The sequence below is a fragment of the Simochromis diagramma genome, unplaced genomic scaffold (assembly GCF_900408965.1).
Source record: "Simochromis diagramma unplaced genomic scaffold, fSimDia1.1 OVJJ01000079.1, whole genome shotgun sequence".
Classification (NCBI taxonomy): Eukaryota; Metazoa; Chordata; class Actinopteri; order Cichliformes; family Cichlidae; genus Simochromis; species Simochromis diagramma.
In genome coordinates, this window is record NW_024387075.1 from 5,286,215 (window position 1) to 5,358,303 (window position 72,089).

Here is a 72,089-nt window from a genome sequence, read left to right on the forward strand (position 1 = left end):
CTGTGGGCCTGTAATTACCGTCTCTGTCTGCTTCTGAAGACGGTATGAAATTATCCACCGCAGACAAGGAATTCCCCACGCTGAAGGAAATGTTAATAAGGGGCTTTAAGTACATTTCATGCGAGCAAATCTCGTTTAACTACAAAACTCAGCTAACTGTGATTCATAATGTTGATTTGTTCCGATGTTTGAATAATTATGCACAGCCAAGAAATAAAGATGCAGTTTGTCATGTAAGATTAGTTCCACCCAGCCTCAGTTTCTTTCGTACTTAGCACGTAGGCTCACGTATCACCACAAGATATATATTTTATTTTTGAAACAACAATAATACACAGAAATATAAAGCATCACATCAACTCTTTATAAGCAGAGAAAAATAAAAGGGTTTTGTACAAGACATCTAAAAAGACCAATTCAGAGCACAGAAGCAGAAATCACAACTAATAATAGCGATTACAGGGTGGGATTTAAACAAAGGGGATAAAAAAAAAAAAAAAAAAAAAACTAAACACAAACAGAATGTATAAAAATGACAAATTTGCTTTAAAAATAATCCCTACCGGGTAAATACAATGACTATGAGCCCATCAGAATCAGGACTACTGCATTCGAGGACACTAGAAGCTCTACAAAGAGCTGGCTCGTCTCAGATTGGTAGATGCTACTGTTTCTGAAACCATCCCACTAAAGTTTGCAGGTTTAAAAGTCATCATCATTCCAAAGAGATCAAAATCTACCAGCGTTGATGGTAAACTCTCAGGCCTTTGTTGTTTACTCTTCAGTCCCTAAAATGTTAAAGACTAGCACCACTGGGCTGCTGTTAACATCAAGAGCCTGGACAATGTAAATAAGCACAGTACAAAGATTTAAAATATTTTTCATGCTCACCCACTGAGTCTTTGTCTAGTGTTAGAGAACAAGAAGGAAATGCTTCCACTTCCATCACAGTGGGTGGCTGAAAGGAAACGGGACTAAAGCTTTGACTGTCTTTCTATTTCTGCCATCGCTTTTCCCAACATTTGTTTTTCTTCAGTTTTTGATCTTTTTCTTCTTCTTCTTCTGTTTCCAAAACGATCAACATTATAAAGGCTAATGGCCACATTATTAAAACACACGTATATACTATATGTACAGGCCTAAAAAGAAAAGAAAAAAAAAAAAAGGGAATTTTGAGAAGCTATTGGTATTTACATGCCTCTTATTTATCTCAACATGTCCCTTTGTTAAAAGCTGTGCTTTGTACTTAAACTGTCTTATCCTCACAGATTATTAAGAAAAAAAAAATATATATATAGGACTACTACCCCCCCAGACCTGCCAGCAGTTATTTTCCACTGTATCATGTTACAAACCTAATTGATAGCAAAATAGACTGAAAAGTCTCAAAGGTCATACATCTCTTCTTTTCATTGGTTTCTGTATATTATTCTGTTTTTTGTTTTTTTTGTTGTTCTTTTACAGTCCTGAGTGCACAAAGTCAGCATGGCTAATTTTAAGACCAATATTATGTATGGCTGAGAATATTAGCAAAAGCAAAGGCATCCCTTTGCTCCCCTTGCACTTCAAAGCGTTCTGCAGATACATAAACAAGTCTGTTCAATCTGCAGTTCAAAGGGGACCTTTTATATTTTTGTTATACACACGTACCTTTACAGTGCTGCATGCTGTTATTAAACATGGCCATTACTTCAGATCCTGTAATAGCACACAATAAGTAATCTCAAGCAGAAAGCTCTTAAGCGCCTCCTTTTCAAACCTTCAGTTTGCAAAGGTCAGCCAATCAGAAGAAAGGTGGCCTCGAGAGTAGAGGTGGTAACAGTCTGCTCCTGACAAAGCACAACCAGAGCTGCTGGATGCAGGATCAGAGTGACAAAAATGAGGATTATTTTGACCACTGAGCTCAACAATAAAAACCTGGAAGCAGAAATAAGCATAACCGGTCCCCTTTAACGATGCAGAAATGTACAGTATGTGAGATGTTTTCAAGTCTGCATGTGTGACACACTACAATATAAATTGGCAAAGCTTCCAGAAATGAGTGCAGGATACATTTCACTGATAAAGCACCACCTCAGCTGCTGCAACAACACTTTACCGGAGAATCAACATTTTATAAAAGTGCACCATCCTGAATGATCCCACATGTGAGATATGCAACTGTGATTCAGGTAGTAGTTCAAATCAGCACTTGATTAAGAACCACCTGAATGGCAGCAAGTTTGACTGAAGCTTTGCTTTCCTTTGTTTCTGTTTGAAGTTTGACTGTGCAGCTAAAACATCCTGTTATTCACCCAGACAGAAATATATTCCCATTCCTTCACGCTGTATTTTTATAAATGTTGGTTGACTATTCCCACTATACAATTCTTTTTCAAGCCATCTGACTGGGTCACATTTTCATAAAGTATTGAATGCCCAAAAACAGAAACAAAATCATGTAAAATGCATTTAACATGCACATACACATGCATTACAAATTCAAAAGTAATGGTTAAAAATTAAATCTTTTTTTTTTTAATTTTTTTTTGGATCAGCCATTTGCTTTAACATCTGTACAAAACAGGTAAAAACTATGAGACTAATGTTTAAACAAACACGACCAGACAGGAAGAAGCTCGTGTAGCAATAACTTCGGTCCTTTAGGTAACAAAAGATAATTACAGACGTCAAATTTAGAGATCCTTCTAACATTTAACTGTTTTAATGCACTCGGCCCCTTTCAAAACAGACAAGTAAATAAAAAGTGCTACTGACAGCTGGTGGGGAGGAAGAACAAAGTAACAGTGGCTGAATGAGGGGGTTCGTCATCTTTCAGTACTTTTGTAGCCGTTCTCATCCGTGTGCAGTTTGTGTGTTTCTAGTCATTGACAGGAAATGAGCAGGTGAATGGTCTCCCTAAGAGACGCTGGAGCAGCGGAGACTCGGGGAGCCCATTTGTGTGAGCACCTTGTCCAGCCACTGCAGGGGCCCGTTCAAGTGCAGCTCGATCCAGCAGGGGGTGCTGGTCACTGTCTGTCGCCTGGGAGAGACCAAAGAGGCACAAAGGGATGTGAGGTAAACGGACACAGCTGTTAAGAGTGTGAGCAAACTTACAAAGTCACATTGCTCTGCTTTCATTACAGTGTTGATGTAAGACAGACAACTTTCACAGCTTCTTTGAGTTACACTTTAACACACTGTGTCACTAAAGATAAAATGCAAAAATTCTACTGACTGAAAAACCAACAACGGCAACTATTGATTTTCACCTCTTAAGATATGTATTTGTAGTTCTAATCAATGACACATACTTCTTGAATCTGTACAGTTCAAATAAAGAAATCATTTGGAAGACTTGCAGCAAATGCAAAAAAACTAAAACTACAAAATGATGCAGTTTCTTAAGCTTTTTCTTTTGTTTTTTTTTCTCAATAAAGACAAAAAGGGGCCATAACATTTTTTCCTTTACTGCTTTTCTCACAGCAGAGAGAAGTGAACAGACACAAGGGACTAAAGAGTTAAACAGACACAGCCAACAATGGAAACAGGCAGTGAGAGTGAGGTGAAGGTGGAGGTAGAGAAGGAGGGCCTGGCTGTTCCAGTAACCTGAATCCTGTGTTTAAGTGTCTCCACATGTGAGCATTTGGTCTGGACAGGACTGCTGAGCAGTCACTCCCAGCTCAAAGGTTTCTCCCTTGTGGAAACCGCCTGAGCACGGCCAACTTTCAGCCAATCATCTGCTTGCCTTTAATTCCATCTCTTCCTTTCTTACTATCAGTGAGTCAGACTGTGTGGAAAAAGGGGAGGGAATGGAAGAGGGAAAGTCTGACATCTCTTTTTGACACACCACATGTGTGTTTGCTTAAAAATAGTCTGGTTTGCCAACTGGGGCCCGTTTCTATAGACGAGAGCTCTGTGACATCATTGACCGGATTCACCAGTGTGTGCACATGCCAGCGAGCGGGGGCGGGTGGATTGTGGGATGTAATTCACAGTCTGTTTGTGTCTATTGTCTTCGTTTACATGCAGACCTCGTATGGATTTTACACTGCTACACTGTTGCAGAAACAGGAGACGAGAAAGTGGCTAGCATTAACTCAGAGCTGCAGCTTACCTGTACTCGGCTCCCCAGCCCTTCACAAAGCTCATGCGGATGGTGCACATCCTGGTGAGCTGGTACACAGCCTCGAAGCCCTGGTTTACTGACTGTGCGAGCAGCGCAGCAAACTCCTGGTTGTTGAAGATCTTTAGGTTACATCCTGATGAGAACAACAAACAATAGATCAATTAGAGGTGCTAGAAAAAACAAAATCAAGATGAAGCTGATCTCTAGCTTCTACAAAACACAAACAATTTAAATTTATCTTACATGAGAGTAGTCAAACTAACATTATTAATCTGATGGCTTTCCACACAGACTTGTGTTAAAAGTGGAGAAATATCTTTCGTGGTCCTACCGAATCAGATTGCAGTGACTTGGATGAAAACAGCCAAATTAAAGGAATGTGTACTTGAATGCGTCACTGACTCAACTAAATGCTGCAATGATTGTATAAACATCTTGTTTCAGACAACAAACTGTTAACATTTACAGATGTGCTTGGGGAAAGCTTTTAACAATCCAAACCGATTACGTGGTAAAAATAAAGAGACCAGTGAGGAAAGGAAAAAAACCTTATTTTTAACCCGACCACAGTTTAGCCAAAGGAGACATTGACGGGCTGGCTGGTGATGAGGTACGCGATGTGTTGTAGCCTCATTTGATGATTGAGCCTCAGGGAATCATTTCTGAATCATCAATCAATTTGTTTTTTGTGTATATTGGCCTCTGCCTCTCTTTGGAAAACTGAACGGAATCATATAGCACTTCAATCCCAAATTACTTTACATTCAACCATTTACACACACACACACACACACACACACACACGTTTTGGGGATCGAACTGCCAATTCTGTGAAAAGTAAACTTTGGTCTTTCTCTATTGCACTGTCTTCCATCCTACTCATTTGTCTTACTCCCTTTCCCTGTCCTGTATGTCTCTCGATGCTCCCAGTGTTAGCTGGACACATACCTGGAGGGATCTTGCAGACTGTAGCAGGATGCCAACCATAACGTTGATTACAGTTGGGGCTCTGGACAAAGATTGCACTGTCACTGAGACATTCTGCAAACACTTCTCCACCAATGTAATACAGTCTTACGCCACGACCTTGAGGTAAAGAGTGAGAGGCAGAGAGCCGAAACAAGTCAGCAACAACAATAATTAAAAGTACAATGTTGTATAACAGGTCTAAAGCAATACGTAATCATGTTTGTTAATAAGCCAATAGTCTTTCAAGAAATCAAGTGAATAAAAGTGTTCTGAGAAGGCAAAGGAGATATTATCCAAATGGAGTCATAAGGCCTGGCCTACCAATGTGTCTGCGTGTCAGCTCCACAGCTGCGTTGCGGTTGACATTGGACAGAAGACCCAGGCAGAATCTCTCTGAGTTGGACGGGTCCGTAAAGCCGTCCACTGTCAGCGAGGGCTGCGAGGCGTGGAAGGTCTCCCCGACTCGCTGATTCAGCTCATAGTAAGAAATAGAGCACCAGAAGGCCGGCTCACAGTACGTCACTGGCTGGAGGTCTGAGACAGAGGAGGACCCCAAAAAGGAAAGAACTGAGTTCAATACTGTTGCTAATACAGTGCAGAACAATTAAACTAATGCAATGTTTGAACGTATTCTCAAAGTCAAAGTAGTAGAATAGAAAGACAGAAATCACAGAATTAATAGACAGAAAACCATTCAGATGGTAAAGAAAACATACATTAAGAGCAGTGATAACAAAGAAGAGGCAAATATATGGAGAAAAGGGCTGAGAGGCTGCAAACAGAGAGAAAAAAAAAAAAAAAAAAAAAAAGAGAAAACCAACAAAAACACGGAGAGAGCCTGCGTCACAAAATGTCAAACCCATACACTGTTTCCCAGAAGCTTTAACCAGACAAAATGTGGAAACTCAACCCTCACTTGAAGGATTCTGCAGCCCAGTTGGACTTGTCCATGGTACTCTTCAGTTAATTCAACTGTTTCTGGTAATTTGCTCCTTTTTGTCCCCCTCTACCAGCTGAGAAACATTCTGTCCTTTGCTTTGAAGTCCAGAACACAACCGGACAGCACTGCCAAATGAAACTGGTGTTGCTTTATTATTTCACCAACTGCGTTCCAGCCAAGCCTCCTGGCGCTTTTCCGTCTTGATAGAATAAACCTAGGATATTGTTATTGATGTTAGTGTGGGCTGCGTGGTGTCTTGACCTGTTCAAAAGTTCACATGGTGAGCGGGGAACACAAAGGCGTCTTTCATCATCTGGTTTCCTCTTACAGAAATGAGTTAAACCAAACAGAGAATTCCCACTGGGGAGATACGCTGCTGAAACATTTGTTTGCAAATCAAGGCAAACAAACAGAAAAGTACACAAACAGACACACACATTTCTTACCCAAGTTATTGTGTGTGGGTGAAACTGGGTTAGGTGACAGATTTGGGGAGCTTGTGTCCATGCTATGAGTCATCTGGTGATCACTGGTTTCTCCATCCTCACTGAGGTAGCCTGGTGGAGGTGTTTCTGAGACAAAGACACAAACACTCACTCATACTGACATGTCTGACATGTTGGTGGTCCCTGATCACTAACCAAGCATTGTAGCTGCACTGAGGGAAAAATAACAGATTGAGATGAGGAATGACAGCAGCCCAAACGTACTTGTATTTAATAATTTGATTAAATCCAGTATGTGTTACTACTATTATTACAGTTGGCCTGCTGTGCTTTAATTATTCTGAAGTACAACATAATTAACAACACAAAGAGTGACCGTACAATCACCTACACAGAACTTCCTAAATAGTGAGAAGGTTCTAGTCAGTGAGTGAATGAGTGAAAGGAGTGTTTAAAATTTAATATTCCAAGCTTTCCATAGGACCAGATTGGAGTCTTTGTCAGGCCAATTCTGACCCCAGGTCCTATGTTTGATGCTCCTGTCCTGGGACGATGTTGTAAAAGCTTTTCATCCAACTCAAGATTCAAAAGGAAAATTATAGTAAAGCTATTTTAATTACACACTTGGTCATCACACACCTTTGCAATCACAAACTAGGTTGGTCTCTTCCAAGAGCTGTACTTCCGCCTTTTTTGTGACAAACAACCCACAAGCGTGCACCATCATCCTCATATTTTAACTACTTTACTACTACTCCTTCTCTGTTACAGTCAGTTTTCACCAAACTCTTCAGTACAGCATAAACAGCCCACCTTACAAACTAGTTCTCACAAAGCATAAACCATAAGGAGGTACTTTGTGTGAGTCATGCTAGGAGGCACGCTGGTACCTGGTATATAGTTGCTCTGGGGCTCGATGCCAGCAGGGAAGTTGGTGTTTTCAGGGATTGAATGGCTGTAGTCATCCAGAGGTGGGAACTCAGTGGGGATTTCTGTGTGTCTGGGGACCAGCACTGGTGGGAGTACTGCATAACAGACACAAACACACAGAAAGTATTTTTCTCAGAATATAGTAATAAAGCAATGACTGATTTCATGTATGGATAAAGTAAATATTTATTGGAACACAAATTAATAAACCGTTGATCAGCTGATAAGAGGAAAGGTGTTTCACAAACCCTGTGGATACAAATAAACCTATAAAAACATCCAGTGGGAGAAAAAAAAACAAAAAAAAAACAAAACAAAAACAAAAACAAAACCTATTCCACTAACAAAGAGCCATTAGAGCACACTGGACAAAATGTACGTAACTATTTTCTTCAAACAACACAACAGTGAACAAAGAAAGAACTCTGTTTGTCCGAGCTGTCGTACCTGGTGTCTCTACTCTCTGATAGTGGTATGGGTTGACACACACTTCATCCTTCTTCGTGTGGAAGGCGTACTCGCACAGCTCCACCGCCCGCAGCTCGTGGTGGGACTGCAGGTCGGGCCAGCGCCACAGACGGCAGTAGATGACGTGGGGCAGACCTTTTCTGTGGGAAACTTGAAGACGGCCATCCAAAGATCTGTAAATACACGAAGAGGAAGAAGAAGCATAAGTTTGAGACGTTTGGTTTGACTTTCCAGTTATCCACTGCTTTTTCTTCTTTTTGTCTAGGCTTATATTGTTTTCTGCTGTGTGTCAGAGTGTGTGTTGTGACTAAAATGAGAGGGAAGTGTGCCTGGGCACGACCTTATACTTGCCAGCAGAAAAATATCTGAAACCTCCAACTGAAAACAGAAAATAGAATAGTTACTAAAAAGAAGAACTGCTGAATTTGTTTCTTGATAGTATCTGGCTCTGATGTCATTTTTCTGAAAGGGCTATGTCGGTACTACCACTCTGAGGCTGGTTACGGTTTGATCCACCTGTCCCTTCCCCTACTGTGACCTTTTGTTTATAAAAACAAATTCATGAACCTAAAATTAAATATTCTCATCCATTGTTGTCATCAAGTAGTAATTGTGTGACACCGCTCCTTTTGATTAATTGTTACAGTATTTTTGGTACTTTATGATATCCAAATTATGGGTATACAGTCTTTGCCTTGACAGTCCTGAACAACTAAAATATATTTCTTCATTTTTTAAACTGGTTTTCAAGCAAAAATTCACTGTACACTGCTCTGTCCTCTAAATGTTATCAAATGCTGGATTTGGTGCTCACTACTGTGCTATGCAACTACTTCCCCATGACGAGGGTCCCAGCTGTTAGTGCAGAGGCGATATGAGGTCATGTCTAATAATAAACAATCGGCAATGACATTACAGTATGTTTAAAAGGAATTTCATTGTGTTGTATAACATCTGCACTCATCTGGCATGCTTCTGGCAGGATGATGATTTAGGCCGGCAGATAGTAATGAGCGACAGTTTGACATTGTGGACTGTCATAATACGGTTAAAGGCTGTAATCTCGGAGCACAATAACCCTTGACAGAGGGGAAAAAAAACAAAACAAAAAAAACCTCCAAAACAAAACTAAAAAACCCTGCACAACATCTTACGCAAGAGGCAGCAGTCACATATGTCCCCTCATTTTCTGTGTCCCACCCACTCACTCTCTCACACAGAGTAAGGGTCAAAGGCTTAAGATAAAGCCCTTTAGAAGGACAAATATGACTCTCTAAATAAAAACAAGGCCACGCCCAACTGCAGAAAGCTCAGTTGAGCCTCATCTAGGTCAACCACGGCACATCGGGAAAGTGAATTGTGTATGGTGTGATGTGGTGTGTATTGGCAGATACCCAAAACCAAGATACTGGTATCATACTGGAACTGGGAAAGCAACGACAGAAGCTTTTATTGTTTCCCATGCAGAAGTCGAGAGCTATGAAACGAAGCAAATGTCTGATCAAATAACTTCTAAAACTTTCTTTTTAAAAAGTGTTGAGAATTAAACATAGAAAATTACAAAGACCTGGCAATTTAAACAGCAAACAAAGATCTCTGGGTTACTATGCAAATTGAATAGAAAACCATTTGTTCAATATTGCTTTCTGAATATACCAGTTTTCATTTAGTCAACAAGATCTATAGTGGGTGGCTCCACAGTGCACTGTTTAACACCCAACATGTAAAAGATCCCCTTTTTGGAGGAATCTATCCCCGGCAGGATTGTGACCAGAAAAGCATCCGGTGTAAAGATCTGCCAATTCAAATCTGCTGGAGCAACCCCTGAACAAGAGAGCAGCTGAAAGAACCTGTTTATCAAAGCTATATAGCAATCTATAGTAACGTTAAGCCAGATTTTGCATAATCTTGATTCTATGGGGGTCTGCTTGCAAACACAGTTCCTCTTTTCTTTTGCGGTTTTCCTGTGTTGGCATCTATTGTCATGACTTATTGTGGCTGCTTCCTTTTACCACACTGCATAAAGCCACGCATCAAGAAGTCACTTAGACTGCTGTTAGACCTCTATTAAACAACTTAACCATGCACCCTCATTCAATAAACAACTTGGGAAAAACTTAATGTTACACAGAGCTTATGCTGAAATAGTGAATCACTGTAAATTAACCAACAGTGATGATGACATGAAGGAAATGCATGGAAAGTGCATCTACAAGGAAACCACATTCACATGTAGGCATGTGAATGTGACATTTTTCACTGTGGATGTGTTGAATCGTGAGAGAGGGCTGATGTGATGTCACTGGTATGTCTGCTACTGGGTGGGTGGGACTGTGTGGGCTCAGACAGACATACAAACTCTACTGGTCATTTGGTGCCCTACTTACTGTCCCCGTTTCCATTCAGTTTTTTTTTTTTTTTTTTTTTTTTTTAAATAAGAAAATAGTTATAATGTATAATAATATATCAGCCACAGTAATAACTTCAACCAGGAAAAGGGTATATGACTTTATACTACAGTAATTACAAGTGACATCACCTATGTATAGGCAGGCATTAACTAATAGCCAGTTGAAGTTATTTGATTTATAGTATATATGTGCTGAACAATGTCTCAGTGACATGGACATTGTGAGTCCATGGACACGGTTTATAAACAGTTACAAAAGCAACAGTTTATAAACCAGAAAGAAAAAAGGAGTGAAGTAATAAAAGTCAGGACAAGAAGAAAATGTCAGGCAGGCTTTTAGTCATTACTGAGAGACATAATGAAAAACTTAGAATTAAACTATGAGCTGGCATGCTATGTCTTTTGTGAAAAAACACTAGTGCTCACATCTGGCCAATAAGCATGCCGAACATTTTCAGGCGGTCTGTAGTGACACATTTTGGTTTGCTTGGAGTCCACTTGGAATTTTCTTGTGTGAAAACAAACCAAATCATAAGGAAAAGCTACAAGTTCACAAACTCATCAACTGATTAAAACCAGAGTAAACAAACTATAGCTGTGAAAACACCCTTAATATAACTTTTAACACTGGCTTCTACTCTATATTTAAAGTGCGCATGGCTTTTGGTGTAGGAATAACACTTTTTTATGGCTCTACGTCATCCTGATTTAGCACCCTGAAGTTAAAAGGCTGGATGATACAATGTTGTATAAACTAACCAGTTTTATTTAGACGTGTAACATAGATTTTCCTACTGCTATAGACAGTGCAATTGCTGATTTGTGTTGAGATGATGATCTTGTGGTTGTTACATGTGCCACTAAATAACTTTTCTCCCAGCACTGACCACCAGTAGGAGGCATCCTACCAGAGGCCCATACCACCTCAACTGGGTTCTTTTAATGTGGAGGAGCAGCTGTTTTACGCTGAGCCGAATGACCGAGCTCTTCAATGGGTCACTAAGGGAGAGCCCTGCCACCTTTAAAGGACACCCATTTCTGAAGGCTTGTATCCACGACCTTGTTCTTTCAGTTACGAAGAGCTTGTGACCACAGTTGAGGCGTAGATTGACCAGTAAATCAACAGGTTCATTTTTATGCTCATCTTTCTCTTCACCATAACAAAACTGATACAGCATCGCTCCAATCTTTCTGTCAATCTCAAGCACCACTCTCCCCTCTTTTGTGAACAAGACCCTAAGATACCCCAACTCCTCCATCTGTAGTAGTAACTCATCCCTGACCTGGAGTGGGCACATATGTACTAGAAATGTGTAATCACAACTTACATTCACAGAGGCCGGAGAAAGAGATTCATATTGAACTCTCCTCTGCTCAATAAGACACAGGGCAAATCAGCCTGGATAACCAGGACAATTATCTCCCACCTAAGCCCGAGACCTCTCATTTAAAAATGCACGATTTGTTGACAGGAGCCTCAACACCTCCCAACCAAGGACTGAAATCAGATGCAGATCAAAGTTTGTGCCAAGTCCATCCTGGTCTAAGTTGACCTCCTACTCAAGCATACTCAGGCACTGGGGAATTTTTTTTCCTAATACAGAAGCTACAACTGTTTAGTTAGTAACTGAAATGTATGAACCTACTACTGCTGTCAGCTGTTTTACACATACAAATACACCTCAAAGAAAAATGAAGCAAGAGATTTAAAAGAGTAATACTAAACCATATCTGGCAGTAGTTGTGAGTTGATGCTGTTTCACTTGTCAAGTTTCTGCCCACCTACACTGCCAGTCAAAAGCTTTGATTACTGCTTTGCACACTCTTGGCATTCTCTCGATGTGCTTCATGACGTAGTCACCTGAAATGGCTGATTGGTTCTGGCCATAACAGGGATTCTTGCACTTGTCAAATAGGGCTGTCAGCTGTTTACCAACCTGACTTCTGCACAACACAACTGATGTTCCCAACTCCATTAAGAAGGCAAGAAATTCCACAAATAAACCCTGACAAGGCACACCTGTGAAGTGAAAACCCATTTCAGGTGACTACATCATGAAGGTCATTGAGAGTCCGCCAAAGGTTTGCAGCACTGTCAACAAAGCAAAGGGCTGCTACTTTGAAGATATAAAATATACGGCATTTTTAGAGTTAATCAATTTTTTCTTTGCTACATAATTCCATATATCTTGCTTCATACATTTGGTGTCTTTAGTATGCATCTATAATGTAGAAACTAATAAAAATAAATAAAAAACATTAAATGAGAAGGCGTGTCCAGACTTTTGACTGATAGTGTATATCCACTAATCACGTTAGTTTGCATCAATCTTTGCTACCCATCAACAACATTAACTGAGACTTGATGCCCTCTTGCTGTTACAGGCTGTAAATTAAGAAATAAACTCCCCAGTGTTTTTTCTCTTTGCCACAAACAGTCTATGCAGAGCTGCACCTCAGCCAAACACCACACTCACCACATCATTATAGTCCATTACATCATAAATGATTATATCTATGTCTAACATCAATTTCCACATAAAAGAAAGTAATTTCTTTGTCACCTGATCTGCTGTTTAATTACCAAATTAATCAGTGAATTACTTATATGGGCACAGCTCTCACTATCTCTATTACTACACCAGAGAGTTTATTACCCAGTTTCTGCATGAAGAGTAAGTCAGATAGGTTATACATGTGGGAGAGCACCAAATCACAGTCAGTGTACTTCAAACTGTGATGAATCATTTAGTCCACGATAGCTACTGAGCTCAACTCTGTGGTTCTCAACCCTTTCGCTTCTTCTAAACCCGGAACAAAAAGCTCACATTCCACAGTTTTTATATAAATTATTAACAATAAACAAGGGATCCAGGTTGAATTTTGCTTGAACAAAGGTCAGCGAATAGGATCAGCAAACTCTTCTTTAGCAGATGAACAACTGAGGGTAAACAAGCATTAGATCATTACTCTGCACTGCTGACAGGCAAGGTCAACTAACTCTCCTACAAAGGTGTTTGTATGATTTAAATGTAAACCAACGCTATCAGCAACAGACAGTATTGCGTATGAGACAAGTCAAGACACATTATATCCTGCTCGATGAGAGTGACTCACTTCAGAGATTTACGATGGCCCACTGAATGAGACAAATGAGAAACCCTGCTCTGACAGCAAAAACCACTCCTGTGAAACCATCAAGCCTCAGTTTGTTGTTTAGTGGCAGTAGTAGCTCTATTTAAACAGCCAACCTCAGATATTGAAGAAAAAAAAATGATCTGGACCTCAAAATACTCCAGACATGAGGCAGGAGGTAGCTGAGGGGAGAATAATCATGACCCCAAATTCCCAGCTGGGCTGACCTCTGCGTGTGTGTTCCAAACTGGAGATCTGAAGTACATGGGTGGGGCCTTCAAGACTTTATACAAGACATTTTTCACTCTTCAGCTTCTCTCTACAGGATCAGAAACTAATCAAATCAGCACTGACTGATTTTATCTACAAAACCAAAATGTGAATTGAAAAAGTGAACATGGGCACTTAAAATGAATGAATAGCATTATTGACAGTGAATGGATCCAAAGCTAGGGGAGTCACATTTAACAATATATCACAACATAATTCTATTTTTACAGTATATCCAATACCATAATGCTATAAGCCAGGGGTAGGCAACGCCAGGCCTCGAGTGCCGGTGTCCTGCAGGTTTTAGATCTCACCCTGTGTCAACACACCTGAATCAAATGATTAGTTCATTACCAGCCCCCTGGAGAACTTCAAGACATGTTGAGGAGGTAATTTAGCCATTTGAATCAGCTGTGTTTGATCAAGGACACATCTAAAACCTGCAGGACACCGGCACTTGAGGCCTGGAGTTGCCTACCCCTGAAAAGCCATGATTGATTGGCCTGGTTATCAAGCTCTAGCTCTACAGGTTAATTTGACCTTAAATTTTAAATAAAATTTTGTTAAAAATGGCTAAGATTTCTTAAATCTATCAACTACATTAAGTATTAGATAACTCTTTTTAAAAAATCAAATAAAACCAGTGGGTGTATATTTTGCTGTTACATAACATAATCAAGAAAATCCTCAAATCAGGTTTCTATTGAAGGAAGTACAATGAAAAAATTATAATGGATTTTCGGTTCTTTTTAAAAAACAAACAAACAAACAAACAAACAAAAAAAAACAAAAACACATTGGCTGTGTAATAATTCAATTATCTAAAAAGAAAACTAAATTCAGCTGAAAGTTAACTTCAAAGGGGGAGTATTTCCTTCAGCAAGGCCAATCCTGCAGCACAAAATTTAAAATAAAGTGATTCAGATCCATATGTATTCTTCTTTTGCCTACACTTTGTCTGCCCCAAATATTGCCCCATGAAATCTGGGGCAATATTTGTGTTTTTTCATGCAAGCTGATGTTGCTCTCAGAATATAGACCGGAACTGATGTCTAAAAATAAAGGGATAAATTGGTATAGATTTTTGCCAGAGGGGTAAATGTGTCAACATCATTTTGGCTCATGATCCAAAGCTGAGACTGAACATGAGCTTTACATCCATCCAGCATGTATGTTTGCGTGAATGGTAGAGCTCCACAGATGGACACACGTACAGAGAAATGTAAGAACAGAAGGGATATAAAATAATTAAGATAACTTTACATTTGAAGTATGCATTAATTTAGCATTTGCCAGTGTAGCAAAAGTAGTGAAATAAAAAAATATATAAGCAGATGTTAGTGGCTGTGAAGGTTAGTACATACATAAATTTTGAATATGTGCGCTTTTGGCTGACTCAGACAGAGCAGATTGAGCTTCACTAAGCTGGGGAAGGGGGAGGGGGCAAAACAAACACCCTGAGGCATACCCAGTTACGCTCAGAGACACAAACATATACACTGTGTGTGTGTCCAGGCTGGCAATAGTCCGAGAAGTGTTGAACACACACACGCCTTCCTTGTGGGCTTAACATGGACTTTTTTTTACTCTCTTACTGAAAGCCTAACCTCGCTAAGAAGATGCCAGCACACACACTTAGAAACTGAAGGCCTTGGAGAAAAAATTGTTCTCATCCAATGCTGGTTATTAACCATGTAACTAAACTTGCATGTTTAACTTTAAAAGTAGAATATTTTCACCATTTTAAGGTGCCTGCAAACACATCACAAAGATCAGGATCAGTCACAGTCTGTCCTTTAAAAGCATGCAAGGGTAGAGGACAAAGTGGGTGATGGATAAAGAAAGGAGGGCTGCAGCTGCACAACAGGTCTGCCAGACCGTCTCAACAGCTCAGGGCAGCTCAGAGTGTCTGTGACTGAACCCCTAAACCCCCCCTTTCCTTCTCCTCCGTCTGTCCCACTATCCTGATCTCACAGCCTCCATTGCAGTGCTGAGTGCGGGATGAGGGCGGTGGGGGTGAGGGGCTATTGGGCTGATATGGCCTTTGTGCCTTTCATAAAGTCTGTGGCCAGTCTGTTGAACCCCGACCAACAGGGCTACAATCTGGTGACATTTAGCAGAGGCTGGTGCCTTCCAACAACAACATGTAAAGAGACAAATCATTCACCAATTCTACCTTTGGTTAGACACGACTAACTCAGCAGTCTGTGACCTTTAAATAATTTTTTGTTAGCCCTGTGATGAAGCGAAAAATTGTTTAATTTGCTTTTCCCTGTAGCAGCTGTTTCTGTGCAAGCGTCATCACAGATTAATCCTTCGCTATCCCAATAGTTTAAGGATCTGAAACTGCAGAATTACACAGAGTCAACAACATGACACAACTGGGAAAATAAAGTTGGTTACAATCTGGACTGTCTCTGCAACCAACCTCTTTTTAAAGTCTCTTTGTCTTCCTCGGCCACTGCCAGCCGATACGAGGGAGAATGCAGCATTATCTTTTAGATAACTGAAAGAAAATTAAATAATCCATGAAGGATCATCCAGAATAACAAATTTCTAAGTTGCTAGTTCACTAATATACTTGTTTGAACTACAAGCCCGCATGTGCACAATGGTATTCCTTGAGAGTGTGGTTGCTAATGTCCTGAAAAACTTATGCCAACTGCTAAAAATACAGCTCACAACATGACCGGGGCAGGCAATATTATAAAGTAAGAAAAGCAGCGATTCTGGATCACTGTAGAGTTTGGAAGAGAAGTTCATGTATAACTGAGATGCCCAGTTTCTCTGCCACCATCTCCACATCAGCAATAATGCAACAACCTCCAGTGTTCACATGGAAGATATTTCAAATTTGGACTGGGATAATTAAGTCCCAATCTCTCCAGTAGTGGATATGCTCTAATCATCCAGATAAACACAATATATGCAACCATGTGAACTGTGTCGACATTAGAGGTATTGCAACACTTCTGCAAAAAGTTTTCCTTATTTTACTTTACATATCCTGATATCATCTGACCCTACTTGCCACATAATACTTTCTGTGGTTGGTTAATCTATTCTGGTTTGCTAAAACTGTCAGCTGCAAATTTTAAAAAAAACTACAGAAACAGATTTCACCATGGTTTTTTTTTTTTTTTTTTTTTTTTTAAAATCAAGACTAAATAGTGTACTTAGTACAGCTGAAATAATAGTTTTTTAGTCAACAAATAGAAATGTGTTAGCTAACTAATTTCATAGCTGACCAGTTATTTCAGTTTCAAGCTAAGTCTCTGAACATTCATGGGTTGTAAAGTCTGGTAACTTTCATGTTTTGCAAAGTGGTTTGAGCTACAAAACAAGACATTTTATAGCCTAAACAATTAAGTGAACAATCAGAAATCGCTGTAAATGACCTTTTTCTTGAGTCGAGTTTGTCTTCATCCAAATTTTTTAATATTTAATCACTGATGTCCAAACATATGGACTTGCAAATGCATTCCAGCAGTGATGAGGCTCGGGCGGAAAAACACACAAAGACACACACCAACCTCCCACTCTCTCTGGAAAAGCCATCAGACTTCTCTATTTCTAACAAAGGTGGAGGAAGGAGGAAAGGAGGGGGTGTCTGGCCCATAGGTGATATCATAGGGCTGAAGTGTGCTGGGACCAGTGAAGGAGGGCCTAAAGTGAAATACAAAACCAGCAGACAAACGACTGGCAGGGCTAGACGACAAATAACAGAGTCTGGACTCCAAAAATCTGGGGAGACAATGGAGGACTGGGAGCCATTAGTTTTACTGCAAACAGTCAATGAGCAGAGCAGTATGTCTCTCTCTTTCTGAAGCATGATGATGAATTATGGAGAATATTCCAGATGCAAGTCATCAATAAATTTCTCTCTACAGTCTAGTTGCATTTTTTCGTAGGGAAGGGCAGAGTGTAGGCTGGTTTACCTCTCATGAAAAATTAATGTTTATTCTTAAAAACATACCCCCATGCTGTGTCAGCCTGATATCCCTCAAAGAGAAATTTCCACTAAAAAAAAAAAAATTTACAAATTTCACAACTGACCTTAACTTGTTGATTCTTCAGTGGCAAAAATCCAAATGATGATATAATTAAAGCTCAGAACTGGGTAACTAAGATAAATTAAGGTCATTACGGTGCATGTGTGTGCCGTGAACCCTGGATGCTTTCCTCGCCAAAGTTAGAAACCTGTGTGCTCGAATTCATACATGTCAGAATTGTTTAAAAGATGCTGGATATTTGTCTGTTATCCTGACTGCTTATTCTTTATTAGGCTTCCGATTAGAATTCATTGTAAGATGGCGAAAGATGTACCCTTAGGCCCCCTCCTCGATTCAGAGATGGTCTTTCCCTTTTCACGTAAATGGCCTCCTTGACTCCGCGCTCAAACCAGCGTTCCTCCCTGTCCAGGATGTGTACATCCTCATCCTTGAAAGAGTGTCCACTGGCCTGTAGGTGTAAACAGACTGCAGAGTCCTGGCCTGACGAGGTAGCTCTTCTGCGTTGTGCCATCTGCTTCACCAGAGGTTGTTTGGTTTCCCCGATGTATAAATCCTGGCAATCCTCTTGGCACTTAACAGCGTACACTATGTTACTCCGTTTGTGTCGGGGGATCCGATCCTTGGGGTGGACCAGTTTTTGGCGCAGCGTGTTTTGGGGTTTAAAAGCCACAGAGACTTTTAGAAAAAAATGCATCTCAACTGCTCCGATACTCCTGACACACATGGGATCACTACAGGTTTTCGCTTGGGCAGCGGTTGTCCTTCTCTCCTGGATCGGCTGGAGCTTTCTTTAGGTGCCTTTCCAGCTTTGACAAAAGTCCAGCTGGGATAACCACATTTACTCAGGGCCTTCTTGATGAGGTGTTCTTCTGCCTCCCTGGCCGCTGTGTCAGTGGGGATGGTGTTCGCTCTGTATTGTAGCGTCGTAATGACACCCAGTTTGTACGCCAGTGGATGATGAGAGTCAAACCTTAGATACCGATCCGTATGTGTAGGTTTACGGTACACATCAGCTTTTAGATGTCCCCCATTACTGATGGAAATCTCACAGTCTAAGAAGGCTAACCTGCCACTTTTCATATCCTCCCTGGTGAATTTGATGCGTAGATTTGATTTTCACCCAGGTGTCATCCAAATATCTGAACCAATGGCTTGATGGTGTTCCAGGGTAGGATAGCAAAGCCCTCTTTCCCACTTCTTCCATGTACAAATTGGCCACGATGGGTGAAACTGGGGAGCCCATGGCACACCCATGTTTCTGCCTGTAGAACTGACCCTTGTATGTGAAGTAGGTGGAATGAAGACAGTTCCAAAAGCAAACACACTTGGTCGATGCTGAGAGTGGTCCTGTTGCTGAGGTTGGTGTCATCCTGTAATCTCTTACAGACTACCTCCAACGCTTCCGTGACTGGGATGCAAGTGAAGAGAGATGTAACGTTGTACAAGACCATGGTTTCATCTGCCTCCATGATGACATCTCTCACCTTCTCAACAAAATCCAGGTTGTTCTGGATGTGGTGTTCAGAGCTGCCCACCAGCGGGTTGAGGATGGAAGGCAGAAACTTGGAGATGTTATAGGTGACAGAGTCGATCATGCAGACAGTCGGTCTTAAAGGTGCACCCTGTTTATGTATTTTCAGTAAACCATACAGACTTTGTGTAGACTCCCCTGGGTATAGCCTGTGGTAGGAGGTCCGGTCAATAGCCTTGTCTTGTTCTAACTGCTTCAGATAGTCTATCACCCTCTTCCTGTAGCCACTTCCTGGGTCTCGTTTCAGGGGCTCATAAGTATTTTCATCACTGAGTAGTGACAAAATTTTCTCATGATAGTCTTTCTGGTTTAGCAATACTGTGCACCTACCCTTGTCTGCCGGAAGGATGATAATGTTGTTGTCATCACTAAGTGATGTGAGTGCCTTCCTCTCCTCCATGGTGATGTTGGATGCTGGGGGCTTTGCATTGCTGAGACAGGCCGAAACTTTCCGTAGTTGCTCTGCTTCCACTTCTGCAATATTGTTGTTGCAAATTGCTGTTTCTGTGGCTGTGATCAGCTCCACTAGCGGGATTTGTCTCGGTGTGACAGCAAAATTCAACCCTTTAGCAAGGATGTTTTGTCTCTGTTTGAGTGAGCTGTCTGTCAGACAAATTCTTCACCCACACAGAAGAGCTACCTCGTCAGGCCAGGACTCTGCAGTCTATTTACACCTACAGGCCAGTGGACACTATTTCAAGGATGAGGATGTACACATCTTGGACAGGGAGGAACGCTGGTTTGAGCGCGGAGTCAAGGAGGCCATTTACGTGAAAAGGGAAAGACCATCTCTGAATCGAGGAGGGGGCCTAAGGGTACATCTTTCGCCATCTCACAATGCTGTGATTGCAGCCATTCCCCAACTCTCTGTGAATGGTACTCATGGCCATTGATCAGTGGGTTTTGGTCAGTGGTTGTTGATCAATGGTCATGAGAATTAGCATAATTAAGATTAAGGAACTGACCTCCCAGCCCATTGTTCCTTCAGTGGACTGGTTTCAGTCATTATGCAAATGTACTGTTTATAAGATTGGGGAAAACTGCAGTCAGCTGAGACTGAAGAAGTCACTTGGATGAGTGACGAAACGTTTCTCCCACAAAACGCTACAGATGAACAGAACCAACTTTTGGAGATTTACTTTCCTGGATGATTGAGAATGCATCAAGACATATAATCATTTCCCAACACTTGGTACAATTATAGCGTAATATATCCATCTAGACACACGATACAATATCTAAAGCATTTCTTATCATGTTTCTGCCCAAAGTTTCTCATGTCACTATTTCAGGTGTCATTGACAGTAAAGTGTAAGAAGACCTCACAGTCACCGCTTATCGTGATAAAATGTTTCAGCCTATCAAACCTTACAAATTGTGGCCCTGTGGCCAAGAAAGACTCATGTTTCTTTCCCGTTTCTTGTGTTTTCAGCAAGTCCTGAACGACTATGGCAACTTCAGTAAGAAACACTTATCACACAACCTCCTTGAAAAGTCATTGCGTAATTTCTGTATTTTATGACTTTCACCTGTACTTCCTCTCCCTGCTTAAAAACCCCTACTCCTTCCAATCAACTGACCTTCCCCCACATACCCAGCTTTACCCTAGCACCTGAAGCAGCAGCAGCGGCAGCAGTGGTGGTGGCAGTGGCCAGTGGAGCACAAAGGCGCATTTGTTGTCTGGAGAACACGTCTCTGTGTGTGTGTGCGCGTTTCTGCATGTGCACTCCCCCGCAGATAGTGAGACAGGCTAGGGCCAAGTCGAGGCAGAGCTGTGTCTCTAACCCTTCCACCCGTGGTGCAAGCCACAAACCAAACAGCAGCCCACACCCTCCTCAAGGCCCCAGCAGTCTGAAAGAGCATTCCTCTAAGCTGACTAACTACATGCACACACGCACACAGAGTCATGTACAATGGCATAAATATATTTATATCTATTAACGTATGGTTAAGTAGCCTGAATTCTACAGTCAGTATTCTGTTTATTTCCTTTGAAGGAACAGAAAACAGAAGCATGATGAACACCAAGCTTCAGGCATGGCATATACACTAGACTTATAATTGATCAGGATCTTAAATAAATCCTGTTATTGTTTGTACAACCAATGATACCCTCAACAAAAATGCAACAATATTAGGATGACATCACCATGTGACTTAACTAAGAAATTACTGTCCAACAGTAGCGAGGACACTAAACTCTTTTGTTTTTAAGGTCCAAACAAAGTAAGCACAACAACACAGTTACTACTGTCTACAAACAGACTTCAGTCATGACTCACAGCAGTAATCCCTTTCAGTCAAGTAAATCAAACAATGACAGGAATCCTGAAGAAGCAGACTTGTCACTGTCATTAGAGACGCCAACCACACACAGACAGACAACACACATAAACTCTCTGTGACCCGTCTTGAACAGAGTCCTGTTGAACAACACTGTCTCGGGTGACCCAGGTGTGATACTTGACATGAAAGTGAATGACAAAGTGTGTGTGCTCATTTAACAAAGTGATGACGCATTTTGTTAAATCACGCCTACAATATCAATCTAATGTTTTACATTCATTTGTCATTTTAGCTTTCAGCTTCCTACCTTGAAAACTTGGTGTTCTTCATTCTCATAACTTTCTAAAAAGTTTGATTTCCTTGAGGCGGGGTTGGATTTTTAATTGCATAAAAAAAGATGAACTTCTTACAGTTCTGAAATTATACAAACCACACAGTTGATTTGATTATGTGAGAATATAAGTAGCTAAATAAACAGAAAATTACAAAATTATTATTTGAGAGCGAGAGGAATCAGAACGGAACTACCAAAACAAAAGTTTAGCAGGCACAAACCTCTGTGGGTGCTTTCACACTCATGCCCTTTAGTTAGGGTTTCCCCTGTGCTGCGATTTCATTGAGCAGGCAATCACACTAAAGTGCAGAATAGAACAACCAGAACCTTCATAAGAGGCTCAAGTCCATTCAGCTTTAGTTATTTTAGCTGTCTTACTTAATCCAGTCCCAAAGAACTCTGGACAGGTTGTTTGTAGGAGGGAAAAATGTACTGCACAATTCTGTAGCCTGGCGTGCTTTGTATTCTGGAAGGTAGCTGTGCACTCAAACTTTTATTATGAAGCAACATACTGACTGTTAATTTCATGAAAAGATCTCCCTGGTTCTGCTCAGGTGTCTGGCAGCTCCATATCATCTTTGCAAAGTGTGCAGCAGTAAAGTTGTTTAAGACACGTCCATAAAGTGCTTTTAGCACGCTTCTAGAGTAGTTTTACCTGCTCTGCTCATATAATTAGCACAAGAATGAGCAAATACCAGCTCTGTTGTTGTTTCACTTTAAAACTGCACCACATCTCTCTCTAACAGACAAGATCCCAAACCACGAAGGCTCATTATGTTTTCACTTTTGTGCTCCCACCTCAGACACATCGGACTGATCATCAACATGCTTGCTCCTCTGTAGTGACACTGGCCTACGCTTACAAAATCACCAGATGATTTGAATGAGACAAAATTAACTCTGAGTATGACAACAGCACAATGACATGACAGGGCCGAGGTGCACACTGTATGAGTTTGGCAGTGTGTGTCAGTGTGCATTTAATGAAGTCTAGTCTGTCATCCAGACACATGCAGACATCTCTTTTGATGTTCAAATGCTGTCTAGAAGGTAAACAAACCAGTTCTATTTCATCTATTAGCGGGTATATTTTTTTTTTGTGTGTGTGTGTGTGTGTGTGTGTGTGTGTGTGTGTGTGTGTGTGTGTGTGTGTGTGTGTGTGTGTGTGTGAGAGAGAATCCCACTAACCACTGTCTCCCTCTGATAAGCCTGAGAATTCAAGACGCTGCAGCTTGCCAAAGAGACTGCTTCCTCAGTGTCTTTCATCTCAACCCTTGGCTTTCTGTTACCTTTTACTTTTATACTTTTCTCATTTGTCAACTGTGTTTTTGGTCACCCATTAATGTCTCATCTTCCCTCATTAAAGCACATTTTCCCCATTATAACAACAACTTCCTTGCAACACTGGGAATTCCATACTTCTCTTCGGCACTTTTTTTCCTCTACATCTCTCTTTCAGTGCAAGTGTCCACAGCTTTTATAATGAGGCAAAAAATAAATACTGCTTTAATTCTATTGACTAACCAGAAGGACTATTAACCAAAAGTAGCAAATATAAAAAGACACCAAGTATACAGCAAAAGTAAATCTGTTTGTTTTCAGTCTACATTTCAGGATTAAATTCTGCTGATGTGGATCACAAAGCCATCTTTACATAACTGCTGCACACTGATAAGGTGGAAAACATGATGGTCTGACAAAAGTCAACAAAATGAATTTCCTTAATCAAGAACTGTATTGTTGAAGTACTTTCAACAGTGATGTATAAAGAAACAGCAGTGTGGATGCAGTCCTTCTCACTCTTGGTCCAGTCCCTGTCTTTCTCATTTTATCCAATCTTTTACTTCTGAACTTGAAGATCCTACACTCCCTCCTGCCCCAACATGCAGTGTGAATCAGACTGTAACCTTAGTGCCAGGAGAGATGTGTGTACATAAGACAAACCCTCTCACCACCCCTTGCACAAAGTCAGAGAAAATTAAGATAAAAGGTGAGGAATCCACTTCCCCAGGCTCTGTGAATATAAAACTCACTGTCCACAGTACACGTATCACACATGATATTAAGACAATGGAAAATGTCTCAATGTCTTTTTGATGCCAGTGTGCAACTGTTGGAACTCATTAACCCCAAATATATTTTTTAAGCACACACACAGAAGACGCAACTTTGATGAGTGTGTCTTTCTAAGGAATATTTAACTCCCATTAAGTTTTGTCATTGAAAAGTTACCTCTGTTCACACATGACAGACCCTATATGCACAGGTGCATGATTGTGTCATAATTATTAAACATTTGGCACAAACAACTAGACAACAGATTGAGTTAGTGTGATGTTGTCTACCTATTGTCACAACAACTATCATACACAAAGTACAATCAGGTCAAAAGCAGCACTGTATCTTCTACAAGTTTTGTTTGTGATTAGTTCACACATTATACTATACTTACAGGAACTACTGATTCCTCCAATGACAACTTGTATAATTGGTCATTTCAAAAAACTTCAAGCCGATATCTGATTCCAGCTTCCCAAAAACCAACACCTTTTGTCTTAATTTCATTTATATTATTATAATCTGTATGCTATACGCTTCTAAACAAAACCTATCTGAAAGTGTCAACTCGGACTGCACAAACAAAGTGTATTTTTGTTATTTCTATCATTTTAAAAATCATCTTAATTACTTGAGTAACCAAAACATTAAGAGATTGATCAACACAGCAACAGTTATTAGTGGCTTTGTGACAGTCACAAATTAGTATTTACAGAAGACAGTCCATCTCTAAGGTCTGTCTCAGAGATCCTCCTATTCACAACAGCAAAAATGGTGTGTGGTGAAGGTCAACTGTTTGCTTGTAGACTAATCTATGCAATCCATAAAAAACACAAACAAACAAATAAAAAAAAGACGCTGTAGTAATAATAAATTTCAAAGTAACAGCTAGTTTAGGGTATGGAATTGTATAAATTGGTGTTCTCTAGTTTATGAATGGATTCCCAGTCATAGATGACAAAAACAGAGTTTTCTACACTTCACCATGATTTATGCAAAGTAGCCTGTGAGTGTGTAGTACCATAGTTAGACCCCCTGTCCTCATCACATCTGTTTTGTTTTGTTTTTTTTGCAACCAAGATAGCAATGAAGGAAACACTCAAAAGGCTTCAAAAAGGGTTTAAAGCAACCAATGGGTGACCTTATGGTAGCAATGTCCTTTTTTATACCTTCTATAAATATATCTCTAAAGCAGGTACAGGAAGAGATAATATTGTTTTTAATCAATATGGCATTTTTTGTTACACTGTTTGCAACTGTTTGACTTGCTCAACCACTGCCTCCCAATTACCTGCACCTAAAATTCACCCTCAAAAACTTTAAGTTTAAATGTTTACACTAAGTTTGACTGTGTGGCAATGGTTGACAAAGTTTTTTTCATTTGGGGGGGTGAAATGTGGTAGTGTCTCCCAAAACAGTAACAAAACAAGTCACTTCTCTGAACAGAAAACCACTCAAGAATGGACACCACTATGGTTGGAGTTTGAGAGAAAAAAAACGTGACCTGGTTAGGGTTGGCAAAAGGTCAGGGATTTAGGTTAAAATGTGAAATGCAATAGTTTGCTTTAAAAATGTGGTCTGGGTAAAGTAACTACTTCCTTAAGGCTAAAAAGCCTACGTAATCTTGGTTGACGTTAGGAAACAATCATGGCCATAACTCAGGAAAAGAAAAAAGAAAAACGACATTTACTACGCTTAGGAAACAGGAAGCATACGTACATGTTTGGTCTCAAAGCCTGAGGTTTTGTTGACCTATCCAACCAACCTGACCTCCTCCCCATACTGACTTTGTAACTATATTTAACTCTGCTCCCAGTTTATCCTGGTATAACGGAAACACAACTTGGCTCCTGTTTATAGATACAGGTCTTGGTAAACAACAGGACACACATCTGTTAGTCATCTTGTCACACTCAAACACACAGCAGGCTGTCACACTACACATCCATCCCTCATGCATCAGAAACTCATAGTGGCTTGACGCACTTTACACACTAGTGTTTTCGGCTAACCCAAGTTTACAGCTCACAGGAAGACAGGACTTTAATAGGGCCAATGGAGAAAAGAAGAGGGTAGGTCAGTACCACAGCTGCTCGTTGCTGAATGAGTCAGGCTTGAACTTGGACAGAGGTTTAAACTTTTACTTACGTCTTAAATGAGTAAAGCTGTTCATTGTCAAAAACCACTAAAAGGCAAGTAGAGCAATGGCACTCTCTGAGTAACAGTCAAAGCCTGCAATACTTTGTTTTGACCTCAACTGGGAACATGACTAATGTTTTTTTCATAAGATAAAGGCACACCTACACCTACATGCAGCCCCACTGACCACGTCAATGACCTCCAACCCAAAAATAACTTAACCACCAAACTCACCAAGCTGTTATACAGTTTCCACAGATAGTCCTGTAATTGTGTGCTAGTGTTATCTAGCAGATTGCAGCCATTCAAAAACAACTAGTCTTTCCCAAAGCTCCCCAGCTGATTCGAAGATTCATCTGACAGACCAAACTCACATACACAAAAAGAAATAAGTGTGCTTGACAAGACAGGAAAAAAAAAAAAAAATAGCCTTGAGATTTCAATATAATATTCTGTCACTTGGCCCGCTGAGATCTGATCCTTTCTTTCCCCATAACTCTATCTCAATGTACACCACTGAGATGTGATATAAATTTCCTGCTATTCCCCCACCATATACAACTATTGATTCAATCAATATACACAGAGCCCGCTTCCTTCGACTCAGCATCACTGCAAACCACCATTAAGACGGGTAGCAATGAGCTTGAACAGGGAGTTCATGTGTCAGAGAGATAGAAGCTGACCTCCCTGTGGACAGGCCTGAACATGCAAGCAGCTGCTGTCAGCAAGCCAAAACGTGGGGGAATTAATAGAAACAGCAGCTCTCCAGGGACTCTGTTAGCCAACACTGACAGCCAGCTCTGATCTGGGGTCATCTTAATGCACTCCACCTCTTCCCTTCTGCATTAGTGGTGGGAAATATGAAACCTGGATCACGACAAACATTATTTAACTTTCTGGGTAGGCTTAATTCTGAACGCTGGCCCAGGCCTGTGCAAGCCGTGATATGCACACTTGTGGCAATGAAGAATGTGGGAGTGCCCCACTGAGGCTCAATTTTCATCTGACAGTATGCTATTAAATCTGAATAGCCCACAAACACTAGTGAGATTTTGCAGATGCAAGCAAAGGTCTGGAGAGTTTAGTTGTAAAAGTGGAGAAAGCAGAAGAAGTAAAATACATGTGAGCAGACACTGTACTTTTAATACAAGTTCCACCTGTCCATCCATCCATTTTCTTTCGCTGCAGTTGGACCTGGTTAAAACTAATTCAATTTGATATGACATCTCCAAAGCAAAATGTATCATGTTCAGTTTTTAGAACTGTTACAGGGACGTGTAACAGGCTCTTTATAGCTATTTTGGAGGCTGCAGACCACTCGCTTCTTCTGCACAACAGACTGGAGGCATCTGTAGATACTGACAAAGCTTTTTATTACTGACACAGGTGTTAATTATATGCCAAGTATCTTATCTTAAAGGGATGCGCCTTAAAAACCACATCACGTAAGCTGACACATGTGAGTATGCAAAATGACTCAAATTGATTATCCATGTAACGACAAGAACTTTCAAGTTGACTAATCAGTTTATCTCTGCTCATTGGGTGGATTAAGGTGTACTAAAACAACCGGCAACTGAGAGTACTTGAAAAATCAACACTGCAGTAATACCACACATACATTTTAAAGAGTGGCAGGGGTAAAATCCATGATTTGTGTTTACATTGTGCACCTCAGAGGCTTTTACAAGCACAGCCTCTCATCGAGGGAGGAGAATGACTGCTCAGGAGAGAAGTGACTCACAGAAGCTACCAGCTGTGATTTACTGACAAATGCCAGTGTTGGTTATTTGTTCTAAATAATGTGTTGATGGACAAATGGCTGTGCAGACTGAGAGCAAGAAGAAGCCAGCTCCACGGGCTCGCCTACGCACTAAGAACGCTAGAAAGCGTCCCAGATTAAGGCCAAGTTATATAACTTGGACTCCATTAATGCTTTTGCACTGCATGTGCTCTGCTGGCTAGTTAATGCATGGACTGTACCCTTTTTATTCTCAGCAAAACACCCTCAGCTGAATGCTGATGTGATAATAAGAAAGTGCTGAAGGCTGCTCGCTTAAAGTGAAGTGTGCACACGATGACAGCATGATGCCCCAGCAGCTCGCCACCGAGATGTTTCAGACATGATCTGCTAGCTCTGCTCATGGTCCAACGCTAGCTCGTTAAGCAGCACCTTAGCCACCATGTTGCTGCACAATAAACACGTAAAGGAAATCAACAGTTTGAAATATTGACGCCAGAAAGGAAGTGGAAATGTCAACTTCTCAAGTCGAGCAATGATGCCATACATGTGCAAGGCGCCGAGGATGACAGAAACCAGGGAAGAAACCTTTTTGAGTTTTCTGTAACAAAGCTGTAATGAAATCAGCTGAAGTAATAACCCCCCGGGGAAGCTACTAACTGTACAGCTAGCTAGGATGCTGATTTCACGGTCAACGTCAACGCTCAAACTCTCCTTACCGCGGTATAGTGATGCATTTCGTGTTGATATTCTGGGTGGTGATGGCTTTCTCCAGTTCGTCCAGTTGTCCCGTCTTCTTCAGCTTCTTCACCAGGCTCTTCACCGCTTTTTCACACCACTTCTCCTCCTGGCCGTTCTGCTCTCCCTTCTTCCAGCCCAAAAGTCGTTTGACAATGGGGGGAGTGAAAGGCAAAATTGACATCTTTTGAGTTCAGCTGAAGTCAGTCCAGTGTCGAGAAGTCCGTCAGTTTGGAAAAAACACGGAGGAACAAGTGTCCCTAAAGCGCTCCGAGTAGTGGAGACGACGGGAGTAAAGACAAACTGCTGCTGTTGTTGTTGTTTTTAAAGTCACACAAAACACATCTCGGAGTCACACCGACCACTTTTAGCGGACTCGCTCCGTCTGTCTCGAGCTCAGCGGTGAACTGTGCACCGGTAGTCTGTTGCGCTGTGGATTTAGTGCTACTCCGCCAGAAAACCTAGTTCCGTCTGCACTCTTTCAGGCCAGAGCTAGTCTAAACACACCTCACTTGACTCACACCCAAAACTGCGTCGCTAGCTCTAAGGCAGAAACGAAAGCGTCGTGATAGGTTTTTTACGTCTCTGAATGCTCTAGCCTTCCACGAGCAAAGTTTTTGGTTAAGTTCAGAGTCATCCGCGGGTGCTGGATCCTCCGACTGAAATCTGCTAAGAGTCTGCATCAAATGCAAATGCATGAGCTGCTGCTGAGAGTCTCAATTCAGACTTTAGACTGCACAGCAGACCCATGAAAGGCCAGTGTGAGCAGCTGGCCAAATGTGTTTTGCTGATATTGCGCAATCTCCATCCTTTTCCCTGTTATTGCTGATAAACCTCCACGTGGCTGTGTCTAAATAAGCAGTCACAACAGATCACTTGATTTAGTTATGTAACACTGGGCAGTTTTTGTTCTTTTGCATGTGACTTCACTTCAAAATTTCTGATGAAATTAGGTCCTTGTTTTCCTTCTGTTTTTCTTTTGTTTCAGTAGGCTGTATAGGACAGTGGAGCTGTCTAAATAAAAAAAGAAAACGTTGGCTCTGTTGTGTTTCAGTTTAGACTGTGAGACATAATTATAATCAAAAGTGCTGTTCTTTTTAAAAATAAGTGTAGGTTTCCAACTTCAGCTGGAAAACATACTCTATGCTTCTTTTTCCATTTTACTTTTAGAAATCCACATATGCTTAATTGCCTGGCTGTCAGCCACATAACCAAGGTTGCATAAGAATACAGCCGTGCCTGTGTTTTTGTTGAATAAAGGCTTGAGGTTTGACATTCAGCATCACTAGCGCAAAGGGTTTCCAGTAATTGCTACTGGCTTGTTTTGTCTCCAGATGGGTGAATAACTCTGGAGCTGCTGTAAAGATGGAAGGTGATAGGAGTCGTACATGAATGCAAGAGATGAGCCACTAACTTGCCTCAGCTTGTTTTACACGTGAACACAGGAATCAACGAGGTGGCAGTTTGGCTTTGCAGCTTGGCTCAGCTCCACTAAAGCACAAGTACAGCTTGACACATGCACATGTAGGCCTAAACACCTCCACCACACCACCTTTCACACACACTCCCTGTTTCAGTGTCAAGGAGTCAAGTGGCAGATGTACAATGGGCCGTGCAGTGCCGCTGAGCTCACCGCAGAGAGAGTGATAGCGGGACTGTTTAGGGTGTGAAGCTGCCTTTGTTGCTGCAGCTTCAAAAGAAAGACTTTACTGCTTTCAAGCACAGTTTCCAAAGTCGGGTATCTTATTAGCAGGCACTTGAAAGAGTCGTAAAATGTGAACGCTCTGCACAAAGAAGCCGGTGCACTTGCTTGGATTCAGTTTACAAATTTTCTATAGTCACACAGAAGAAGAACTTACACAGCTGGAATTCAAATGGCCCACAGTGGACGCATATATGAGGATAGTGATGGTAGTGAGGTGCCAATATTTGCTCACTGCCTCCACTGACTGTTCAGAATTATACAACTATAGTGGCATTGACCTGCTGTTACCATTTTGGTATGTGTGTACAGGCGCATTGACCTGCATTCAGCCAGCAAGCCCCCTCCTCCACTCCTATGCACAGTGTGAAGTTTGTGCTAAAAATACAGCTGGCTTTAAGCTCAGCAGGACATACCCGTCTCCTTTCATCTATTTTGGTTGCACAGCAGTGTGTATTTTTATATCTGCTACAGGCATGTCAAGGTTTCTTCATACATGATATCTTTGTTAAATGAATTCTCACCCTTGAGCAAAGATTTTCTAAAAAATAAACAAAGGACTTCTCAGATCAATGACTGTGAGGAAACTATCACAAGCACTTAGTGTGAGCAGCTGCTTTGACCTGTAGAGATTAGGTTTTATGTGCAGTCCCAGATATCAACAGCTCCTTGTCTGTAGTAACTATCAAGTCCACAAAAGTGTAAAACACACCACTCTCTCGCTCTGTGGTGGGTTGGCAGGTTGGAGGAGAAGGCTGGAGGAGCGTGTGGCCGTGTGTCACACGCTGAGGCCCCGCGGCCCTCTCGACACCTGTTTACGCCCCCAGGGACACGACCGGCCAAGACAGCTGGTTTGTTTTGGAGAAGTGCAGGCCGAGACGGAGCGGATATGGGGGTGCGGGGCGGGGGGATGGGATTACAGATGGGCCGCAGTAGACAGGCGGGAGGACGGGTGTACGGGTGGGGGTTGGGGGTGGAGTTGTGGGCTTCTGTGAGAAGAATTACTGAGCACAAAAGGAACGTCAGCGAGACTCAATGGGCAGTGGCCACTGCAGTCCGATGGATGATAATGACATTGTGCTGGCAGCAACCTCAGGGGACTTGTTCCAGTGTGTGTGTGTGGGTGTGGGTGGGTCTTTGACGTCATAATGTCCCAGTGGAGAGGCATTCAAACTGTGGGACTCTGGATGGATGTGATAAGGAAGCAGATGACCAGTTATTAGCCAATTTAAAAAAGACAGATGCTGAAGATTATATCATTTGAACTTAGATATAAATAACTGCTTAAATACAGTCAGCATCCCCTAGAAAGTTTAATTCATCGCTCATGTGTACCAACCCCAACTACATCTAAAATTATCGCACACTTTTATTTCAGTAAATTAAAAAAATCAATTTAAAAGTTATATATTGGACACAATAAACACAGATCTTTTTCTGTTGGTTATGTTCTGCAGATTTTTGTAACATATACTGTTTAGAGTTTTCAGAAGGTCCTGGTTTTGGATAATCACATATAAAATTTTGTATTTGACAGTTGCTACAGATGTTTGAAAAGCAACAAAAATACACAAAAAAATGTAGGTAACTGTCACAAATCCTGCTTAAAAACCCCTCACAGAAGTGTTGCAGCTCGAACGCAGTGGATTACTAATAAAACTAGTAAAACCAGACCATGAAATAGAGTGATTGCTCCAAATGTTACATATTTTACTGTTCATAGTTTGTCAAAGAAGATCACCTTTTAACAACCCTGTGTATGATTTTACAATAAAATCCACAATTATTATGTCAGAAGATTACACATTTTTAGGTGTTAAAAACGAAATAAATAATTTTAAAAGACAATATTTTACTTGGCCATGAAGATTATACACATCTTTCTCAAACTAAATGCGCAAAGTCTACCATTCACCATTCTTCATGAGAAACAATCATGTTTCACCACAGACTCTCAAAGTTTTTCTGGCATGCTAGAGAGAAAAAAAAAGCATATTCCTCCAAAAACCTTTTTCTGTCATTAAAAATGAAAAAGGAACAAGTTTAATTTTAGTTTAAAAAATGGTGCAATATTCTTTGACTTCTTTTTTTTTAAATTCCTTCTCCTGATCTGTCACACCAGCTTCTCCCCCTGAGAACCACTAACATATACAAAGTTGGCGTGACTGCCTGCATGCGTTTGTTTGTGCGTGTTTGACATATACCAGTTCGTGAGTGAACAGAGCTCAGGGGTGCCATATAAAAGTGTTAACACTGATCCTCTTGGCAATAACAGGACACTGTGTTTTCCCTCTGAGAGAGCCATCAATCGTTCAACAGCTTATGACAGCTCCTCCAGGGATGGTAGAGCGAGCACATGGTGTACCAATCAACACCATAACTATCACGCACACACAGGCAAACCCACACACACCCTTCCACATGCAGTAGGCCCTTCCTTTCTCACTTCACTACTCTATAAATGACAGTTCGTTGTGCCTGCTTGTGCTTTCACTTTTGTATGCAGACCCATCAAAAGTGACTCTGTTTCCACATTGGTATACAGATTGTTTTGTTCCGGCACTTATTTTGTGTATGACGTCACTCTTTTTACCAGCTCATCTACTCAAACACAGGAAATGGTGTTCGGTCCAAATCCCTTGTGACAGATCTTTTGAAACTTTGTGCTGTTGCGCAAGTCACTCTGCTATGAATAACAGGAAGACAGCTATTTTTCATCTCAGTCTAATTGCCAGTCACTCGGCTAAATCTTCATAGTCAGTCTTCATAAGCATGCCCTTATTGGTTGTTTGCAGTTACTAGAATCACACAATTGCAAGAAAAACTTGAGAGTACATTCTTTTTAAAATATTTGCAGCGTTCAATCTGACTGAACTAACACACAATGCAGGTTAATAAACAATCACACGAGTGAACTCTCGCCAATATAACTCATAGAAAGCGGCAACAACCTCCATTTCCTGTAGCTGCTTATGAGAATTGCACACTGATGATGATTAAATTAGGAAGGTTCATTTTCGCAGAGCTGTTTCAATTCACTATTTCTGCAATGCCTTAATAGAGCAGCTGTCTTCAGGTCTGGCAATAGTATTTTAGTTGGGCTAAGGGGTCAGAATTTAGTCTTGACTTGATAATTCAAAAACATGCGGGTTTTGTTTTTTTGGGGGGGCGGGGGGTCATTTACTTCTGTATGGTTCTCCTCATATACTCCTAAATAAAATCTGGACACAATTTTGAATGTATGCTGATCCGTCCAATGTGTGCAGACCCACTTTTCCTCCAAATAAAGTCATGTTAAACTTTAAACTTGGTCGTAGGACTTTTTTAGTGAGCACGCTTTGTAGTGACACCTTTTTTTATAACGACACTTCTGCAATCCTAACGTCTGATCTCATCTCCTTAAATTAGAGAAACTGCCAAGTAGCTCTAGGGACATTTGTTGCGACAATGACTGTCTTTTTTTTTTAAACATCTTGTACTGTAAGTTATTACTCAATATGTTCAACAAGACTGCTTGCCTATTCTCTTCTGTTTATCCAATTTAGGCTCACGGGAGGGCTGGAGCCTATCCCAGCTACCATAAGGCATGAGGCAGGGTACACCCTGGCTAGGTTGCCTGTCTGTCGCAGGGCTTACACAGAGAGAGACAACCATTCACGCTCCCATTCACGCCTACGGGTGATTTAGAATCACTAATTAACTTGCTCACACTAACTGCATGTCTATGGACTGTGTGAGGACGCTCGAGTACCTGGAAAGAATATGCAACCCCCACACAGAAAGGTAACGGCCAGAACGTGGATTCAAACCCAGGACCTTCTAATGAGGCAACATGCTCCACATAACATCCAAAACCTATGAGATTGTGTTGCCTTTCTTTATTTTTGCATTGCTAGAGAAGCAGTTTTTTATTATACAGAATGTTTACATTAGATGACAAATAAACCCCAGAACAACCCAATATTGCTGCTATGAATTTAAAAAATTAAATTAATAAATTAAAGTCATTGTAATGTCTCTTTTTGCCAGCCACGGCATTTTGAATGCATGTTATTTGTTTGAAAAGGGCAATAGGAATAAAACTTCACTGTCTGATGGCACGATGACTCAAATTGGTAAAATAAAGCAGAAGCAAAGAACATTTCCCATAAAGCCAAGCTTCCTGAGATAGATTTCCTCTCAGCGCAAATGTAAAATGGTAATAACTGCTTGTATTACCCCCTACGCCCGCTGAATTATGAACTTTACTGCCTAATAGTAGCTGCTGCTGTTTTTCTCAAAATAAAAGTTCAGTATTATATATATTTAATTTTAAACTATTTGTTAGATATTCCCAGAAAAACAAAGGATAGGAACTCAGTAATAAATATTTCCTTTTAGTTTTTCAAGTAGGATTGACAGGATGACCCTGCAGGGAAATGGGTCCGTGTGAGTGTCCTGACTGGTACCACAGACTCATGTTTGTTGCTCATCAGCACTGTGTGACTCTGCTCATACGACTTCTCCCTGGTACTACATGAACACACATGACTCACAGTCCAGGTGGGTCTTTTCTCTTTCCTTATATAGCTGTGGTAAACCTAGTCTTTGTATCTGCAGTGAAAAGTTTATCTCCACTTGAGCTATGACTCACCGTATATAACGATAGCCCTGGTGATAACCCGTTGTTCCTACTATGACTTATTATAAAATGCAAGCTTGTACAGTGTCGTCTGAGGCAGCGCTGCCATGACTTACCTCTGAGTCATGAGTCACTATAAATGGCTGTTGGTCAATCCCTGTGAGAGCAAATTTCCTTTTGTTAGCATGCCTGCATAATCTCATTGATAGCAGACAGGATATTGAGTTAAGGTCACTCAGTTTGAGACACTGTTTGGAGGCAAAGAGTACTGAATACTGTGCCATATGACACACGGAGTCATTAAGTATCCTCTAACAGCCTTATTAGAGTACTTTCACTTCTAATTCGGGATGTGCTAAACTTGATAAGTAGCAGAGTATGTGGCCAAATATAATTGGAAGAATAATCCACTGAACGTAGACATATTTGATGACAGAAAGTCAGATAAAATAAGCTTTACAACCGATTTCTCATCATATTGACATACCCACAGTGTAACACATATACTTGATATTCATTGAAGGAACTAATCAGTTCTCTTAATTAAGTCTAAAAGTATTACTTTGAGCAAAATCAGATTAATCTAGAATTCTGACTTATTTTCATACTCCTTTACAACGTATAAAGCTCAGTTATCCTTAAACTCATTTTTCTCAGATAACTATACTGTTTCAAAAGAAACATGATGATTATATTACCAGATGTGTATTTTGAGGGTTCAGAAAACTTCAAAAGGGATGAAGGGAACATGATATTCTCCATTTAGTCAGTTTCCTGCAGGAACTTTTCACCTACAAGTAATAGCAAATAGGTAGTACTTACTATAAAGTAGTTTAAAAAAGAGTAGGTACTTTGTAGCAAATGTAAAAGTAGGTCATTAAACTGATATAATAACAGGAAGTAAATGGCATTTTATGTTTCTCAGAGTAAAGCGAACAATTTTTCAGTCACCCTTCACTTTATTGAACTTGTTTATTCACATTAAATGAACTTAACTCTGTGACTCATGAGGTGATTTGAAGTGACTCAGTCAGCGAATTCCCATTGTTTAAACAGCTTTAAATGATCTATGTTTCTAAAATAACTGCTGCATATAGTATAACAGCATGATTCCGGTCCTCCTATCATCAGCTCCTTTCACTAATGACTCTAAATTTACTCCAGTGTAAAGCAGCTGTTGAGCCCTTAGCACAGCAATCTTAATAATTAACACTTGAACAGCTGTTGCTTCAACCAAGTCTCTTTTTTTCAACTTTACTCAACAGTGACACCTCAGTGAGGTATATGTGGACATCATATGCGGACACCACAAACCAGAAATAAGGTACCAGGAGACCAAGAGTGTAGTGCCGAAATGGGAAAATACAATGCAGTAAATGATCAAACTAACTGGCTTTGCCAGGAAAAAATTCTGTTTTTACAGACTTTGGGACTTACATTCAACGACCATTTGAACGCTAGTGGCACAGATTCAACAACATTTCCTCAGACATTTTTCTTCATATTGACAGCATGACAGAGTTGCTACAGATTTGTGGGTTGGAAGTGAACCTGTCACTCCACCACAACTCAAAGCTCCCTACTGAACTGAGATGCAGTAACAAGTGAACAGAAATCGAGACTCATCACATCAGATAACATTTTTCTAGTCTCCTGCTGTCCACTGTTGGTGAGTCTGTGTAAATTAATGGGGGCACAAAGAAAGATCCAAGAATTAATTTCAGTAACCATGACTCCTTCAGTCAGCACCACTGCTCTTGGACTTAAACCCAGGGTTGGCCTTTTAAGGGTCTGACAAAATCAAACCATCGAATTCCATCCAACCATTTTCCTCAGCTTATATAGGACCAGGTCGCAGGGGGCAATAGCCTAAGCAGAGAAGGCCAGACCACTTCTCTCCCTAGTTCCCTTCTCGGGCTTGTCTGGAGCAACACCAAGGCGTTCCCAGGCCAGCCGAGAGATATAATCTCTCCTGGGTCTGCCTAGGGGCCTCCTCCCAGTGGGACATCACCCTATCTCTAAGAAAGTGGCCAGTCATCCTTCGCAGAAAGCTCATTTCCGCCGCTTGTATCCCTGATCTTGTTCTTTCCGTCACTACCCAGAGCTCATGGCCATTTGTGACGGTCGGGACACAGACTGACCGCTAAATTAAGAGCTTCGCGCTCTCTTTACCATGACGGATTGGTACAGGATTCGTGTCACTGCAGCCATAGCACCAATCGGTCTGTCGATCTCCCGCTCCCCTCTTACTTAAAGTTCCCCACTTCGGGCATCAACTCATCCCTGACACAGAGTAGGATCTGAGTATTCTAACCAGAGGGTGGAAAAAGGTGAAATTGCACCACCCAGAGGTTATTTTCCTTTATTACAATCATATATACCTAATAAATCATCTTTCTGACAATGTAGGCTACTTACTCAACCAAACAGAATATTATATATCTCATGATTCAGTAAAAGGACTAGATGTTATAGTCCCTGATATTGCATTGCTTTATATGGAGAGAATCTTGAGGGATGGCTTTTATGAGGAAAGGCAGCCCAGAAACTTTACCAGCAGCACACATCGTCAGTATTTTATCTCATAAAATAATTAAAGCTCATTAATCCTGGACATAGGGTCTTAATCTTTCTTTCTCCTCCTAAAGACGAATAGCCATCTTTATGTCTAAAGTCCTGCTACTCTGTGGGATTTTAGTATGCTCCAGTATGCACATCAGCAAACAGTAAAGTGGATGAGACTGAGTAAAATCCCAATTTGACTCATAATTGCACATTATGTCAAATATACCAGCCTGCTATTTGCATTTATATGGCAACTAAAGCCCTCAATCTCAGAGAACATATGCATAGAAGAGCAAGCATTTGGTCACAGACCATTGCTTTTCTTTGTGGCTGATATCATTTCTCAATCGCCTAAGCCCCATTCACACACCCCATGACAATATGCAAAAAATGTCCCTGGGCTACCACTGTATTGCTGCAGCTGAGCAATGCGAGAGGAAGGAGCACTCTGGTTGTTGGAGTTGTTATCAGACTCCATAAGCCTTTAAAAATGTGTAACGTATAAGTCATGGACACGAACAAAAGAGGTCTGCTTAATAAGGGTTCTGCATTACCGACAAACATGCAAAAAAGAAGACATTAAACTAAAATTTTCCTCGAGATGGATGTTTAACCAATTTAAGATAAATAAGATTAATAGTAGCAGCTTTTTTTGGGTGCTTACTTGTAAAACTGGAGTCAGTCTACGTGCTTGACTGGATACTTTTGTGCCTCCAGCAAGAATGGAAGCAGGAACATTTCAGTGTCAAGCAGTTTGCATTCCCCACTACACTGAGCAGGCAAAAACATTCAACAGACTGACTGAAGAGTCTGCCAAGAACAGGGGAGAATATTGACATGTGACCTGCTTGTAAAGAGAGGGTCAACTAGTGAACTGGAGCCTTGGGATTCTGCAAGGGACCAGCTGGCAGCTACATAAGGATGTGTGAGGAGCAAATAGCTTCCAGTGTGTATGAAGCTTAATGGTAATTAGTATCGAATCACATCAAAGAGATTAAAGCTGGAACATCTGAAGAGCATTTCAACCCAACCCAGATACTGTACCTTCAGTTAGCGAACGCAGTCATCTGTTCACACCTGATGCATTTGTTTACCTCCTGCGCACATGCGCTTGAAATACGTGTACATCATACGTTTGCCTTTGATGTATCAAAGACCTCTGGGCTATGATGTCAGTGCAAAGTTCGGTCAGCTGTAAGTAGCAGCAGGAGCACTGACTACAACAAATCCATGTTTTTCTGTATTTATTTGATTGATTATTTTTTATTATTTGGCAAAAGTAAGTACTAAATGCCCCTAAAGCAGCAAGGGTGGAGTGTTAGGTGCTACAAGCAGTGTTTAAGGTTGGCTGTACCTAACATTGTAGCCACTAACCCAGCAGAGGTTATCACTGACCTCTCTGCGGTTCACACTGAATACCATGTTCTCTCCCAAGTGTTTAGTAAGGATTGGGCCTTGCCGCTCCCACCTCACCATCCCTATTACTTTTGTATAGGTCTTCTCCCTAGCGCTTCCTTTCCAAACAGTTGCTTGTACAGTTTCTCAAAGCCTGAGCACGGGGCTATGGAGCACTATATAACGGACTCACTTGCAGCAGGCATTATTCGGCAATCCACATCTCACCTCGGGGCGGGATTCTTCTTTGTTGATAAGAAGGATAAAACCCTGCGCTCCTGCATTGATTTTCGGGGGTTAAATTAAAAACTGTTAAGAATAAGTGCTAGCTGATAGCATACGCCTTTGAGCTACAGCAGGTGCCACAATCTTTTCTAAACTCGACCTCCACAATGCCTATCATCTGGTCTGCATTCGAGAAGGGGATAAATGGAAAACTGCTTTCAACACTCACCTGGGACACTTTAAGTACCTCGTTATGACGTTTGGCCTCACCAACCCCCCCAGCTGTGTTTCAGGCCTCTTAAAATATGTTTAATAATTGTTTGTTTATACCACACAGGTCTGCTGTTGAGGCTGAAACATTACATGCCTTATTTCAATTCAGCTACATGATGACAGCAAAAATGTTATGTGACGGCTGTGTGCAGGCAGGAGAAGGACCCAAAGTGCAGACTCCGGAGACAGAAAGTAACTCAAAACAGCTTTAATGCTGAACTCAAAAGGGTAACAAAAACTAAGACTACAAAATACACCTATGCAGACAAAACACACAGCAAGATAAAGGTAGATCGCAACAATGATAAACTGAAACACAGGGCTTAAATACATAGAGGGAGCAATCAGGGAATGGACAACAGGAGGGAAACACAGCTGGGGCAAATCAGAACTGACGAGACAAGGAAGCGTAAAGTGAACACACTGAGATAAGACAGAGACCTTCAAAGTAAAACAGGAAACACATAACACAGACTGAACAAAGACACAGACTCACATGCAGGCACTACAACAGATGGAACAGAGACGTGGGACCAGGGCAGACACAGACACTGACTGGACACGGGGATATAGCGGACAGGGGAGACAGCAACTAAGGATTACACAGAGACAAACCATAAGACATGACTCTAACAAAAACCCAAAGACTAGAAATTATAAATAATATAATAAACTCAAAAACCCTGGGTCAACGACCCAGGCATCCTAACAAAAAAAGCCCATACATAAATGTAAAGAGCTCAGCCAAAGCTGTTCTGATCAGTTTTTGTTTAATGTTAGTATCTTGGTCACATTTTTAATTTGTTTCTCATAAAATAAAATTATACTGGCACAAATTACGTTTTTCTATGTCTTGTCTGTTATGGTAACTCTGTCCATCACAAGCTGTTTAATTTTGTCATGTGACCTGGCGTAAATGGTAAATGGCCTGTATTTGTATAGCGCTTTGCTTAGTCCCTATGGACCCCAAAGCACTTTACACTACATTTCGTCATCCACCTATTCACACATACACTGGTGATGGCAAGCTACATTGTAGCCACAGCTGCCCTGGGGCGCACTGACAGAGGCGTAGAAAGAGATTGAAGTCCCCGCCCATCCACATCACAGCTAAGAGACAGTAAAAGGTCTCAATATTCAGCCTTATGTGAGTAAAAATGATCAGAGTGCTAAAATAGAGCTTTTCTCTATTTCCAAATAGTGAAAAATTTTTATTCATAAGGATATAAATCAAAATATGTTTGATCAGTAAGAGAAAAGCAGTTTGAATAGTAGACATAACTGTTGTAATGTCTGAGTGTTTGAGGGTGTGTATGTGCCAGCTTCAACCTTGGCAGTTTTGTGTGTTTTTGGAGAAATGCAGGAAGATAAGAACTGTGTCGCCAACTCATCATCCAAATAATCCTAAATCAGAAAAATAGCATAAGCGTTGCAATTCTTAAACACAGAGCGGTTTATATGTGGTTTTGCTGATGGTTAACACCGTTGGACAATCAGGGGGAACCGCAGCCCAAATTGTGAACCTGTGAATAGATTTCAAATTCAAATTCAAATTTTATTTGTCACATACACAGTCATACACAGTACGATATGCAGTGAATGCTTACACAACTGCTCGTGACCTAAAGAAAAAAAGAAAAGGCTATGAATAAGATAGGAAATAAATATGAAAATTAAAAAGGGTAAATTTAACTAGGAAGGAATCAAATAAAATAAAATAAAATAAAATATAAAAATTAAAGTTAAAAATGAAATAACTGTACAACACAAATTAGAATGAAGGGTAAATTTAACTGGGAAAGAATAAGATAAAATATATAAGTTAAAGTTGAAAATAAAATAACTGTACAACAAAATACACAATACACAGTATAGAAGTATATAAGAATGTATGAAGAAATATAAATATATATATATATACACAATAACAACAGCTGTACAAGTATTAAATGGAAATGAAGAAATATAATGTCCAGTGTTGTGCAATCCACATTTGTGTCTTGTGCAGTGCAAATATGCTTAAAGTGATTTAAGTGATGAAGTGAAAACAATGTCCAGAATGTCCAGTGTGTGTGTGTAAGAACTATATGTGTGGGTCAGTACTGTGTGGTGGTGTGAATGAGAGACCGTATCGCCTGCGGGAAGAAGCTCCTCCTCAGTCTCTCTGTGTTGGTCTTCAGGGAGCGGAATCGCTTTCCTGACCTCAACAGAGAGAACAGTCCGTTGTTGGGATGGCTGAGGTCCTTCACGATCTTCCTGGCCTTGGTCCAGCACCGCCTGCTGGAATTTTTGGCTTTTCATCTGCTCATTTTTGCCGTGTTAGATGGTTAATTCAAAAGGATTTGATTAACATCATATTTCTGAATGCCCAGCTGCTTTCCTGTTGGGTGATTTTCATCAACTTGGAACACTGGGATAAGTGCTTTTTTAGATCCAGTTGTGCTTAAATGCTTATATTGTCAATAATTTTATGAACATATATATATTTTATTAGAAAGTGGGTCTGTTTGCCATACCTTTGTTATAGTGGTGGTGGAGATGCACACACACATGCACAGTGACATTTTATGCCTGCTCCAGAACACAGTCAATACTCTGACCACAAGTTTGCATCATGGTGCTGATCCAGAATCCTTATCTTATTGTTTATTCCTAGTGCTATAATAAAAAAGTAATAAAAACAAAAAAATAAAGTAATAAATTGTTGAGAAGCACTAATGCAGCAAAGTGTTTGCAGGTTGCCTCTGTTGTGGCCATCTTATTTTCCCTGCCTCGGTTGCAGCTCTTTTATAGGCCAGTCTGAATTGAGAAGGCGTGGCCTCAGATTATTTAAAGCTGGCAGCTTCATAACATTGTATAAAATGTATTTATGATTAGTCAGTTTGTTTGACTATCCACTCTGTGCAAGGAAGAAAGGCTATTAAATGTTTAAAGTGCAGAGATAGAATAATTTTACTGCTGTAAAATCAGCATTTTGTCATATTTGAAATAAAAATCTAATATAATGTGTTTCTTCATGTATTTTCTTTTAAAATACAGTCTGTCTTTTTGCATAATATTATATATATATATGATAATAATCCATAATTATGTGGATATACATATCAAATATCAGTTTTTAGTGATATATACATCTATAAATTCTTATTGTTTAGAATAAATCTGCAGCAAAAGTTATGATGGTAACAGTGGTACCCAGGGTAAGTAGTAAGCCACCTTTGTACACCTGAAAACCCATTCAAACCTCAAGTCTCCTCATTAATCCTTATTTCACAGTATAAGTCTGTCATATCAGAGCACATTCAACATAGACTTGAATTTTATTAAGGGGAAAATCATGTGGCTCTAGTGCTTTTCATCTGTCTTACTGTTCAGTACGTGAAATATAAACAGATTGTTCGAGGTGTTTTGTAATTAGTAATTTTGTATCATAATATACACAGTCATTTAAGAACTTTCAAAGGACACACGTGATTTTTTTTTAAAGCAATGTTTTAATAAATTAAATTAAAGAAATGAAATGAAATGAAATTAAAAATATTTAATTAAAAAAGAAAAAGGAAAGAGAGAAAACCCCAACAATATGACGACCGGCTGGGTGTGAGGCGCATCAGACTACAAACTGTTAACTAGAGTTACGTGGAGGACGGATGTTTCTCTCTTTTTCCATTTATACTTAACTCCACCACAGTCCTGCATGTCTCCACAGTTTTAGTGTTCATGCCATGCTAGTTTGCCATGAACTCTAAAACTGTAGATACACGAGTACTGGGAGTTTCCCCAGTTGTCATGAATCCGTAGTGTCACGTACTTCACCACACTGATGTTAGATTCCTGTGAGACAAGAAAGATAAATAACAGTTAGTTGAACAAAACCTCTGTGACTGTGAAAAAGGTGACAAGATGGTAAAATCAGAGATATTATCATTACTACAAGAGGATGTAGGGGATAATCTACAATTATTATTTTCTAAAAAGTTGGTAAAAAAAAAAAGTGTATGTGCATGTGAACAATGACACAGTGGACTCACGGCTATCTTAAATGTTTGAAGCGGCCCTCCCTTTGGGTCATATTGAAAGGTACCCAGATAAATGACTGGATCCTCAGCATGTTGATTTCCCTGAGACACAAAGAGATGCATATCAAGTTTTTCTATAACACACTGTAATGTATGCAGAAGTTCAATCGTGTGGTACTGAGGAATCTGTGACTTACAAATACTGAAAACTTCCTGGGCGCACTTGACACGGTCAGATATGGAGATAGCATCTGTGGTATGTGCCCCAGTGACACGTGGCTGATGGTGATGTATTGGGCCAGTTCAATTGAAACCTGTCCCTGGCTACCACCAAATGCCCAGCACTGACCTGGAAGCATTGGTGCCCGGCCCTAAAGAGGGGAACCAAAAGGAAAATAGAGTTGAGTAAAGGGCAAAGCGGTCGGACTGTTATATCATGACATATTTTGCTTTGTGGAATACGTTTTTTTTACCTCAAGAAGGATTCTTGGGCTTCTGTATGGTCGCTGGTTGGGACAAATCAACGTGAAACCAAAGATTCGTAGCACCGGTTTATCAGGGGGATAGCTTTCTGACGTCTTATTGTAAATTATTCTAGCTCCTATAGATAAAAAACAGTGAGAAAGAAATTCCAAAACAACAACACATTTTCTTTGGACCTAACTGACAGTTTGAGTTTCTGACTTACCGAGTGACTCCAGGGCAAAGTTTGGCATCCTGTCTGCCACCGGAACTAGAAAGTCTATTTTCTCTTTCAGACTGGCCAGTTCACTTTGAAGCTCCTCGAGTTGTTTCCAAGCCTGCTTGGAGCTTGTAGTGAATATCTATAATTGCAAAAAGAATTTGTTTATGTTTAATGTAAACACTTTTACAATATTACTTTCTGTTCAGGATTGTTTTCCTTTTATTGTTCTTCTAAACTGCATAAGTACGCCATACCTTTGTCATGATGACAGAGGGGATGCCGGTGAAAACTGCCAGACTGAAGAGTAGACCTGGTGGATGAAGAGAAATCATGTGATAAGACGTTAATTCAAAAGAAAATCACATATTGCTACTGGAGAGGATGTAATGGTTTGTGGAAAGGGATCATTTACCAAAAGAGAAGACCAGAAAGATGAGGAGAAATGTCTTTCTTTTTGTTGAGCCACATCCAGGCTCCGCGTCACTTGTGCAAATGTTATGCTCCAAGTCATGTTCAAAGTGACGTTCTTCGCCGTTTCGGAAATGAAATCGACGCCTTTTGAAAACTCTGAATGAAATAAAACCAAATGAGAACAAAAGTCTGCTTGAGAACTGCTGACTGTTTAATGAAAGCATACATGACATGGGTGTATACACACGTTTGACAGCAAAAAAATATGCATACAAACACTTACGCATACAGTCTCTCCTTATAGGAGATGACTGGTTCGCCGGTGCTATTATAATAGCCATTAGACTGTAACCGACTGCTTCTTTTCAGCATAGCTGTGAAAGACAAATATGGAAAGAATTGTTTTTTTTAAATACAAATATAGAACATATATTGTGCAACAAAATCTTACAGACCTTGTTGCCTTCTTTGGGAAATCATATTTTAAAGATTTGGTACTTACTTTCACCAAATAATCAGAATAATCAGTAAAGTCAGATAAACGGGATTCGTTGCAGTTAATGCTGTCCTATCGAGACTTCTTGCTGCTAAGTTAATCTTGCGAATTTTTGACGTCATACGAAATGCTTTGCTCTTTCCACCTTATGACGTACACGTATTCCTAGCGCATGCGCACAGAAAGTAAACAACTCCGCTAACTGTAGGTACAGCATCTGGGTTGGGTTGAAATGCTCTTCAAATGTTCCAGCTTTAGTCTCTCTTATGTTGACGTGATTCGACACTACTTACCATTAAGCTGCCTACACACTGGAAGCTATTTGGTCCTCGCACATCGCTATGCAGCTGCCAGCCGGTCCCATGCGGATGTCCGAGGCTCCGGTTGCCTAGGTGACCATTTGTTTACGAGCAGGACAGAGGAAAAAAAGTTGGAATAAATTGCGATGAGCTGTGAAATCAATTTAGTTTCCTCTTTTTTCCATGCAGAACCCTTATGAGGCAGATCTCTTTTGTTTGTGTCCATGACTTCTACGTTACACATTTTTAAAGGCTCGTGGAGTCTGATAACAACTCCAACAACCAGAGTGCTCATACCTCTCGCATTGCTCAACTGCAGCAATACAGTGGTTTGCATATTGTCATGAGTGTGTGAATGGGGCTCAGGCGAGTGAGAATTGATATCAGCCACTAAGAAATGCTTGTTCTTCTATGCATATGTTCTCTGAGGGTTTTAGTTGCCCTGTAAATGCAAATAGCAGGCTGGTATATTTGACATAATGTGCAATTATGAGTCACATTGGAATTTTACTCTCAGTCTCATCCACTTTTCTGTTTGCAGCGTATGATGTGCAGCAGACATGCTCATAAAATCCCACAGAGTAGGACGACTTTAGACATAAAGTATGTTGTTCGTCTTTAGGAGAAGAAAAAAGATTAAGATTTTTCAGGATTAATGAGCTTTAATTACTTTATGAGATATATAATATTTTATTTGGTTGAGTAAGCAACCTACATTGTCAGAAAGATAAATTTTTAGGTCTATATGATTGTAATAAAGGAAAATAGCCGCTGGTAGTGCAATTGTACCTTTTTCTCTTTATTCACAAAGGCTGTCGATTTGGTTGGAATACTCAGATCTGTGGCTGCTGACATGCCTCAGTGTGAGTGCACTCTTAGCACTCTGTGTTTGTCAAGCACCAATTAATTATTTATATTTATTTTTTGCAACTTCATTTTATTAAATCATACATTTCATAAGTCAGACATTCTCTGAGATTAGTGGCTCCAGTATATTGCTCTGACCAACCAAACACAGCAAGGTCAGACTGTGAACAAGCTCTGAGCGAGGCCTGTTATCAGAATCACCGTTCCGTTTCTGATTCATTATACTGGTTAACTAAAACATATTTATTTTTCTTTATTTTTTTATTCAACATGCCAGTATTGAGCAATTGAGCATACCTAACTCTCATTAAAACCAAATATAAGTTATGCTAACTGGTACATGTTCATGTTTAATATGTTTTGTTATATTTTGATTTGTTTTTAAAAAAAATATGATTTATGAAATGCTGAACAGGTCACTTCAAGTATGTGTCATATTTGTGTGACACTGTTGAGCGAATGTGATTAAATAATAATGATATCTTGATTAAAGTATGATGTAAGCCCAGTGTGCAGGGCTGTTATATGCCTAATGGGGAAGGTGGTGACATATTATTAATTGTTATGTTCATATCAAGGTTTTAGCTGTTAATTTAATTATAATCTCAGCTGTGGGTTAATGTTTATCTGGGAAAATCTGTAAGAGGTTGAAAATGGATATACACTTAAACAATGTTTTGTTTTGTTTTTGTGTACCACACAGGTCTGCTGTTGAGACGGAAACGTTACATGCCTTATTACACTCGTGCCACATGATGGCAGCAAAAACTCACCAGTTGCACAGTAAACAGCAAGTGCCTGCTGAACAAAGATAAAAACTCACTAACAGTGTCTATTTACATGAATCAACATTTCTTAGACAGCATTTTGATATGAAACAGTAGAGGTAAACATAAGTATTACTAACAACACTATTAAAGGTTGGGTTGTGTTTCGTTTATACAACAAGTGAAACTATTTCTAAATAGAGACATTATAAAGTTTAACAAGAATTAAATTTTTGAAAAATACATTTCTTTTGCTCCTTTTAGAAAAATCTATTTCCAGTGGATACACTAGGTGTTTGTGTGTATAAATGCCTTCTGTGGGCTGTAGCAGCGTTGTTTGCATTTTTCTTTTGTTATTTTCTCACTACAGGGAGTGCAGAATTATTAGGCAAGTTGTGTTTTTGAGGAATAATTTTATTATTGAACAACAACCATGTTCTCAATGAACCCAAAAAACTCATTAATATCAAAGCTGAATGTTTTTGGAAGTAGTTTTTAGTTTGTTTTTAGTTTTAGCTATTTTAGGGGGATATCTGTGTGTGCAGGTGACTATTACTGTGCATAATTATTAGGCAACTTAACAAAAAACAAATATATACCCATTTCAATTATTTATTTTTACCAGTGAAACCAATATAACATCTCCACATTCACAAATATACATTTCTGACATTCAAAAACAAAACAAAAACAAATCAGCGACCATATAGCCACCTTTCTTTGCAAGGACACTCAAAAGCCTGCCATCCATGGATTCTGTCAGTGTTTTGATCTGTTCACCATCAACATTGCGTGCAGCAGCAACCACAGCCTCCCAGACACTGTTCGGAGAGGTGTACTGTTTTCCCTCCTTGTAAATCTCACATTTGATGATGGACCGCAGGTTCTCAATGGGGTTCAGATCAGGTGAACAAGGTGGCCATGTCATTAGTTTTTCTTCTTTTATACCCTTTCTTGCCAGCCACGCTGTGGAGTACTTGGACGCGTGTGATGGAGCATTGTCCTGCATGAAAATCATGTTTTTCTTGAAGGATGCAGACTTCTTCCTGTACCACTGCTTGAAGAAGGTGTCTTCCAGAAACTGGCAGTAGGACTGGGAGTTGAGCTTGACTCCATCCTCAACCCGGAAAGGCCCCACAAGCTCATCTTTGATGATACCAGCCCAAACCAGTACTCCACCTCCACCTTGCTGGCGTCTGAGTCGGACTGGAGCTCTCTGCCCTTTACCAATCCAGCCACGGGCCCATCCATCTGGCCCATCAAGACTCACTCTCATTTCATCAGTCCATAAAACCTTAGAAAAACCAGTCTTGAGATATTTCTTGGCCCAGTCTTGACGTTTCAGCTTGTGTGTCTTGTTCAGTGGTGGTCGTCTTTCAGCCTTTCTTACCTTGGCCATGTCTCTGAGTATTGCACACCTTGTGCTTTTGGGCACTCCAGTGATGTTGCAGCTCTGAAATATGGCCAAACTGGTGGCAAGTGGCATCTTGGCAGCTGCACGCTTGACTTTTCTCAGTTCATGGGCAGTTATTTTGCGCCTTGGTTTTTCCACACGTTTCTTGCGACCCTGTTGACTATTTTGAATGAAACGCTTGATTGTTCGATGATCACGCTTCAGAAGCTTTGCAATTTTGAGACTGCTGCATCCCTCTGCAAGATATCTCACTATTTTTGACTTTTCTGAGCCTGTCAAGTCCTTCTTTTGACCCATTTTGCCAAAGGAAAGGACGTTGCCTAATAATTATGCACACCTGATATAGGGTGTTGATGTCATTAGACCACACCCCTTCTCATTACAGAGATGCACATCACCTAATATGCTTAATTGGTAGTAGGCTTTCGAGCCTATACAGCTTGGAGTAAGACAACATGCATGAAGAGGATGATGTGGACAAAATACTCATTTGCCTAATAATTCTGCACTCCCTGTATATGCTGCAACTTCTCAGTGGTTACCCAGCATGGCCCCTGCAGCGTTGGTGGCTGCTCCTTATACTGCCTCCTCCTGGTCCTGGAGCAGTACTGCAAGAGAAGGAGAATTATAAAATACTCCCCAGCTTTACCAGCCCAGCTTCTTCTGGTATTGCCCTCCACCCTGAACCCTCCAGCTTCAACTCTCACCATGCTGTTGAGCCACAGCCGCGGGTGATTTTCACATTTTACTTTTAATTAAAATCACAGATGTTTTAAAATTACTTTTCAAACTCTTGTCAAATGTCCTTGCTCTACTGGATGTCATGAGTATGATGGATTTCCTTACTGCTCTGAAGATCTGCCTCAGACACAGGAAACCAAATAACTAAACTAATTACAGTGTGCCTGTGTCAGGGTGTTTTAAAGGGTGAAATGGGTCATGCTTGAATTTTCGGCGTGATTTTAAAGGCCTCTGAAAAATAATTGTTCTAGTAAAGTCAGAATTGCACTGTAGATACAAGGATAACTGGCATGTAATATCTGCAATATGCACAGTATTCCATTGTTTTTTAGGTGCAATGCAATGCAAACCCTGGTGCCAACATTTCTGTGGTTTGAGTTTTAGTTAAAAAGAAAAAAAAAAGTTCTCCTTAGGTTTTGAAGATGTCTTGATTTTCAGGACTTTCCAGCACATTATAGATGAAAATGTAATAGCACAAAGAAACACAGACAGAGAGGGAGAAATCAGATTTTAACGCAGCACTGCAGGGCATGTGTTGACAACTCCTTCAGTTATCTCAAGAACATCAGTAGCGATGGTTGTGTTGCCTTTAGGGCTCAGGCTAGTACTTGTAACACTAGCACCCTGACAGGCCAACATAGTTTTCTCACCTCCACCTCGGTTTGATTGACAGTAGAGGAGTTATCTTCTCTTGTCAGTTCGATGGGTTGAAAATGATTTCTTCAGTTTCCAACATGTTACCCTTAGAGCTGCAGGGGCTCTCTCAATTCCACCTTTTTATTTTTGTTTTTAACACCTTCCTTGAGACAAAGGGCGAGAGAAAGGGTGACAGAAGAAAAATGGATGTTATACCTCTGACTGGCTCAAATGGGGTCGGACAATGAGGCTTTGTGGCTTTAGATGGCTGCTGCAGTTCAGTAACATGCTTTGATATGAGGGATAATGTCTTTGAAAGAAAAGAAGAAAGGAAAAGAGATGAAAGAGTCACGTTTAATGTCTCCAGCCGTTTGGGGCTGTCTGATGCAGCCCTGCACTTTCTTGTGTTCAGGTTCAGTTTAGTCTTGCTCACAAATGAAGCCGTTACCACAGATTGCAGATGTCACGAATGCAGCCAGTTAGAGCATTAAACATAATAATTATACTGAGAAGGATGAAAGGCCTATGGGCAGGTCCATTATATTATTATTTTCAGTGTATAATTAATGAGTTCTTTAAATGCTTTTATTTAAAAGGTGAATGGGAAGACAAAAGGAAGAAAATGTAAAAAGAAAATCTCTATATTGGGATTTACTTCCATTTTTAAACTGCACAATGTATAGAAATCTGAAAAGCTCTGGACAGGACTTTAAAGGGGACGTCATTAAATGTGTAAAATAACTAAGTCCACTCTTACTGCTTCCAAAGGAATAAAGAGGGTCAGTAAGCAGCTAGATCCTGCTAATCGAATGCACTTGATTAACTGATCGTCATAATTTGTTTTCATTTTTATTTTTATATATGTATCATGTAACAATGCCAAAGCTGAGAGGCAGAGAAAAGAGAAGGAAAAAAGGAGAAAAAATAGGTGAATCGATAAGAATAAAAGGTCAAAGCACAAATAAAGTGGAACGGGTCATCAACTGCTGCATCTGCAACAAAACTCTAAAGACAAACAGCACCTGAAAGGGGAAAAAATAGATACACAAACGTGTGTGTGTGTGTGTGTGTGTGTGTGTGTGTGTGTGTGTGTGTGTGTGTGTGTGTGTGTGTGTGTGTGGTGAGCGTGAGCGTGAGCGTGAGCGTGAGACAAACAATGAGGGTGGGAAACTGCAATAACGGCCCCTGGGGCCCAAAGGCTGACAGAGCAAAGTCCAGGAGGCCCGGCCAGTTCACGGACCCCCAAAAGAGCTGAAGACCCGAGGACACATGTCCTGATCTACCACGGTCTACCATCGCATGTCTAGAGCCCCAAAAGACCAGAAGCAACAGGCAGCCGACTCTGCCAGAGGCCGGGTGTCGGAGTACGAGCCGAGGGCAGGGCGCCAACGTTCTTTTTCACATCTGGGGTGTAGCTGTAGGATGGGAATAACAGTGCGCTGGTTGGTCCAGCACTATGGGCGAGACTTTAATGTATTGCATTAGATGAAGGGCTAAAATAATGTTCAACAATTAATGGTCGCAAGTAGAAATCTGTGATTCAATTCAGACTACTTTTAAATGTCCTGATAAAGATAATCTGTTTTCTCATCTTCCCTCATTTACCTTCCTGATTATGCACTGCCTTGGTATCATAATATCCTCGACATGATAAATATTGATAAAGTAGCATGCATGATCGTTTAGCTTTTAAATCCAACAACAACAACGAGAACAGCAGAGCTGCTAGCATGGCTGCAGAGCCATTGAATAGTAACAGTTCAATTTCTCAATGTGTATTGGAAGAATTTTATATTTAATAAATTTAATTCACATTTTGTGACATTTATTAGTTTTTCAGAAATGCACAATCTTCTGAGGAGTAGATAAACTGCGGTTTTATGAATGTTCACTTACAAGCGTGTAGCGACAGGCTCATTCTTCAAGCTAATTGCTGTCAGTTTTAAATGCTGTTCATGCAAATTTAAAAAAAAAACCAACAACTCCTGACAAGACTAGGTCAGCATTAAACATGCTGCTATGCAAACTGAAATTTATCTGCATCTACATTTTCACACGCTTCTCACTATGTCACAGCATTTATATGTGCTTTTCGTTGTGCTTGCACAGCACATCAGGGCATCTGCTATGATCTAGACACTTTATGGTACAGGAGGAGAAAAAACGGGCAAGGTCAGCTGTGCTTAAATGATGCCTTTTGGGTCTGTTCAGAAATTTTCTGTTTAGAAAAGTCACGCAAACACATTTGTACAGGATTTAAAATCAGCTCAATCGCTAACAAAGGCAAAACACAGTGTGCACAACAGAGAAATGAGACTTCCCCCAGCGAAACGAAACCTGAGCAGGGTCGGTCGGTTCTGAAATCTACCACACTGGCATCTACCAGAGCCAAAACCTCACTGTGGAAGTTTGGAAAGCAGAGTGGAGTGACAGCATTTCCTGCATCCATTTAGAATACCGCAATATGGAAAACATTTAAACCTCTTAAAGAAGAAAAGTCAAGTCGTACAGTGGTTGCGCAGTGATTGTTTTTTTAATTTATTTGTGTGTGTGTGTGTGTGTGGGGGGGGGGCACTGGTATTTTGGATAAATGCAAATTTTGTAAGTGGAATCTTTTATCTGTGAACAATAAGAAATTGAAAACAGGACTGGTTTTGATATTTGATGGTGTGGTCTCGTGCTGTAGCTATCGTCCGGGTGGTGTGGCTCTACTCCAGCATAACCAGGCATGATATTTTCACTAACCACTATTGAACCACTATTTAACAACCATATGTTGTGTGCTTTTTCATTGTTTTCAGATACATGCCTTTCAAAAAGATGGAGGAAAGAAGCAAGCTAGCCCTGATCTAGTTGTTATTTAATGTCTGACAGATTTATGCAACATGTAAGAATAAGACATCATATGCATTCAGCTTTTATGAACACTAATAGTGCCATGGATTTGGTTTTTTCCCCCAATCTCTAGTCTAGGCTGGGTTAAGCACATATTGCTTCCTAGTGTTCCCCGTGTGGCTGAAGAGTGTCCCCACCGAGCTGCTCACCCTGCTACAACTGTACAACCAGCATAAAACAGACCAGTGCCCCCCAAGTATCCTTCCCAGACCAAGCAAGTAAGCAGTCACATATATTTTGTGCAACTCTCGTGACTTAACCAGGGGTGACCAACCTCTCCTCTCCACTAGTGGCTCCAGTCCCTGTGATCCAAATTGTCCCCAATAGTTTCCGTGGCTGTGTCTGTTTGCCTCAGCTCAATAAACCTTTTGAATTTTGAACTTGTCTTTATTGGGTCCTGCTTTAGAAGCCACTTAGCTTTATTGCCACTTTGGCATTTGACAAATAGGTCTATAATTGGGTTGTGCATAGCTTGTAAAGTGGAAAAATCCAATATTGGTTGTTTGCATTTATGTCCACAGTGCGTTTTGTTAAGAAACAGCTGAAGAGAAAAACTTAAAAACGAAGAAAGTGGGGGATGACATACAGTTGGCTAACAGGCCTCTAGTCAGGTGAACAGGTGAGAATGATGCCGTTTTTTCCCTATATGCATTTTTTTGATGTCGTTCCATATTGAGTGTGAATGGCTTTATTAACATTTGCTTCTACTTGTACAGCCAGAAGGAGTTCCAGGGTCTCAGGTGCTCGTCAGGGGGATGCAGCTGTAACATCTGGCCAAGACTAACCTCCCTGCTATCAGCGCATTTTGTGGCACTTAGAGTAACATAACATAACACAACTTGCAGCCAGCTCAGGTAATCTCATCTTCTCCCGGCTGCTCTGCTCTGCTTCTAGTCACCTGTAAAACGCACACACACATGGAGATAGAGCACAGGAGATGTACGTCTGTGAATGACAGCAAAGTGCATTGAACACTCTGACACTGAGGTGGAAATGCTGCATTAGGTCAAATAAAAAAGTAAATAAACAAAACAATGTAGATAAAATAGGGACTAGCTAGTCATTTTCAACAGGAAGAGGAGGTGGGCTGCCCCTTGATGCCGGTAGGGCAAACACCATAATACTAAATAGGCAGCAAAGATTAAAGTCAGCAATTGAGATCACTGAGAAGCCTAGATTTTTTAAAAGTTTGATGCTTAACATAAATTTTCACATCACACTCGGTGGCTGTGTTGGTGCAGAAAATCCTTAACTTCTTTACTTCTATACCTACAGGTGCTGCCTCAGTCTGGATTAGACCTAATGAATGATAAATGAGTCTTGTAAAAACAAACGAGAATCTCCCCTCTCTGTGTTTTTCAGTACCTGGCAGTGGTTAATAAACCAACCTGTGGATCACAACCGTTTTGAAGGGTAAAAAACGTCACTTTCTACGTTTGCCGATTGGTCAGAACTATTTTCTGAGACACAGGTGAACTGATAAAAACCAAAAACCTGTTTGGGTGATCTAAGGGGTTAAACCCGAGTTGGAGTATCTCTTGGCTGTTGTTCAAAAGGCGAGCAGCTTCAGGCCGAACTGGTCGCGGCTCACAGCAGCTGAAAGAGAAGGCTGTCTCCACTCCCCCCGGTCTCCATATAATTACACTATGGCTGACAGACACGGTGCTTAAGGTAACAAAACAAAGACGAACTGGAAAATAAACAGCACCTCAGTCATTCATTGAAAGGGTGAGCCAGAGATGAGTGCGCTGCGGAGTTTTGTATAGACAATAGTTTTACTGCGAGCTGGATGTGGTTTACAGTGAAATCAAAGACATTTCCTTATAACTCCTAAAAGTGACAGTTATTACTCATTTTCATTTATTACTGATGTAAAACAAAGCTCCAACACAACTGTTGTTTTATTTCTAATAGCAAAAATGAGTCATGTTCCCTTCAGTTTGTAATTTGCTGACAGAGACGTCACACACTAAATATAAGTGACATAAGTGTATGTGTGTGTTTGACTTTGAGACTGGGTTTGTTCATTTGTCACGAATACAAGGAGTGTATGATACAAAGTATCAGGAAGAAACTAAGAAATGTGTCTTTAGTGTAAATTGTACTTAAGAGCAAAAAAAAGGAAACAATAATTCCCTAATAAATTTAATTAAACTCTGCGACAGTTTAATTAAAGGTGTAAAAAGTGCAATATGGGCAGCATGGTTGGAGAGTAAATTTGACCAGTATATTATTCACTCTCTAATATAAACCTCCAGCATTTTGGCTGGTGATCATAAACAATTAAAAAAGGAAGCAGTGGTGCATATGGATGGACTATGGCCGCAGGTCTAATAAAACTAATGGAGCTTGAATTCCAGTAACACCTGTGCTCTAACTAAACTGATCTTTTTCATTAGCCTTTGTTCAGTCATCCATCCATGTTCCTAACCAGCAAGCTAATTTAAGATTGCGGGGGTGGGGCGGTGGGTGGAGTCTATTCAGCTGCAGTAGGGTGAGAGGGAGGCTGTCTGAGCTGTCTGCGGTTTCACACACAAGAGGGCTCTCTAACAGCTGAGGTATTGATCCACGGGCACACTCAATAGCAAAGTGACAAAACACTGTCAAGGTGATGATGATGACGCGATGGAGAGTGAAGATTATGGATTCTGAGGTTTGAGCTTTTGGCTCCGGATATTTTTTTAGATTTTTGTACTCGGATCATTTGGAGCCTTTGCTTTTAAAAGTATACTGACATATTTATGTAGATTTAACAATATTGATATTTTCAGTGGTGCTAGTACCAAATTTTGATTGATCACACCACAGGACAGTTTTCCACAGAGTGGTTCAAACCTCAGCAGTGAAACTCAGCCTTACTGTGATGCTCTTTTTATGCCCATCATTGTTGCATTAGCTGAATTTGTTGAAAATGTCAAAACTAGTGTTTTTTTTTTACTTGTCTAATATTTGTCTAGTCAAAGAACCAGTTTAATTTTTGGTTTCCTGATACAACTTTGTATTTTTTTATATATCTGGTATCAAATTCTAACAGAGCAGGAAAAATAATGATATTTCTCAGTTTTAGTACTTAATATAATTTTTAAATATGTATGCATGCAATCAAATATGTAATTAGATACATTTCTAGTACACATATGATTTGAAAATCCAAATTTCTTTGGGTAAAGTGTTGAATTAGACTGGGCCCTGTGACTGACTTATCTTCTGCCAGTAGCTGATACGGTATATGAAATCAGCTTTAATTCCATTGCATTACTGAATAACATTTTCCTGCTACACTGGTCAAGGCGATATTGTAGCTTCCTGTGTAAGCTGGTAGTTCCCAACCTCAGGACTCCTTTCAAAGCATCACATGATAAATCTGTGGGTGAGATTTGATAACAAAGATAGAAAAAAACCCCACAAACAACACACAATTGTGTTAATGTCTGCTATTTCTTTCTGGAATATGTGTTTCATTTTCAGTGAAATGCTGGATTCTTTTGCGTCATTGGATTTCAAACAGTGACCTGCATAAAACCTGAAAAGCTGGGAGGTGTAGCAACCCACAGACATCTGATATGTTGCTTTTCTTTAAGGGTCAGAAGGTGAAAAGATCCGATTTTACAGTGTTGTCTGCAATCATTGGAGCCTAATAGGACCCGAAGCGCTTTAAAAACAACACCACACACTGACATTGTTTAGCCCTTTCAACACTTTCTGTGCACATTTGTTCAGATTTTTGTGTGTGAAATTTTAATCAACACAATACTGCATTTAAAGCAGCATATGTATGTATTTTCCATACAATATACAACATGGATGTTGTATATTGTATAACTCCATCTTTTAACTGATATTAGCAACAGTATTTGAGAGGGATTCAGCAGTGTGAAGGTAAAAAATGACTTGTAAAATGGTAAATGGCCTGTATTTGTATAGCGCTTTACTAGTCCCTAAGGACCCCAAAGCGCTTTACACATCCAGTCACCCACCCATTCACACACTGGTGATGGCAGCTATATTGTAGCCACAGCCACCCTGGGGCGCACTGACAGAGACGAGGCTACCGGACACTGGTGCCACCGGGCCCTCTGACCACCACCAGTAGGCAACGAGTGAAGTGTCTTGCCCAAGGACACAACAACCGAGACTGGCCAAGCCGGGGCTCGAACCGGCAACCTTCCGATTACAAGGCGAACTCCCAACTCTTGAGCCACAATCGAAAATGTATCTCAACTCCTAAACGAGATACATGGATACAGACAGAACAAAGTTTTCCACCCACCCCTGTATCCATTATTTACTATTCCGATGTCCTGGCTAAACTGGGAGCCCTGATGCGAGTACAACGCATGTGAAATTAGAAAATGTGAAGTAGGACATACATTTTGGACTTTTAAGTCTTACAGCTTGTCCTACTGATAAAGACCTCCCCCATGGCCATCCACAATACACCAAAGTAATTAAATTACACATTTCTGTAATTTTATACATTTACTTCATACAGTTTAAAAAAAGAAATTTACTACAGCAGCATTTCTTTATCATGTAGAGAAACTAAGACAAACTGTGGATGTTGCTCTTCTTTGTCTTTGTCCAGCTGACATAAGATCAAAGTGTGCTGCGATAGATTATCAGATCGTGTTGTTAACCTTTTTGATTAAACTGCTGTTAAAATAGTTACCATTCAATATTACACCAACAAAACTGATACTGACTCACAGTTCAGAGCAACTGACCTCTGAGCTCTAACAAGCTGCAAGCATTGAATAACTCACAGCGATATCAGAGATATTAGAAGAAAGAAACATGACACTTGAGCAAGATAGCAAGATCGCGGCAGTCCCAACCCTGGTGCCAAAAGAAAAAACTAACACCTTTACAATAATTGAGCTAGGAAGCCTGTGAGCCGTCATGCTGCTGCACTGGCACTGCACAGGTTAGTAGTTTTGATGATGAGCATTACTGCACTGGAGAGGTAGGTGAGAGTAGGTATCATTTTTCTTGGATTAATTGCAACCACTGTGTCATTAAGTGAATTTAGCACGGCATTTGTTTGGTGCTCTGGTGAAGTAAGCAAGAGCACTGATCATGTTGGCAACATGAATGGAGTAGCACTCTGCACACGAGCAAACTATAATAGACTGGAAAAAGCAAATGCTTTTAGAGGTCCAGCATGAGGGCAGCATGGTGGCATGGGCGTTAGCACTGTTGCCCCACAGCAGGAAAGCCCTGGGTTTAAATCTGCCTATCTGTCTGGAGTTTATATGTTCTACCCATGTTTGTGTGGGTTTTTTCTATAGGTAATCTGGCTTCCACCCACTTAGGGACTTAGATCAATTGGTGAGAGTTTGAGCCTGAGTAGCTGTCTATTGCTCTGTGATATGCTGGTACTGCGTGTCCCGCCTCTTGCTCAATGGATAAGCAGAAGAGGATAACTGGCTGGGTTTTGGAACAAAGTCAACAAATGTTTGAGCATCTTTTTAATCAGATTTCTCTGATGATTCTGCACCTGCATATTTTATGTCCTGATGACTGTGGATCTCGCTTTAGGGCTTTAAAATAAATGCCCAAATAAGTGCCTGGAGATGTTACCAACATAGCTGAAGAGTGGTGAGGCGAGCTTCTACTTCTGTTTAAAACATGTTTTTTGTGACCCTTAATAAATGAAGCATTACCTACATGAGACTCAAAGCTAAAAAGGTAGACGGTGTTTGCAGTTAAGGAGCTCAAACTTATATGCATCCATTTGTCACTTATCTTGTTTGCAGCAAAAACAGAGAACGCCTTCCATTAATTACACATCCCTGATGTATTCATTAACATAATCATAACATGACAGTTCGTACAGGGATAATTATACAGTGAAGGGGTGGAGCTCAAGAGCCAGGGGCAGAATTAGCCCGTTTTCCTTCAGTTCACAGTGAGGTCAGCAGCCACCGCAGCCCCGAAGTCAAGGGCCAAAAGAAAAAAGAAATACCGTCCTCCGCTGCTCGCTGTGCATAGGATCCTTTCATTGTCTTCATGACTCTGAATCGGGACAAAGGAAAACAATTAGAACAGGAGGCTGTGCCTGGCTGTTTTCAGATGGGAAAACCAAAAAAGAGGTGGAAGAGAAACATGGTAGGTTTCTGGACTAGTCCTGCCAGCAACAACTCTCCCACCCCAACCCCTGCACTGAATCCTTCCATTGTATCCAAACCACAAATCCCACACTTTGCCTGGAAAAGCAGAGAGGAGCCTTGACTGAAATATACATTGGAATTTTTTTTAGGAGGGGGTGTATGGGAATGCCCAAAACTTTTACAAAGCCTTTATTCAGTTAAACAAATAAAAGTTTAAAACTAAGATACTGTTACTGTGTTTTTGTGCTAAGATATCTATTTCAAACTTCCAACACTGGAGAAGTTTTTAAGTGGCGCGGTGCTTCTTCTTCTTTTTTTTTCCTCAGGAGTGTTGCAACTTTGTAATCAACCCCTCTTTACTTTTCAGGCTAAAGTTAATTACAGGTTTCAGCAAGCAGCCTGAAGAGGTTCAGGGTCAAAACAAAAATGCCTGACTGCCTGAGCCGAGCGATGTCCCGCTGCTGCTTCTGCTTCTTCGACCGAAACTCGGGAAAGGTTATCGTTTTTTAACACCCTTCTGACGTATACGTTACTTTTTCATCTCACTTCTCCAGCTCTTTGACCTTTTCTCAGATATGAGTTTCCATAAATAATTGTGTTGTTGGAAGTCTCAAACAGGATGCCGTTACGCTATAAACACAAAACTTTCGCCTACCAGAGTCGGTTGGGGCCTGAGTGCCCTGCTGTGGTTTGTTGTGTAATCTCTCAGTTATGCACTTTATTTTCTTACCACTGGCACTGTGACGCCTTTCACTGTTTTCCATTGCTGCTGGTGCTTTCAAAGTGAGAAGATAGCTGAAACTTGGATATGATTTACACAGTCTGAACGTATTTTTAAAGAACATGTTGCGCATGTGTAATGGGACTGTATGTACGTATGGAGACGCACGATCTGATATCCTCGTGTCGGTGTTGGAGACATAACAAAACAAGCATTTCAGTATGGTTACAATGAGCCGAGGTACATTGATCCACCAGCTTTTTGCATCATTTACCATCTCTTTAGCAAATGGAGTTGGTTCACATGTCTCTGCATGATCTACAGCAACTAGAGCCTAGAGTTACTTGAATAAAGGTTTGGTGGATTTTCCATACTACCACAAAGCAACTGTATTTACATTGCTCTGCCAAAGTCTTGAGCCACTGCTCATTTCTTTACATTTTTAAAGGAAAATGGGCAATTTATTAAAACATTTGCCAACATAACTGGAAATACAGTGTATAAGTAACATTTATTCAGGAACAGTTCTCGTGTTTCTTGAAGGACATTCAAAGCTCTTCTTTGGATGTTTCTGCCTTTTGTTCTGTTCTCTGTCAAGATGATCCCACACTGCTTCAATAATCTTGAGGTCCAGCTCTGGGGAGGCCAGTCCATGACTGATAGTGTTCCTCTGTGTGTTTTTCTATCCAGGTTCACTTTTACTGCATTGGCGATGCGTTTGGGGTCCCTTCATGATTCCATCAACTTTCAAAAGGTCCCCAATACCACTGGCTGAAATGACAGAGCCTCCACAGTGTTTTTCAGATGGCTGTAGACACTCACTGTTGTACCTCTCTCCTGACCTCCTTTGTACATATTGGTGATGAAATGAACCAGTCATTTTAGATTTGTATTCATTTGTATCTATGAGGTCCTGTGTCAAGTTTTTGCTGGATTTTTCCCTGGTTGGACACAACAGTTACTGTTCATCTGCTGTTTTTTAGGCCACTTCTTCTTTTGTCCTCCACTTGTCCAGTTTCTGTAAGTTTTTAAGGACACACTGCACACCATGCTAAGATAAGTCAAGTTTTCAAGACATTTATAATCTGGACAAAATATAATATCTGCTGACAAATGAATGGAGTTTTAAACCACTGCAGCTAAAAGATCAGACATACAGTACAAATCACCAATCATTGGAGTGGGTACGTATCTGTCTTGATGCATGCTCAATCATCCAGGTAAGGAAATCCCAAAAGTTGATCTGGATGTAACGCTTTCAGGGGGAGAAACGTTTCGTCACTCATCCAAGTGACTTCTTCAGTCTCAGCTGACTGCAGGTTTCCCCAATCCTATAAACAGTACATTTACAGAATGACTGAAACCAGCCCACTGGCGAACAACGTGCTGTGAGATCAGTTTCTTGATCATTAATATGCAAATTTTCATGACCATTGATCAGCAACACTGATCAAAGATCATTGAATTGATCAGTGGTCCAGAATCAACTTTTTGGGAGTGTGAACTATCTGTTCTGCTCTGGTTAAAAACAAAAAAACAGACGAAATATCTGCCACTGTAAAATCTAATTAGTTCCCAGAACTTAAAAAAAGCTATGCAAAATCGTTGCCTCCAAAAAACTAAAACTTATATAAGGTTTATCTGGTATGCTTATAAATTTATTAATAGTCCCCTTTTTCTTCTCAGCGGACTTCTCTATTGTGTTTGTGCATACTTACATTATTAGTATGATTACATTGTATGTGTTCAGCTTCCTCCATGAAAACAAGAAACTACAAACCTGGAATGTTTCTCCATTGTTAGCTTGCTGAGTTTTTAGCATCACTTGAAATGTATACGGAAAGCCGACCTGTGGTTTTGAGGGCAAGACCTTTTGATGAGTTACTTACCATCGCGTGAAGACAGAAGCTGATGTGGAAGTCTCTTAAATGTCAATTGTTTCTAATATTCAACAGGGGGTGGAGGACTACCATGGCTCTGCAGAGAAGTCTGATGGTATTGAAGTCTATGGGATAATGACCTCATGCCAAAGCAGGGTGTACATTAGGTTGGGCTACCTTGTAGTTAACAGTTCACACCGTCTGAGTGTGGCGTGTCCTCAGTATGAAGGTCAGGTCCACAGCTCCTTCATCAGACCTCAATTCAAAACACCAAGATGGAAATGACAATGACTAAAAAGCTCAGAGGCTTCAAGACAGAATTTTACTTACCACTCGATGGTGTTTCAGTGGCTCTGTGCATCTTTTATGTAAAGTCGATTGCACTGAAGGAAGAGGCGTGCTTGTTTGGTTGTTGAGTTCAAACATTAACAACCTTTCTCAGGAATGAGTTACTCACCTTTAATGGATCCTATTAATGACAATGTTATAAACCTGCATGTGCATACAAGTCAAGCAAGCCAAAGCTCAGGTACAAGCACTCAAGAACATGACGGAAACATTCACTTCATACAAAGACTTTATTGACAATGTGTGTGTGGCATACTTTTCAATGGAATTGCTAAATCATGAGAGTTTCATATTTATGTTTGCGAAACAACGCTGAGAATCTGTAATGTATATATAGAGGCAAAAGTGCATATTCTTGTTCCTTTTTATTTTGTTCATGTACACATTACACTATACATAAATAATTGCATTGTAAAAATGACTCAAATATTTACAAGTATAATATATTTTATATAATATATAAATTTTATATTAAATCTAGGTAGATTACAATTAGGATACTGGATCAGGACGCTTCCTGTGAGTCTATGAGCGTGTGTGCGCGTGCTATCTGTGGTTATTGAGCAGCACCTCCAGCCAGCAGGGGCAGGAAGTGATGAACTGTCTGGAGTAGCAGGGCCCCCATCCTTTTGCAAAACTGATGCGAACACTGTGGGGGTCCCAGGGCCCCTCCTGGCTCTCGGGCTTTACGCTGTGCTCTGCCATCCAGCTGGAGCACTCATAATCGAACACCTTGAGAGAAAAGCCCGGCATCACCCTCTTCACGTTTAGCCCTCGAGCACTGGGCGGGTCCAGAGTGGGCGAGTGAACAAACACCGGGTGCTGGCTGCGATTGTACACCCAAACTCCGTCCGGCTCGCGACTCAGAACGATGCCGAAACCAATTTTACTGCGTATCTGCTGCACACTGCTGCTGCTGCTCCCTCCGTGCCTGTGATGTCCGTGATGACCTAGCAAGCTGTGGCTCCCTGGGTCGTCACGCCGGCTATGGTAGGCATTGGCTTGGAGTTGGCTAAGACAGAGGCCAGTGCCCTGAGGTAGGTCATAGAAGATGCTGAGTGAGGGCTCGTAGGCTGGATAAAGGCGACCCACGCGTGTGCGCTGCTCCCAGTAAGCAACACTACACCAGTGAGAGCGATGTCCGCCAGAGGTCACCGAGCCGATGGAGGTACCAGTGTCTGAAGAGAAAAGGAAAGGAAGTGGATGAGGTAATGGTCGTAGCAGTAAAGTGTATTTAATTTTTCTATCAGTGTGAGATGATATAAAAGACATTTTAGCTGCTGAGCACAAGTCAACAACATCAGAACATCATAAATGGATCTTTATATTGCTATCCCTGAAATCTGTTCTGACTCATCAATAAAAGGAATAATGGGAAGTAGCTATCAGTCGATCTACTTCACTTTTTAAGTTGATGGTCGTCAATTTGTGTGAACCTTGTGTGTTAAAATCTTGTTTAAGTACAACCTTTTCACTCAAAATATATCAGACTAACACAACTACAGCAGGTTTCACGCGGCCACAGAAAACATGCCTGTTTTGAAAGCAGGAAATCACTTTCTAGGAAGTGGAGAAAGGCTTTATTTTAGCACAGTTTGATGTGTGAAAATGCACCCACAGTTCATTAGATTGGACTTCTTCTGGAAATCTACATTGTAACTCACGATGCAACTTCCCGAGAAATGTTACCACACTTCGGGTCAATGCAGCCCGCAATGGCTGAATGGCGTGAATGGTTACAGCATACGGTTAAAAGGGGCTTACCTAAGTTACCACATCTCAGTACTATAGAACATTTATTTGCTTTGACTGAGCTCTAGAGGAAGGACCGTGATGATAGAGGGGACCATCTCAAATTCCTTGTGCTTCAAGGTTTTTTATACGATTGAAAGATCAAAGACAGATGAATGCTGTTATTTTGTTTCTAGTTTGTCTTTCATGTAAAATTAGCATTCTCTGGATGTCCTAAATGCATCTCTTGGATTGTTTCCTCTTTTGTAACAATATCTAAAAACAATTAAAAAAAAGAACACATGGACATGAGTGTTGACCACGGTCTCCCTCCCCTGATAAATGATAAACAAAATGTCCCAATACTCGATGCTGTAAATGATTCACATCATTTTTATACCCATTCAGGTGCATGGACGCATGCTCTTCCCTTTAGTTAGTCACCGGTTGCGGTATTTTGAAAAGGGGGTTAAAACTGTTAACTCCACTGACATCTCCTCACCGTCACCCTCTGCAAGCCTCTTTCAGGCCCGGAGTTAAAGAGGAGGTTTTAGAGCGGGGTGTCTGGGGTGGAAAGCATTCAGCTCTCTGTCAACCTAGCGCAAGCCCATGAACCCTTGACCCCCCAGCCCTCATGCTATCAGCTCACATTAACTCCCACACAGAGTGATGCCATTATTTTGCTCCAGAGACTCTATTGACACAGAAGATTTAAAGACCCATGTGCCTGTGGCCCCATTCCTTTCATATTCCAGCGAAAAAACCCTCGACTTCATTTACCAGGGGCCAAAATGGCGGCAGCCTTTCTCCCAATGGCGGGTTGCTTTAAAAGAAGAAAGTGAAACGAGGGCCGAGATCTTTTTTGTGTTTATGCCCCGGCCATTTTCATTTCAGGGGTTTCAGAGAAGAAGGGTTGGTAAATGTAGAAGAGATGTGAGTGGTTGCACACGAGCACAAACACACACAGAAAATGATGAGACAGGGCCTCACACATGCCCACGTACGCACACAAATTGAGCCCTCTGATCCAAACAGTATGACTGTAACACACACACACACACACACAAAATTGCACTTCTCATCTGAGGCCCACGTGTGTCATTAGTGAATTCCAGGCTGGCAACTCCTGCGGACTGCAGTTTTTACAGCTCTCCAATAAGAGAGCGGGCTGCACGGCTAGCTAGGATCGCTCTCTTTCTCCCACTCTATCTCTTCGTGGCTCGCTCACGCACACACAAACACACACTTTTACAAGGCATGCTCTTCCCTGTAATAAGGCAACGCAAACATGTCTGGGGAAACACAGGGAGACTTTATGAGCTCACGATCAACTTAATTCCCAAAGAAGACTTAAAACAAACTGGAACTTTTAAGGTTTTCTTTCAAAAGGCACAGCACACTTTAATTTCAATCATATGATGAATGATGGGGCAAATAATATGGTTTTAAAGGCTGGCTTTTTTACGTTTCAGACACCCTCAGTATTCATAGCTGGATAGTATATTGGAAATAGAAACATAAGAGGCAGCAGCTAGAAGACACGAGCACTCATAAGAATTTAAATCTCCTCCTGCTCTCTTTATTTATGGTCTCATGCACGCCTGAAGTGTGCTTGTGCAGACTTTATTAAATTTAAGAATGACTGACCTGCTGTAAAGTTCAAAACACTAGATCAAAATTTCCACCAGCATTTTGACAGCGAGGCATGTTTAATGTTTCTGGCAGAGTCCTCGGTGTCATCACGCTCGGCCTGGCTATCATCCAAGTAAAGGTGTAACCAGCTTGTGTGAGAACGATGAAGGAGGGAGGGAGGAGGAGGAGGGCAACCGACTTCTTCAATGGAATTATTAAAGAGGGGTTGAAGCTGGAGGTTATCAGCATGTTTATATTCAACTGGAGGAAGTCAAAAAGCTGTGTGTGTGTGTGTGTGTCTGTGGGACTTTGTTGGTGTGCATGCATGCCCGCATCTGTACGTGGGCTGGCAGCAATTACAAAGTCCTGCAAGCATTTAAGCCAACCTCTATTTAACAGCCCTGTTTACCAATTAGATAAGTAGCCTTTGTTATTTCATTTCAAAATCGCTGTCTCTTAGTGCCAATCTCACCGAGACGCCCACTGAACTTTAGGGGTTGAACAAAGGTGGGAATATACACGACAACAAGCTGCAACTTTACTGCACAAACAAAGTAAAAGGCAGTGGCAATCAAAGTTCAGAGGTCAGACAGTCAGTTTCCTGCCGGATGCTCACAGATTGTTAAACCTGGACTTCAAACGAGGACGCCAGCACTCATCTTTTATCTCACATTTCCGCATCTCTCTGTTTTCCCTCCTGTAACAATGTTGGGAATATGATGTGACACTCCCTCAGCAGACAAAATGATGCATAAAAGCTTAACTGGTTATGAACATATTTTGGGTCTTGCATATGTGAAGCAAACATGCTAATAAGCTGGCTGTTTACATGTCTATAGCTGTGAAGCTACTTTAACTTCCTCCAAACTTCCTGCTTTGTTTTCTCTTACTCCAGTCTGAACAGTGGAGGCTTCCTCCTCCAAACTGTAACCTGGAGAGAAGAGAGGAATAAAGCTGTGCAGGAAAAGACGGGAAGCAGAGGAGTAAAAAAGAGAGAGACAGAGGAAAAGAGAGACTGGGTAGACTGAAAGAGGGAGTGGGGGAACGAGAGGGAGCGGGGGAACGAGAGGGAGCGAGAACCTGCCAAGCATAACCAGCATCCAAGGAAAAAATGAAGAGAGAGAAAGAGACTGTGAGAAAGAGAGGGAGGGAGGGAGACCCTCGTCTTTCATCCAGTGCCAAGGATTAGATTCCCCTCCAGTTATTAGACTCTTCCACTGTGCTGAAAGAAGTGGGTGGGTTGGGAAGGGGGCGGGCGGGGATGAGGAGGGAGTGTGAGGGGGACAGAGGGACGAGAAGGGAGGATAGAATTTAGCTACTGACCATCGTCGGTCGCCTTTAAAATGCTTTGTTTTGATTCAACTTAATGCCAAAGATCCTAAAAGAGTAGAAATAAAATCAAATAAGGTGGGGAAAAAACGGAGAAAAAGTGAGAGAGAGAAAGAGAGAGAGACACCCCTCCCTGCCTACAAATGGTAGATTCTATGTTGTTTGAGACAACTATCATTACAGGGAAAAAACTTCAATCCAGCAAGCCACATTTAAGCTGGCGTCTCGACTATCTCTACCATCAGCGGGCTGCCTTATCGCCAGACGTGGCCTTTACAGTCGAACACAGTGGGGCTCTTGCTCACACACGCGCACAAACACGCATTCCTGCACACACACACTCATTCCTTCTCCCTCTTTTTTTTTCCATTGTGAAGTGGATCTGTGTGATGGAGCGGTGTGTGACTGGAGATGTCTCGTGTTTAACGGCACAAGAGACACAAACCTGGCCTCGCCAGCTGGAGACGTCCTTTGGACCGACCCGACTGAGCTGAAGTAAAGTTACAGTGTGTCCCTGTAAAATTCCTAGGGAGAAGTGCTCGGAGGCGGTTTAGAAAGGAAGAGCGAAAGTAACGAGCTTCCTGCATTTCTGCTGCTACTTCAAAGTGCCAAACAACTCGAGCCAAGGAATGTCTCAGGTTTTGCATACAACTCGCATCCTGGACAACTCCACTGTCGCGTTTATGCCATCACCTTGGCCATAAAAAAAAAAATTTGTGAAAGTAAATGGCTTGCACACAGTTGGCTTTGCAAGATGATCTCATCTGTGGTCAGTTTTTACCTTTTTATTCCCATTGTGCTTCTCCTATACATGCAACTGTGCGTGCACCTACAGAGCCACCAGAGATGCATACGCAGGTATCATCACCACTAAAGACTTAGAGTCTTAAATCTGGCTTGCTTAAGACAATGCATAGTTTAAAGTGCACAAATGACTCAAAGAAAGATGATTAACGTCTGAACGGAGGCACGAAAAGCAGACGCAGGGCTGCTTCAGAGCTCGGTAGTTGACAATTCTCCCCTCCCAACACATTCCTGGACAGGCCCTCTTCCTCAACACTTCCTCCCCCCACCCACCCTCCCCGCAGTCAGTCACAGGGGTCAAGTTGACAAGTCTCTCATTGAGCCTCACGTGGTCCGACTATATGGCCTTCACTCCTCACAACATAATTACACGCGTTTATTGGTGGAATAGATCCATTTGTTCCACTATGAAGAAGGAGTTATGGAATTCCACTAAAATGTAATTTGGGAGAATTATCAGAATGTGAAACTCCAGCTCAGACGTGCACGCGGGAGTGTGGACCGAAAGCGAGGTGACACGAGGGCCTGCAGTCGTTTAGCGGAGGGCGACGCGTGCAAGAGCACATTTACTATTTCTCGTCATTCGGTCATCAAAATCAAATGATGACAAATGCTGTCAAAAGTGATTTCCAAAGCGGGGTGAACAGGCGGCTACAAGTCCTGAAAATACCTGCAAATATTAATTAACGTGCGTCTTAGCTCAGGGTTGCCTTTGGAGCTCACGGTGCTGCCGACAGTTTCTTACATTTCATAGAGTCAGAGTCTGTCGACATCTGCAAAGAATCTTTAGGTTCAGCAGCATGGCAGGATTCCATTAAAAGCCAAATTGCGAGTTGGCAAAAACTCTGAGGGAACAACGGAAAGCCACAGCCAGTCCTGTAATTTAAACCTTATTTTAAATTGTGATTGCCTGACAACATGGGCCGAAAGAGAGGAGAGCAAGACTACGAGAGCAAAAAGCAAGCAGAAGAACTGTGGAGAAGCAACAGCAGAGGTGGATCTTCAGTAAGGGCAGGAAGGGAGCAAGAGCAGAAGAGATAATGAAAGAGAGGAGAAAAGGTTTTTGTGAACAATGAAACAACAACCTTTGCTTAATCACCAGGATGGCTACAAATATGTAACGTCTTCTTAGTGTATGAACTTGGAAGCCTGCTGATTCACTTTGCTTCATTTAGAAATGTCTGCGAGATGCATCTGCACGCGGCGTTTAAACATATGCACACTACTGCCGCATCTATCATAATGAAAAAGAAAATCAAGAAAACACAACCCGCTCAAGCAATCTATTCTAGGCACAGGGACCTCAGATACTCACATACGCTATAATTCATGTTGGCTGCTTTTGGGGGGCATCTTCGCCCCAACAGGCGATGTGACGCACGTGATGTGTCAAAACTAGAGCTTCGGACACTCAGGGAGTACAGATTTTACAGCTTTTTGATTACATTTGAGACAGAGCCAGAAGAAATGAAATCTTTTTTAAAAGTTGGAAAGTATTAAACCCCTCTATTTTTTTTCTATAGGGAAATAAAATAAGGGAACCTGGAGGGTTTGGTAAGTGTGGCTGACATGTTCTGGGCCTGCTATCAGAAAGTCCATCTATACAAACCATTAACCCTTTTTATCTGATAGAAACAAACATACAATTACTCTCTGTCTCCCTGTCTCTACACACACACACACACATGTTAAATTACTGGTTAATCAACATGAATATATATTTCACTTCACCTCTATGTTTTCAAATATCACTTATCCCTATTTCTTTTTTTTTGTTGCTTTTTAACATTTGTTTGCTATCCTGGAAAATCTGAAATCTAACTTTACTCTTATTTGTTACTTTTCTTTCAGATGTTAACCTGGTCTGTGCTTTGGTTTAAGCCACAAAAGGTCAAAGTTATGGGAAGAGCACTGCAGAATTAAACTGCAAAATAAAAACCATGAAAAGTTTAATAATGGTGCTCTCCAACTGAGAGAAATGCCACATCCAGAACTTGTCAGATCTTCCAGATATTCCCTTCACTGCTGTATTTTCTCTGGGAGCAGGGCTGTAATAACATGGCATTCAGTCCAAAATGTGTTAAAAAAAAAAAAAAAAAAAGGTCACAAACACAATAAACTGAGCGAGTTGTGTGCTGCGCCCTCACCCGTGCGGCTGCTTGTAGTGAAAAATGCTTGTAGTGAAAAAGAGGCGCAGTGGAAAATATTTGAGGAAATGGCAAATGGTTAATGGGCCGGCACTTGATGTTGAATTCCATAGTCTAATGTGTCTCAGTCAGGCATAGGAGCAAGTGCTGTACGCGTGCCAGCAAACAGACTGGAGGTTCAGGTCACCGGGAGGACCCATTCAGGCGGCGGCAGAGGGATTCTCACCGGACACGGCAGAATGCGGGTGTTTATTTTGTGTCTTTGAACAATTTATCAAGCATCTGAAAGTGATAACATTTTTTGTTTTGTTTAATCTAGGTATCTAATTTAATATTCTACTTCTGAGAGTAAAGCCTTTACTTGAGAGCAGCATCGCTTTGGTGGGCGAATTCCCCAAAACCTTCTGAGCTAAACGTAGCATGGGAGCACCGTCAAAACTCTTAAAACTGCCTGCTTCCAAACTTCCAAGAATGTCAGTTCCACTCCACGTTTCTTAAGTATTAACGGCGATATGTTCAAACATGTATCACATGTCACTCCCAAGAGTCAGACCCCCTCCTCCCCTTATCCCCCACCTACTCCTTTTACTCGGAGACCCCGCTCCCCCTCACCTTCCCAATTTCCCAACATTCCTAGGTCGTGCCACATCAGTCAAAGAGCCAATTCATGGGGTTAATGCTGCTGTGAGTGCAGACAGGGCTTTGAGACAGGATGTTTGGCTGATACCTCGCTCTGCTTAACCAAACAAGCCCCCAAAATATGATTACTGAGGGCAAAAAGGGACCAGTCCTCTTGTCTTACCTCATTTCATCCAGGCCATACTAATGTCCTCTAAGTATCATTGCCTTACTTGTTTCCACATGTTCAAAAGCCAGGGGCTAATGACAAGAAGACGAGCAAATGTTTGACATGCACAAGAATGTCATATGGTGAAAGATGACAAAGAAATCACAAACTCTTGGCACTGTTTAGCTACACTCTCAGTTCCGTCAAATGTACATGAATCTGCATACGGCACACTTGACAATGTGGTGAGTAACATACACAGTGCTCACTGAAATGCTAGTAAAACGAGCTTGTTATACTCATTACACACCAGGAGGACAAGAAAGCAGCTGAAACACAACATCTATGCCAAAAATATAACATTTATCCCAAGGCTGAATGTAAGTATTTACATTTTATGATACATTTTATGTTACGTGCTGAAAATGTGAGTAAGATGCATCTGCACGCAGTGTTTAAACATGCGCGTGAAGCAGCACGAAATAAACTAAAGAAAGAGTCGACAACAGTCAGCCTAAATAAAATTATGAGAATTGAGATAATCGCAAATTCAGTTAATTTCAATTCAATTGTATCTATATAGCACAAAATCACACCAACAGTCTCCTTAAGGTACGTCATATTGTAGGGTAAAGACTCTACAATAAGACAGAGAAAAACCCAACAATCAAACAGTCTCCTCTGACCAAGCACTTGGCGACAGTGGGGAGAAAAAATGCATTCGTTTGTATTTTAACTTACTAATAAAGGTTTTACAAATGAGCTACACCTATAAAATCCTTACTTTTTTTTGGCTATGTGATGGTGTGATGACAGGGGACCGCTTATGAATAATATGAAACCTCATTCTGCAATTCTGCATGACTTTAATGCATCAGAATTAGTTGCTAACACCAAATGCTAGAGTTTATGTGCTAGAGTCAACATGGTAACAGTTAGCATGTTGTTACGCTGCGAGTTTTAACATGATGGCCAGAAACTGTCTTGATGTCATCTGATTCGTGTTTGGATGGGAATGTCACATAGCTCTGTTTTTATCCAGTAAATGGCACATCCTGACTGCTGATCGACGCCGAAGAAGCTACAATCAGCTCTCTATTTATTGCCTTTCTCAGTATTTAAAAAGCAGGTTTGCAAGTTGTTATTCGATGTATGGAAATCTGCAACTAGTGTTGGGATTATCATAGTTATACAATTATATTACACCATGAATTAAATTTAATCAGGTGCATTTACCTTTGGCGAGAAAAATGAAACTCTTTGTACAGCGTTACTACATTGGAGTTTACAAAAGACTTACATACAGTGCAGGAGCACATTTTATTTTTGTTTTTAAACTAAAGCCAGACAACAAATGTGTTCCAACTAATTTGCAACACCATCAAGTGTAGGTCTTTGTTTCTAGATGTACTACATTAGTTTGGGAGAATACGTTTAACTGCTTCCCCCCTCAGATAGATTTATTGTTTTCCAGTTTTACAAGAAAAGGATGGATGCATTGTGAAATCAGCACTTTTAAACAAACCACAAACAGAACTCATTGCCCAGGGTTCTCACATACAACAGCGAAGATTACGACAATAATGTACAATCAGCCCTCCGTTATCGAGACCTTTCAAAAAAATGTGTTTTTTTAACTGCTACAGTAATTCAAATAAGTTATACGTTTAAATTTTGATAGCTGTTTTTGATTGGCCGCTCATCTTGCCTATGAAACCAATGAGCACTGCTCTAAGAAACCATGAATCTGTCCAGCCAACTATACCAAAGCAGGTAACCATCAGGTACCAAGTCTATTATTGTTAGAAATCAAACAATATTTTTTCCCTGAAATCAGAAAAGGCTCTAACATTTCTGTGCAGATGCTGTCAATACTAAATTCCTCCATATCAAACTTTAGAACACAGTTACAGCTTTTAGAAGCTAACCTGTACAGCTGACACAAATGTGCTAATGTAACCGGGTCATAAATTACATATTGTTATAATTACATAAAATGTGTTCGAAACCCCAAACTGTTCCCGGTATATCTGACTTTTAGGACCTCCAAGCCTGTAGTTATCTTCATTA

General features: G+C 40.8%; 3 protein-coding genes across 4 annotated transcripts in view; all 3 read right to left on the reverse strand.

Annotated features, from left to right (window-relative positions):
- Positions 1 to 1,063: 1,063 nt before the first annotated feature.
- On the reverse strand, positions 1,064 to 38,426 carry smad3a (SMAD family member 3a). The gene is made up of 9 exons (XM_040045658.1): positions 38,415 to 38,426; positions 28,501 to 28,914; positions 7,841 to 8,034; positions 7,354 to 7,488; positions 6,464 to 6,589; positions 5,399 to 5,611; positions 5,057 to 5,194; positions 4,097 to 4,241; positions 1,064 to 3,022 (listed from the first exon to the last, which is right to left on the reverse strand). Exons 2-9 carry the CDS (start codon positions 28,701 to 28,703, stop codon positions 2,899 to 2,901), a joined length of 1,278 nt encoding a protein of 425 aa, XP_039901592.1. The 5' UTR covers positions 28,704 to 28,914; positions 38,415 to 38,426; the 3' UTR covers positions 1,064 to 2,898.
- A 4,343-nt stretch (positions 38,427 to 42,769) lies between these two features.
- Positions 42,770 to 45,316, reverse strand: LOC120742370 (SUN domain-containing protein 2-like). Of its 2 annotated transcripts, none has more exons than XM_040045664.1 (9): positions 45,205 to 45,316; positions 44,699 to 44,789; positions 44,417 to 44,571; positions 44,259 to 44,314; positions 44,008 to 44,143; positions 43,793 to 43,920; positions 43,517 to 43,690; positions 43,332 to 43,421; positions 42,770 to 43,134 (listed from the first exon to the last, which is right to left on the reverse strand). In XM_040045664.1, exons 2-9 carry the CDS (start codon positions 44,785 to 44,787, stop codon positions 43,012 to 43,014), a joined length of 951 nt encoding a protein of 316 aa, XP_039901598.1. In that variant the 5' UTR covers positions 44,788 to 44,789; positions 45,205 to 45,316; the 3' UTR covers positions 42,770 to 43,011. The 2 variants fall into 2 exon arrangements, with proteins under 2 accessions (XP_039901598.1, XP_039901600.1); XM_040045666.1 differs by having other exon boundaries at positions 44,918 to 45,248.
- A 16,489-nt stretch (positions 45,317 to 61,805) lies between these two features.
- The window catches only part of LOC120742358 (mothers against decapentaplegic homolog 6-like), a 17,156-nt gene continuing 6,872 nt past the window's right edge, over positions 61,806 to 72,089 (reverse strand). The window contains exon 4 of the mRNA XM_040045648.1: positions 61,806 to 62,767. Coding sequence (XP_039901582.1) covers positions 62,136 to 62,767 — 632 coding nt within the window. The 3' untranslated portion in view covers positions 61,806 to 62,135. The remainder of the gene's footprint in view (positions 62,768 to 72,089) is intronic.

Coding starts and splice junctions, on each gene's coding strand:
- smad3a (XM_040045658.1), bottom strand. CDS start 28,703: ATGTCAATTTTGCCTTTCACTCCCCCCATTGTCAAACGACTTTTGGGC. Junction 8,035..28,500: donor AAATGCATCACTATACCGCG/GTAAGGAGAGTT, acceptor GTGTATTTACAG/ATCTTTGGATGGCCGTCTTC. Junction 3,023..4,096: donor GGCTGGGGAGCCGAGTACAG/GTAAGCTGCAGC, acceptor GGTCTCTCCCAG/GCGACAGACAGTGACCAGCA.
- LOC120742370 (XM_040045664.1), bottom strand. CDS start 44,787: ATGCTGAAAAGAAGCAGTCGGTTACAGTCTAATGGCTATTATAATAGC. Junction 44,572..44,698: donor TATAAGGAGAGACTGTATGC/GTAAGTGTTTGT, acceptor TATTTCATTCAG/AGTTTTCAAAAGGCGTCGAT. Junction 43,691..43,792: donor GCCCAAGAATCCTTCTTGAG/GTAAAAAAAACG, acceptor TCCCCTCTTTAG/GGCCGGGCACCAATGCTTCC.